At 32.1% G+C, this 72089-nt stretch overlaps 1 protein-coding gene across 2 annotated transcripts; it reads left to right on the forward strand.

The window, feature by feature from the left end:
• The first annotated feature begins 526 nt into the window (after positions 1-526).
• On the forward strand, positions 527-55751 carry LOC143080171 (transient receptor potential cation channel subfamily M member-like 2). 2 transcript variants are annotated; one of them, XM_076255896.1, is made up of 25 exons: positions 527-612; positions 4460-4821; positions 7152-7324; positions 8234-8447; positions 9620-9785; positions 11213-11330; positions 11753-11855; positions 13129-13173; positions 13577-13612; positions 14388-14495; positions 21639-21754; positions 22393-22509; positions 23302-23361; positions 24491-24656; positions 26100-26153; positions 28883-28972; positions 30643-30742; positions 33541-33802; positions 34594-34671; positions 35416-35562; positions 37373-37645; positions 39174-39369; positions 49290-49461; positions 50912-51081; positions 51760-55751. In XM_076255896.1, exons 1-25 carry the CDS (start codon positions 581-583, stop codon positions 51837-51839), a joined length of 3438 nt encoding a protein of 1145 aa, XP_076112011.1. In that variant the 5' UTR covers positions 527-580; the 3' UTR covers positions 51840-55751. The 2 variants fall into 2 exon arrangements, with proteins under 2 accessions (XP_076112011.1, XP_076112012.1); XM_076255897.1 differs by lacking the exon at positions 13129-13173.
• The last annotated feature ends 16338 nt before the right edge of the window (positions 55752-72089 follow it).

A 72089-nucleotide genomic window follows, 5' to 3' on the forward strand; every position in this document is an offset into this window, starting at 1 on the left:
TCTCATTTGAATCGTTTAACATTGTCATATCGGGACCTTTTGCAGCTGACTATGCGGTAAATGCTTTGTTCATTGTTGAAGGCCGAATGTTGACCTATAGTTGTTAATGTCTGTGTCATTTTGGTCTCTTGCATTGTGGATAGTTGCCTCATTGGCAATCATACCACATCTTCCTTTTTATATGTTAGGAATTTTTAAATTAAGGTACTTTGCTACAAATTGCTTATAACTATTCCTAAATCATCTCATAGATATATACATAATTGATTAGACAGTGTTATTTGCCGTTGTAAACCTGATGTCAAACCCAATATTCCATCGTTATTTTTAAGGTGATGTGGAAAATTTTCAAAAATTTAATATAGTGGTATGATACAATTCTATCAATTATAAATAAAGAATATAAAAAATAGACCGATTCGAGTAAAACAAACACGACCCAGCCTACTGTGAATAATTAAAAAACAATTTTCTGAAAGTCTTAACTTCTGCGCAATTAATTATTTAAATCAAGGTTAACCTACAGAAATTATCCATTTGTGAGAGAATTTAAACATGACATACATTTATACCGTACAAAATGGCAGGAACGGAGAATAATGTCGAACAAATGTAGGTGGAATATCATTATTTTGTTATAATCATAATTAACAATGATTTTTTTTAAATTTTATAATCTAATCTTAAAGTTTCGTCAAAGTTTGATATAAGTTACATTAAGTCTTTTAATTAATGACATTTTGATTGGAAGCCTTGTCCTTGTTACTAATTCTCCTCTTGAAAACTGAGCAGGGTTTGTCCTGACATCAGTGTGTATGCACTCAGATAGTCAAAGGTTGGTTTTTGTATTTGGTATTCTAAGCCTTACTATACATTTATAACACTGATCATATAAGACATATATAACATTAAGTCAGTCGTCAACTGTGTCCGTGATTTTTTTTATAAAATTCTATTGGTCTTATACGAGGGTTGTCCGTTAAGTTTGAGGAATATCTCAATAATATATTGTTTACCCTTCGGAAATAAATAAAGCAAGTATATAACTAATTTCATGATTTTCATCGGTTGCAATCATTCTGTCTAGAAATCCAAGCCACCACTTTTTTATTAAATTGATTTGATAATTCAATGCTTTTTGTTAAATGTTCTGCTAAAAGGAGTCGCGGTACCCATCAAGCACATTCTCAATTCATATTTAAATCATTTGATAAAATGTGGTGCGCTGTAGTCTTAGAAATGATCAGAAATTTCACATTTGTCTGCAACTTCTCGAACTGTTAGTCGCCGGTCACTGTTGATAACGTTATGAATTTCATCTTCAATCGCACCTGATTCCATGAAAGATGGCCTATCTGCCCGCTTATCGTCTTCCAGCTTGTCTCTTCCGTTCCAAACCTTTTGTGCCAGTTGGATTCCAATGTAGGACTAACATTGCTATGTTTCGCAGACTGTTTGTGTGTTCAATACTGATGGCGTTTTTCCGATGTCAATACAAACTCTTTAATCGCTCGCTGCTACACCTTTTCCGTAAATTTCCTTTTTTTCAGGAATGCCGATTCTCGATTCAATACTTCAAATCGAGATTTCTCTGCCATTTGGAAATTTTGACCATTCGAATTTTAGCAGGTTTAACGTCATAACTATGGTCGACGTCACAATGTAAGTTTTATGTATTTGTTGGCATATTTTGAAACTAAAGGATGTACTTAGGTGATCTAAGGTAAAGTTCAATAAATTATAAAATCAAAATTGATAATTTAAACTGGAAGAGTATTAGTTGAGGATAAAAAATAAGCTAAAAAAAGATAGGTCATAGAGCTCCTTTTCAAGATATTTGATTTATAAAATATGGCGGGAAAAGGCTGCCTCGGTCTTTTACCTTAAATTTGCATCGGTATCATTTGGGTCTCAAATCAAAAGAAAGAAAATTAAGAATCTGTTTAAATTTTTTATATGACCTATGAGCTATTAAGTCTTATGTTGAAAAATAAATAGGTGTTATGGGGCAAAATGTTATACCTTGCATGGTATGGAAAAACACCAAGGATTCCGAACATTTTACTCTTATTCAAAAACCTCACCTTAGTACATCCTTAAGATAACCAAAATATGAAAAAAAACAGCCTGCATGTTATATGATATTTTCGCCATGCTCCGGGTCCCTATTGCTTATACTTATACGAAGTAAGTGTTATTATTTCACATTTAAAATTGGAAAAGTACATCTATAACCGAACTAGGATGTTGTTCAGGATTACAAATATGCAAAAAGACTATTCCTGAAATGCAATTTTTACGCAGACATCAGCTTTTCCACGAACTTTACGGACAACCCTCGTATAACGTTTTGTGCTAGATTTGTCAGAAATCTTGTTGACCGTTTTTTTAATTTTGGGATCTTCACTCATCTCCTCTAGTATAATTGAGGGCACATTAATTGTCGAAATGCGTATCTGTTTCAGTAAGATTGATACCGTTTGTGTTATTAAAAGGGGAGTGTGCAGAAATTGTTCTGTCTTGTTCTGCAGATAATGTAACGTGAATCATTGATATTTAAAAAAATCTTTTCCAAAAGAAACAAACTACATACCGTTTGTTTTGAATATATCTAATTTGAATTCATTTGAATGTTGGTAATACGATCCATGTTAGCTCATTGGTCCGTTGAATAAATTCGTTCTTAAATTCTTTCAATATATGACCGTTGTAATCGAAAAGTGTATTGTTATTTTAAGGTTTGGATATTTCCCAACTATTTCGTTTTTGAATTCAATGAACTAGATTTTGATGTACTCATCGATAACATAGTTCGTTAAAAAATTATTCATTTATTAGATGCAGTTAGATGTGGGCTAAATTCAGCCCCAATGAGTTCTTTTAAGCTAAAACCAATATTTTGGTTTTATATAAGTTGTTATTTTTTGTATCGTTTTAATCTAATGAGTCAAACCGACATATTTTTTAACCAGCCATGATGGGTCTTTCTGATTACTCCGGATTGTCAGATGGTCACAGATACTGAATTGGTGTAATGTTTTTGAACTGATTATCACTGTGTATATTAAGAAGTGTTTCGATCATTAACTGCCATCTTTTAAATCTTAATGTATTGTTTTACATAAAAAAAACCCGCTTTATTACGTAGGTCAATATACGACTAATGCCAAATATAAACCTCAAAAAGGGTACATATAATAACCTTTGATGTTCACTACATCAAAATATTCGATAAACAAACTGTCAAGGATATATGATGAATGATTAATATATTTAATGTATTAAAAATGCAAACATAGCTGATTTACTTGTTGAATCACTGTTATGTTCATATGTGCTTATTGCTGTGTGTTTATTTTTCTAAATTGGCTAAAAGTATAGGGGAAGGGTTGAGATCTGTAAAAAAACATTTTTAACCCCCCCCCCCCCCCCAAATTTTTGCGCCTGACCAAAGTAAGAAGCCTTTGATCATTGTTAGTCTTGTATGATTTTTAGTTCATTTAAATATTTCAGAGTTTAGTATGACGTCCATTATCATTGAAATGGTACCCCTTTTTGTTTAGCGGTCAGCTAAGGCACGTCCCCGGGTGTGGGATTTTCCCGCTGTATTGAAGACCCATTGGTTTTCTGCTATTTGGTCGGGTTGTTGTTTCTTTGACACACTCCTCTTTTACATTCTTAATTTTATTTATTAAACAACAATTAAGGTGAATTTTATTTACAATTAATAGTTTTTTGCTAAAAAAATAAACTGTATAAGAAGATGTGTTATGATTGTTGATAGGACCACTCATCACCAGTGAGAAAATCAATAAACAAAAGTGCACTTACTTGAGCTTGTTGTCTTGAAATGTTGTCAAGGAATCAAACGAAAATAATATTTGACTAGATTAACAAATGTTCTAGGTTACAGCATCAATGATGCTTTGAATTACAATTTGTTCTTATGTTGTACAGTAACACTTCTGTCCCAGGTTAGGGATTGATCTCCGCCCATAAACACTTTTTAACCCTGCATCATTCCTTATGTGACTGTCCCAAGTTAGAACCTGGTATTCATTTTTTGTTGGGTGTTGTCTGAAATATTTGCTATTGTTTTATTGTTTGTCATTTCACTAGGCAGTGTTTTTTTCTCGTTTGAAAATTGTTGAATTGTTTTACATTATGTTATTTGGGCCTTTTGCAATATATGATTATCTGCTCATTGTTGAAGTTTATACTATGATTTCATGTAAGGACTTAATAAACATTATTTCAATTCTTGTTGATCATTTGGCTGCCTCATTCTCTTTATTTGTTTGATAAAAGTAGGACCCAGATATTGAAAAAGAATTGCCTTACCTTTTTTTATATGTTATTGGATGAAACATACGACAGACAGAATGAAACTGTTATTCTGATTGATTATTTTTCAAATCAAAATCTTTGAAACACAGGGCTTTACACTTATTTCTTTTAGCAAACAAATACAAGTAATAGTTACTGCTGAAGACAATAAAGAATCATTACAATACAGCTTAACGGAAAAGAAAGTGAAATATGCAAATTATACACTAAAAGTATATGATACGTGTAATACTGATGATAAGAAACAGAAGAAAGACGGAGGGAATCAAGACACGAAAAAAACAAATATTATATGGAATGAGCTGACTGAGACTAAAGGAGAGGAAATCATAGAATGTACAAAGACAGAAGACAATGACAAATTTCCCGGTCTTGTCTTAGCAGTTGTAGGAGATTGTGACAGTTATGTACCTAGGCCATGGAATACTACAGCATTTACGACTGGACTATTGAACACTGTACATGGAGTGAACAGTAAGATTTCATTTTGATAGAAAACTTTCGCACCCAGTTTGAATTAAAGATTCTAACTTCAAGATTTGTTTACAAGGATCTGTCAGCTAGCGCTCTATTCTACTTTCTATTTGAAAGACCTTTCAGAATACTCAGATTTTGTCGCCTTTAAACATTTAGAAGCATCAATTTTATTTGCTGGTATAAAAATTCCCAGAACATAAAATGTCAAAGTGTTTTCAGATCATTGTAGGCAAATAAGTATACTGGGTCTGTATATAAACCAGATTGTGGTTTCGCTGAATTATTTTTTTACTTTTAATCAGACATTTAAAATACTTATAAAACGTTTAATAATCCATAAAGGGAAAATAAATGTCCTCTTTCCTTAATGGCACTGAATGTTAGAACACACCCGCGGTTTTGTGAATTAAAGTATCTACGCCTTCATACTTTTAGTTTCAGGGAGGTTTGGCATGCCACAAAACCAGGTTCAACCCACCATTTATTCCTTTAAAAATGTCCTGTACCAAGTCAGGAATATGGCCATTGTTATATTATAGTTCGTTTCTGTGTGTGTTACATTTTTACGTTGTGCTTCCGTTGTGTCGTCTGTTTTCTCTTATTTTTGAGTGTGAATTCAAATTACTATAAGACGTGTCACGGTACTTATCTATCCCAAATCCATGTATTTGGTTGGATGTTATATTTGTTATATGTGTTATTCTCATAGGATTTTGTCTAATGCTTAGTCCGTTTCTGTGTGTGTTACATTTTAATGTTTGTATCGTTGTTCCCCTCTTATATTTAATGCGTTTCCCTCAGTTTTAGTTTGTTACGACGATTTTGTTTTTTGTCCATGGATTTATGAGATTTGAACAGCGGTTTACTACCGTTTCCTTTATATATCTCATAATAAAGTCATGCTGATGCAAATGTTATTGTCTCTGCTTTCAAAAATCTTTAATTTTGAACCCGTCCTGGTTTTCTTACTACACCTCTTAATTCTTATTTTGTATAAACATTGTTTTTATATTTTGCCAAATTTTTTTTTCAGTTGTTTCTTTTTTAGTGAATGTGTTTCCCTTGGTTTTAGTTTGTAACCGGATTTATGACTTTTGAACAGCGGTATACTACTGATACCTTTATTTATGGGGAATATAAACTTTCTGGTAGTAAGATCTGTTAAACCTAGCTGAGAAAGTGAATAGTAAAACCTTCACATTAATTCTATACAGATGTTATGTCCTCCTTTACACCATACGCCATGGTATAAAAATTAGCATAGTTTGATGTGTCGTTTTCATGTCATGTCGGTAATTGTCAAATATTATATATTATATTTTATGTTACCTCCTATAGATTTATGGGGATATGTTTGGTTAACCGACTGCACGTGGTAACTATATTTTTTTAAGTATAGGGTGACCTAAAAAAACATGTTAGTTAGTTACCATATATATGGTTAGCAACCATATGGGGTTAGTGAGGAGATACTTTCAAACAGACGAAGAAACTGATAATGAACGAAGAAAAACCATTCATATTTTTTTAAAGCTAAATCGTTGTTGATTCCAGCTTCGCTCTCATCCCATATAGAATTTGCTGACCCCTTATGTCGTATAAGGTCACTTACAGACCATGTAACTAATAATATATATAAAGCAGGACAAGGAAATGTTGGTAAAATACGAATATGAACACTGATGTGTACTTGACCGAAACAGTGAGCCGTATTTTAACGTGTCATTTCGTAAGACCATTGAGAAGACATGTCACCCTACCCCGTCACATTGTCCTTCGAGTGGAATAATATTGACCCTTACAATATTTCTGAATACAGTGTACCTTGGTTAGCAATTACGCGTCAAATGGCTTTTTTTTAATCGAAATCATAACCTCAAGCGCTGGAGTCGATTATCACTGAGGCAATTATTTGAGGATTAGAGGTATCATATTTCGATAGTCCATATCAAAATTGCCTTTTTGTTAACCCCGACGCATTTTTTTACGCCTGGCCCAAGCCAGGAGCCTCTGGCCTTTGTTAGTTTTGTAATGTTTTTTAAATGTTAGTTTCTTGTGTATAATTTGGAGTTTAGTATGGTGTCATTATCACTGAACTAGTATATACATTTATTTAGGGGCCAGCTGAAGGACGACTCCGGCTGCGGGAATTTCTCGCTGCATTGAAGACCTATTGCATGGAGACCTTCTGCTGTTGTCTGTTATAGGGTCGGGTTGTTGTCTCTTTGACACATTCCCCATTTCCATTCTCATTTTATCTTAAGAAAAAATAAAGGAGGGGAGTTTTCTTTATCGTATGCATATTGTAAACATGTATTATTTCATAGAAAGCTGGATATTCTATCGAGGAAAGAATAGTGGAGTCAGTTCTTACATAAATAAAGCATTTAAGAAAGAAACTAGCAACAGTAAGAAAGATAAGACCAACACTACTCCACTTAATGAAACTGATTCAACAATTCTCATTGCTGTTCAACCAAAGAAAAATGACAAAATAAAGGTAAGTGAATCATATGTTTATTTTTTTAATATTCTTTAATTCTTTAATACTTAAAATTTTCGAGAAAAAGTAATTAAGAAATACGATGTGTCTAATGCGTTTTAATGTCAACAAACCACTAAATACCATTACAAACCCTTTCTTCCTCGCTGTCATTTACAACAATACCCTCTTTAAAAATAATCACAATAATAACTTGGCAACAATAGTAAAGTATCTCATTTCACAAAAACAAATCGACAAAATCAATAGTAAATTATTGTCGGTGTCAATACTTATTGAGACTATTTAAAAAAATACAATGATCTTTAACTTTAAAGACAAATTGTATGCCCCACCTACGATAGTAGAGGGGCATTATGTTCCGTGCCTCCGTTCGTCCGTTCGTCCGTTCGTCCGTTCGTTCGTCCCACTTCAGGGTAAAGTTTATGGTCAAGGTAGTTTTTGATGAAGTTGAAGTCCAGTCCACTTGAAACTTAGTACATATGTTCCCCATGATATGATCTTTCGAATTTTAATTCCAAATTAAAGTTTTGACCCCAATTGCACGGTCTACTGAACATGGAAAATTATAGTGCAAGTGGGGCATCCATGTACTATGGACACATTCTTGTTTTTACTGTTTTATTAGAAATATACACGTAAATACAAGTCATAATGTACTAGTTCATTATTTATCTGTATAATTGCAATATATTAGCTTGTAATTTTGAAAATTAAAAATTGTTAATCCTAGCTGCATATCGATATTAGACATAACATCCTTAGTCTGTTACTATTTCTAAAACAGAAATAGCTATTTTCCGCATTAAAAATATTGAGAACGCCCGTCCTCTTTCACCATAAAAAGTATACTTTTAGAAGTCTATATTTTTTTTTCTCTTGTTCATAATACCATTTTCATTGCAGAAACTATTGAAGGCAGGAAAACTTAATCCACATAAGGTATTTCAATTAAACATGGAACCTGAAAAAGAAAAAGAAAAATGCGAATTAGTTAAAAAGAAAGAAGAATACAAGTGGTTTAACACGTACATTGCTACACTTTTAGCAGATATTTCAGAAAGATGGACTCCTTTGCTAGATGTTTTATTCGTAGATGAGGACCAACATGATAGTCAAGGTTGTTATTTACAGTAACATACGAAGTGACTTCTCTTGTCTATATATCCATCGCTGGTTCTGATATCTACTATCTGTTACTATTTCATTATCATTTGTATAACGTAAAGGAAAAGAATTAAGTAACATGGCCTTTGTATTAGTAATGTATATTTTGGAGCTCTTGGTTAAGGCTCTTTTTTTTTAATTTGGCAAAAAATTCAGTCGAAAACTCGCAATAAGTTTAGACATATCAATAAGTTTTTGCCAATTGATTAATTTGTCATTTTTTCATGTTTTTAAATATAATGAATATATGATTCCTGAAGATTCAGTATTAATCTAGTATCAACTGTTTTTACGACTTCTTTCTTAACATAACTTATTCCGCTTCACTTTTGTTTGCGAAAAGATTGATGGTTCAATGCCATTGGGGCTGATGATTTTATACTACTACACTAACTAGTTTACTTATAAAATAAAAGTCCATCTGTCTGTTCTACATAAGTTTTATGTTGTTTTTAAAGTTTAGATTGTCTCAACTGATTTCCTTTAAGTTTTATGCACAGTCATAGATATTTATAAAACAAAGATCCTAAAAAACATTGATAAAAAACAACTGAAAAACAACTGACATATTCCTGACAAAATGGGGTGTTTAATCTCGCTTTCTTTCTGGGGTATTTATTTGTCTAAAAGTCTAACTGAAGCAGTAAAATACACATTTTTTAAATTCACATCAACGGTCCCCGAGCCTAGAAAGCAGTTAAAATGCCTGTAAAACAGGTCTTCATCGATTTAAGAGTCAAAAGATGCTTTGCAATACATGATTCCATAAATTACTAGATCACCTGCTCATACGAATGACAAAGAACTACTTTTGAAATTTGCAACTTAGGTGTACTGTGTGGTCATTTAATAGCAATTCAATAATGTATATCAATGCTTTTTTCACCAAAATCCATATGATAAATTATTGTACAAGTTATAAGTGAATTTTTGTCCATTTTTGTACAAATTGTAATTTGTACAAAGTCAAAATACAAATTATAATCTGTACAATATTTTTGTACAAATTATAATTTGTACAAAATGATAACTTGTACACAACATATACATTCAACTCTTCGTTATATTTAATTTCTTTTAATTCTTAAGTTTTTTTTGTACATAATCATGTATGTTTTATTCCAGCCTTAGAAATGAAAGTTCCAGTATTGCTATTGGTAGTGGAAGGTGATATGCGCACTGTCCATCAAGTTAAGGCTACAGTAAAGAAGAATATACCAGTTCTGCTGATCAAAGGTTCTGGTAACGCAGCAGATTTAATATCGAATTATTTAGATGAACCACTTCAGAGGTATGATTGTTATAGAGAGTTTAATAAGATGTTCGTTTAAAAGAAATTTATTTAAAAAATGACATCCAGTTCTAATAGAACTTTAAAATAAATTTTATAATAAGGTTTAAAGACAATTGATACCTAATTGATATACAAATCCTTTATGTTTTAAAGTTTTGCTTCATACATTTCCTTGCTTTGCAATTAGTATTGTTTATCATACTATCAAACCTTGAAGTGATATAACGATAATTTAGTCCGTGAAATTCAAGATCATTTTGATTGTGGCGATTATAAATATAATACGTTGACGCTTTGCGTAACGAATATCAATTTCTGCATATCTTTTGTTTTCAAATGAACTCAACAACCCATGTAAAATTCGTACACATGTATTTATTGCAAACACATGTACAACTTATTAAAAATGTATCCTAAAAATTGAAGATGCATGAAATTCGTTTTCAAGATCGAGGTTTTCCTTCTTTGAACTTTGGGTCGTGTAATCACAGTTTAAAAATAAATTTTATGATATTTGCATCTACTTGGAAAAATGAAACAGAAAAAAAAATTATACCTTAAAATTTATTTTAAATATACTCAGTAAAGCACATTCAAAGATTGGTTTGTATATATGCCTATTTGTGTTTCTTTATTATTTATAGTGATTAAGATGATTATAGCTCCATGTTGACTGATTTTTGACATTCTTAACTTTTGTGTGTTTGTCAATATAATGGAATTTCATACGACTATTACCCTGCCGGAGCACCTGAGATCACCCCTAGTTTTTGGTGGGGTTCGTGTTGTTTATTCTTTAGTTTTCTATGTTGTGTCATGTGTAGTGTTGTTTGTCTGTTTGTCTTTTTCGTTTGTGGCCGTTGCGTTGTCAATTTGTTTTAGATTTATGGGTTTGACTGTTCCTTTTGTATCTTTCGTACCTCTTTTATACAGGTCATTAAACCTAGTTTTATTTACCAATTTATACATAGAAACTGACTGTAACAAGTCAGGAATATGACAGTATCTATTCGCTTGATGTGTTTGAGATTTTGATTTTGTCTCTTGATTATAGACTTTTCATTTTGATTTTCCTCGGAATTCGGTATTTTTATTATTTTACTATTTACATTCAACGTATATAACACTTTTGGAAAGGCCTGGACATTTATTTCATGCATTATATGCTTTATATACAAAAAACTGTATACTTATCTCGTTTGGGAAAGCTAAACAAGCTATTTATAGTCAATTGAATATATAAATATATCTTTAACTAGAAATAGGACTACATTAAAGAAATTGTATTGCTTTTCAACTATCATTGAGACCAAGTTATCAATATCGTCACAGAACAGCTTTGACATTTTTCATTACCATTTCAGCTTTATCTATATGTACCAATAACACCCCAAGATCATACATTGGACACCTTCTTTTTTCAGTGAAAGATATCGTCTGCTAAAAAAGAAGGCGCCTTTGCTATTCGGAACTTATTTTTTGAATGACCGCTTCCAGAAATTGATAAAGACGATGGAAACCATTGCAAACTTTGATCATTTGGTGAGTTTATCTTTGTCTGTAGAAATGTGTATCTGTTGTAAAAGCTTTATAAAACACCGATTGAAATATTATATACTGTTGTGATTTTCTATTTTTTCAGTGGTGGACTCAGTTTTTAATATTTTTTCTGGCTATTGAATTATGGCTTACAACATACAACAACATTCCTTTAATTTTAATAATTAAATGAATTCAATACCGGAGGATTTCAGAAGTTTCGATAATATTTACCTCTTTTTTTTCTAAGTTTAAACTGTACGGATTTTGTATAAATTTATTTTGATATTTCTATCTGTTTTTACTTCCATATTCAAGACATATTTCCAACTGAAAGTGAAATTAATAATGATTTATTTAAAAGTTAACCTTTGTATATGTACGACTGTGGTAGTATTTGTAAACAAAAATGTTTTATTCTTCAGATCACGATATATGATGTTAACAACGACGAAGGTTTAAAGATGGAAGAAGCAGTAGTCGAAGCCATAATCAAAGGATGGTCATTACGGGACTTAAACAAGAAAAGTCATTTTTTATTCTTTACAGTTTTTTGTTGATTTACCCCTTATCTGTTTTACTTAAGGGCATACGATACAGTTTTGAACCTGTATTTACAAGTTGATAAAAATTTGCATATAGGCTATTTTTTACCTGATTAAATCAAATATGTAATAAAAAATATACCTTCATGTGCTACTTTTTGAGTAAAATGAGGTCGAAATTTTGTATATTTGCTCAAAATTCAGATTTGTATCCGTATTTTCTTTTTCGAAAGAAAGACATAACTTTTTTGTTTTAAAAGTTAAACACAAATTGTATTTTGTTAAATAATCGGTTATTTCTGAATTTTATAAGTATCGTTAAAAATTATGCAATTTGTATTCAGAAATAACTCATATTTATCAAATATTCATGAATAGAACGTCATTGTTTGCTGCATGTTTATCAAAATCAAAAACATTGCGCTATTTACAATTTTATAAAATTTGGGTCACAAAATTGCCTTGCAAAATGAAACATATTACTGTTTTTAAAAATTGAGGTCCATGCACTCGTTTTCAAATTAAATCAGTTTGAATGATAAAAATCAGTCTAAAAATGCATCTTTTCCCGATATGTCATAGTTTGACGTCGCGAAAATAACATTTTACGTTAGCAACGTCATTACCTCCCCTGTAACTGTATCGTATGCCCTTAACATCAGAAGGGACTAAATACTCTATCCAGAACTCGTAGAAGTAAATGCAAACAAATGCAATAAATATGGTTTGCGGATCTGGTAGACCAGAGCAAAGGGCCGTACATTTTGACTTTGAATGAGGAAAGAAAGTAAAACAATCAAATAATATGAGAAACAAAACAATAACGAAAATGACGTAAACGTAATATAGGGGATATGTTAAGCTTAAAAATCGTCATGATTCTTTAAAAGTTGAGAGAAAGATTTTTCAGGTACGTTTTAAATCTCTATTAACACTTGAAAATTTGATAACTACTGATGAAAATGCATTACTTGACTCCTAGACATATCATAATCCACTGACATATATGCTCAATCGTGAATTGTAATAGTATTGATGTAAGGAACAGCTTTAAGTATTATCAGTGTTTTTTCTATTTTAAGGAAGAAGTTTATTTAAAGAAAAGCTTAGTTGAAAGTCAAGAAATAGCATTGTGAATTATATTCAGACTAATTTAAGGTCATTCGTTATTAAAATTAGCTCACACAAATAAAATAAAATGAAAGGCATATAAATTGCCTCTTTTGATGTAGTATTGGGCTTTGAATTCCTTTCAGATGATAAAGTACACGTCGGAGAATATGAGAAAGAATTCAAACCGGGTATGTAACGTTCTCATTACTGATATTTAGTTGTAGCATTTATGAAAAACGATAATGGGTATGGAACGAATAATGACATGTTATCATAATGTTACTTGCGCATATATTATAGCCTTAATTTTTCACAATCAAAATTGGTAATATTTATTTATTTGCTCTGTAGTTTACTTGAATATACTACATACAACATATAGAGTATTGCAGTAAAATAATGTTATGGCATTGATTCTATATAAAAAAATATACTTCATTGTGTACTCACAATATTCTACCATGGAGGAAGCTACAAGCAATACCACCATAACATTCGTCAGAACTGTTTCCGCGTGTCGATAGACATAAAACAACGCGACACGCAGTGACATATTTTAAATTTGATTACTGAAGTCATTTTTAATTGCAGATGAGCTGTCCGTTGAATTTCTTATAGCTGAAGCTGGTAAGTACATTTTCAAATAACTATACCCTCTGTGATGTTCAAAGAATTTTTCGAACACAAATTAGAAGATACCAAATAAAAATATATACATAAGCTTATTTAAAAAACTTGTGATGTCTGAGTTTCATGAAACAACAAATGAAGATAAAGACAAAGGTATAAAGGTCACAAGAGCGGTAAACGTAACTTTAAAAACACCACGTTATTGGGCAATCGGCAGGATAATAAAAAATCATCTCAGCTTACTATTAACAAACATTTCTTTGTGTACATTTTGCTGTGGTTTGTTGTTTCTGTATATAATCCGCTCGACTGAAAATGTATCATTCATCAATTACATGGTTCTATTTGCAAAATTGATAAATATATACTATGTAGTAAATTTCAAGATAAAGGTATATATACAGAGGTTAGCAATTTGCATTTTTTCTTAACGGTCTTCAAATTTTTATATCAATAAAATATCATATATATTTTACCAAACGCAAGGATCAATCCCCTTTATTTTACATTACTTTTAGCAATTACGTTGACCGATAACGATGATATATCAAGTTACCATATGATTGTGTACACAAACCAAAAGAGAGCCGCTACATGTACCCAAAATGTAAAATGTAATTGTATGCTAACATCAACAAACAAACGAATGGTCAACTGTCTTTCATTGGTTTTGTTTTATTTTGTATTTGAGTTTTTAACTGTTGATTTTAAGATAACACAAATGGTTGAATACCCTAAGTATATTTCAGAAAGTTATATGTTTGTGTTGTAGACATGTACCGACAGCCACAGGAACAAGAAGCAGACAAAAAACAAAAGCATGAAGAACATTGTACACGAAATACTGTCACATTAAACATAGTAAATGACAAAAACTTTAGTAAGTTCTTCAAATTTATATTAATCAACAATAGGCACTAATTAGCTTGATAGCAATGAATTAACAAACAGCCAACTCATCAATTTTATATTTATGATCATGCCTTAACCATTATGTTTATTTGTTATTGCGTTATTTTCCCCCACTGTACATCAGACATATTTTATTTTGATGTGTCATAGACACAGATTGGTTTCATAACTGAGCAAGATCGAATTTTTTTTCTTAGTTTCAAAATAACAAGCTTTTCATAACACTAGTATATATGTTACAGGGAATTTGTGAAATCAGGGATTTTGTAAAATTACTGAAATTTCAGGGAATTTGTAAAATCACTGAACTGATTAGTGATTTTATAAAATCACTGAACTGATAAGTGAGTTTTTAAAATCTCTGAACTGATTAGTGATTTTATAAAATCCCTGATTTTGACTAGTGATTTTACAAAATCCCTAAAAATAATAAAGATCTTTTTCACAGATTCACTTATTAAATTCAGGATTTGTAAAATAAATTCATTTATTACTATTACGAATTTCTGTGAAAAAAGCCCACAACAGTAACACTCAATAAGTTTGAGGTTAATCTAGTCTTTATCTTAATATTAAGTTAGCAGTTTTCATGCACAATACAACTGGCATACTGTAGAACAATGTCTCAGGCACAGATGTCTTTAAATCAAGAGCAAACATACACACAAAAGTTACTTCAAATAATTGAGGGTAAATCAAAGTGCAACATATGAAACCGGGGAAAATATGATGAAATTTTGGAACATGTTGTCAATGAGCCACAGAAATAATACAAAACAAGCTCTTATCACTACCTTAATTGTTTGAAAGAAAGTAACTGTTCAAATAAGGTAGAGATAAGAAAAAAGTTTTACGTACTTTGGTCATATATCAGATACATATATTCTTTCACAAAGTGACATAACTTCTCAACTTTCTCAAATCTTTTAATCTTTTGAGAGAAATGGCAACTACAAAACGTAGAGCTGCTACAGTCAATGTATTGTCGTTAAGTCTATAATAAGCAAAGAGTTCAATTTTCCGAGAACACGTCATAGGTTGATTTGATACAGACATGCATCGAAAAGCAGAACTATTATGTAACAGTAGAAGTCACCCAAACTTGCCATGCAAAAATCTGTAATTCATAGTGGTCTAAATATCGTGCTGTTTATATAAAATTGAGAATAGAAATGGGGAATGTTTCAAAGAGACAACAACCCGACCATAGAAAAAATAACAGCAGAATGTCACCAACAGGTCTTCAATGTAGCGAGAAATTCCCGCACCCGGAGGAGAAACTAAAATTAAAATAATACAAGACTTACAAAGGCCAGAGGCTCCTGACTTGGATCAGGCGCAAAAATGCGGCGGGGTTAAACATGTTTATGAGATCTCAACCCTCCCCTATACCTCTAGCCAATGTAGAAAAGTAAACGCATAACAGTACGCACATTAAAATGCAGTTCAAGAGAATTCCTAGTCTAATATCAGAAGATGTAACCAAAGAAAATAAACAAAATGACAATAATACATAAATAACAACAGACTACTAGCAGTTAACTGACATGCCAGCTCCAGGCTTCAATTAAACTGATTGAAAGATTATAATTTCATCATATGAATATCAGGCCCAATCCTTCCCGTTAGGGGTTTAGTATCATACCATCATAACATATATGAGAAGAACATAACCCGTTTCATGCCAAAAACTGGTTTTTAAATAAATGTGTTTAGTTCCGATGCAAAGACCCTATAAGTGAATCAATATTAACGCCAACATATTCAATCTTTAATGACCTGACAACAGTATCGTAACAATATCCTTTTTTAATTCTATTTAAAGGTTTTGTTAGTTTCTGAGGTGAATACTGACATTTGTGTGCTTTATAAAGAATATTTCCATTAAAAATTGGATGTGAAATACCTGAACGTATAAGAAGTCTGCACGTTGAGCTATATATACCAATGATGTCCTTATACCGATGATAACATTTAATAAATGTTTTGACGAGTTTGTGATATCGAAAACCCTGGTGTAATGATTTTTCAGTAATACACAAATTTATCTCGTTAAAATCTAAAACATTGTTACATACACGAGCAACTGGTACAATTTAGTTCCGATGCAAAGACCCTATAAGTGAATCAATATTGACGCCAAAATATTCAATCTTTAATGACCTGACAACAGTATCGTAACAATATCCTTTTCTAATTCTATTTAAAGGTTTTGTTAGTTTCTGAGGTGAATACTGACATTTGTGTGCTTTATAAAGAATATTTCCATTAAAAATTGGATGTGAAATACCTGAACGTATAAGAAGTCTGCACGTTGAGCTATACATACCAATGATGTCCTTATACCGATGATAAAATTTAATAAATGTTTTGACGAGTTTGTGATATCGAAAACCCTGGTGTAATGATCTTTCAGTAATACAAAAATTTATCTCGTTAAAATCTAAAACATTGTTACATACACGAGCAAATGGTACAAGTTGAGATATATAAACACCGTAAGATGGTGACAATGGAACGTCGCCATCTAAAAATGGATAATTAACGATAGGAAATGAAAAATCATCTCTTTTATCATAAATTTTTGTATTAAGCTTTCCGTTAGTGATAAAGATATCAAGATCGAGGAAAGGGCAGTGGTCATTGTTAGTATTAGCTTTATTTAAAGTAAGTTCAACAGGATAAATTTCTTTATCCAAATATCTAAAAGTATTATTAAATTTGTTTATCAGATGTTGTTTCGATTGGTCTTTGCTAATTTTAGTCATAAATTTAAACTCATAGCAATACAAAAACAGGTCCGCAATAAGTGGTGCACAGTTAGTCCCCATTGGAATTCCGATGACCTGACGATTTACGGAATCTCCACAGCGAATAAAAATGTTATCTAGTAAAAATTCAAGGGCAGATATAGTATCAAAGCATGTCCAATTGATATAGTATTTTTGTTTATCTATGCCTAGTTCTAGCTCATAATGTTTATTAAAAAAATATATTTCAAAATCATTAGTGATCATTAGTCTATTTTCATATAAAGAAAAACACATTTCTAAAAGCAAGTTATACTTGATTGTCATCAAGGATTTAACAAAATCCCTAGCTCTATTTTCAATGATTTTATAAAATCCCTTACAATTTCAGGGATTAAACATAACCATTGAAACTGTTAGTGATTTTACAAAATCACTGATTAGCCCAGTGATTCAACAAAATCCCTGATTTTTCAAATACCCTGTAACATATACATGTATTGATAGGGGATAGATAAAGAAACCAAAAAAAAAATGATTGCTGGAAAATGTTCTCTCTCGTGAATTTTTTATAGCTTTGATATTGACAAGTTTAAGTTCTCAAATTTTTTTAAATAATAACAAACATTTTATAAGACTTTTACAGATGGCTTATAATTATACACGTCAAAGATTTATAAAAAGACAAATTGGGGGGGGGGGAGGACTCCTAAAATCTGACAAAAATCCAAAACATGACAAGCGAACATCCTATATTTTTAAATTTGTTCTTAAACTTATTTAACTCGGTTCCTTTATCTGTTAATCTCATTGGAACACAGTAGTCCGGCGGCTACAAGCATATTTCAGACAAATACTGCTACAAGCATGAAATTAAGCATAGACCCTCCTCAACTATTACTCTTTTATTTCAGATAGGGAGCCATTTGGAAAAAAATGTCTCACTTCCGGTAATATCCAAAATTGCGGACATCGTACTTGAATCAGCCTAATATTGAAGGCTAGTACTATGTGAAAAGGTGTTATTATCATGATACTACCATAATATTTGGTACAAACCTTTGTTTAGTACTACTTTTGGATATATTATATAGATAAGATGTCTTCACAAACCCAACTTCCGGTCAAATTTAACATTGCGGACATTGTACTCAAATAAGCTTATTTTTTAGGGAGGGTAATTGAAATGTGTTTAACGTATTGCTACTATAATAACATTGTGCAGGAACCTTTCTTTGATTCTTCTGATGAATGCAATGTATAAGACATATGTCTTAAAAACCCTTACTGCCGGTAATATCCAAAATGGCGGACATAGAAATATCAATTTATGATTCGATTATTCAACTTTTTTTCAAAATGGAGTGAAAATGATTTTTTTTGGTGCTGGTCATTAAGGTAGCAATACACAGTTAGGAGTTTAGTTTCGCATTTTGGCCCCTGTGGATTTTTCGAATAAGAAAGTTTCATTTTAGACAGATGAGTGCTAATGTAGCCTTCAAAGATGGTTTATAAGTGCATCAAGACTATTTTTTACATGTTTTATGGGCTGTTTTCTGTTTGACAATCCGTATTTTCATAGCTAGACCGGCCATCGGTCCAGAAATTAATGTACAGTTTACAAACACTCTTTTTACACGAAGTTTTTGACGCAATTTTACAAAAGAATGGGATGAAAGACATATGATTTTCATTGGATTTGCTGAATGATATATGTACACAGTTTAAGAAAAGGTATTACTTCAAGCGATTGAAATTCTACTTTTAGCTAAATTTTGGGGAAATATGTGACATCTTCCCCCCCTTTTTTGCAATATTTTATAACAAATAAATGCAGATTGTTGCCATGGATACACCAAAAAGAAATTATATTTGACCATTTTATATACTGGATATAAAATCTATGGAAGATTCTGACTACATACATATGCCCATATATGACATAAACAGTAAGCTTGATATTGCAAGAAAGCAATGAAAAGGGGATGGTAAAATTCATAAGGGCAAATTTTAGTATTTTTTCCTAACTGTTTATTGCTACCTTATGGCAAACTTACCAAGCTCAGAATTGTATAATTTAAGACTTTTCATGCCACAAATCTATTGATATTTAGATTCTAAATCAACTTCTGAGTAAATTAAGTGTTTAAGAATGACAATATATGTCAATTTTATTGTTTACAGTCCTTAGCAACCAAAATTAGACATTTTTACACAGGGCTTATATTTGTACTCTATCGGCTTAACTCTTGCTTCTGATGGATTGGGCTGCATGTAGTAGTCTAAGTATTGAACGCGTTGGTTTTTTTTCTTGCGAATATATCAAATTATTGTTTCTATCAAGATTTCATGTTACATTTTGGCATATATCAATGCCCATGCTACGTCAATCTTTAAAGACCCAAATGTTGCAAAACACCTATCCTACCTCCATGACAAATATGTTGTTGTCCCCGCAGATAAAGCCCCAAACAACATCGTTTTTGTATGTAAAACTCATTACATTAAATGCTTGATAAACGAATTAGGTATTGACAATTCACTTGGAAACTCAACATATACCCTCACGACACTTACCAAAGAGGAAATCCTGGATAATCATAGGTCTGTTCTGTGTTCCTTTGGAATTTCAACCAAAGATGAAGAACTGGATCTGCCATCACTGTATTGGATACCTAAACTACATAAGTGTCCTTACAAACAACGGTATATTGCTGGGTCTTCCAAGTGCTCCACGAAACCTATTTCTAAATTATTAACATCTATTTTATCAGCAATCAAAGACGGGCTTCAAAGTTATTGTGAAACTGCCTATTCTAGAGGGGGCGTGAATCAGATGTGGATACTTAAAAATTCCAAAGATCTTTTAGAGTACATACAATCTAACTCTCTTTCATCTGGTAACAGTATTAAAACATTTGACTTTTCTACCCTGTACACTAGTATTCCACATTCCAAACTAAAAGACAAATTGAAAGAGTTGGTATTGCTTTGCTTCGTAAAAAAGAATGGCCAACGTAGATACAAGTATCATGTCTTAGGGAGGGATAAATCCTACTTTGTAAAGGATCACTCTGATTCGAACAAAAAATTCTCTGAAACTGATATTATCAAGATGCTTGATTTCTTGATTGACAACATATTTGTTACGTTCGGAGGACGTGTTTTTCAACAGACTGTCGGCATTCCAATGGGAACAAACTCTGCCCCTCTACTTGCCGACTTGTTTCTTTATTATTATGAGGCTGACTTCATGCAGGAACTTCTTAGGAAGAAAGATAAGAAGTTAGCACTATCCTTTAACTCTACTTTTCGCTATATAGATGATGTTCTTTCACTAAATAATTCAAAATTTGGTGACTATGTGGAACGCATCTATCCAATCGAGCTAGAGATAAAGGATACTACAGATACAGCTAAGTCGGCCTCATATCTTGACTTACATCTAGAAATTGACAATGAGGGTCGGTTGAAAACAAAACTTTACGACAAAAGAGATGATTTCAGCTTTCCAATTGTGAACTTTCCATTTCTAAGTAGCAACATTCCAACAGCACCTGCATACGGGGTATATATCTCCCAATTGATACGATATTCCCGTGCTTGCATTTCCTATCATGATTTTTTTGATAGGGGGTTGCTGCTCACAAGGAAGCTATTAAACCAAGAGTTCCAAATGGTGAAGTTGAAATCATCCCTTCGTAAATTTTACGGACGCCATCACGAGTTGGTTGACCGTTATGAAATAACCGTATCACAAATGATATCGGATATGTTCCTTACGTCGTAACTACAATCCCCTTCCCTTTCCTGAGGTGACCTACCGAATTAGACTATTTACCGGATTTGTTATCACATAAGCAACACGACGGGTGCCGCATGTGGAGCAGGATCTGCTTACCCTTCCGGAGCACCTGAGATCACCCCTAGTTTTTTGATGGGGTTCGTGTTGTTTATTTTTTAGTTTTCTATGTTTTGTCGTGTGTGCTGTTGTTTGTTTGTCTTTTTCATTTTTAGCCATGGCGTTGTCAGTTTGTTTTAGATTTATGAGTTTGACTGTCCCTTTGGTATCTTTCGTCCCTCTTTTTTCAATGTATAGTTAACTCAGATGTAAGAAATTGATTCCCTATCACCAAGTTTTTTAATTAAGTCTTTGGTATGCAATAAGCATAAAGATTAACATTTTTATGCTTGAAATTGCTAAATTTTATACAATGTTGCATCATCAGAGATCTTATTAAGATATTCAACATTAAAAAACTGACAAAGGAGGTACAGGTTTTAAGATTTGGATAAAAACTGAGGTAAACAGGGGTATATAACATTGATTTAAAATGACGAATTTATCACATGTATTGCAGATATTCAAAGTTTGATGAAAAGCTATCAACTGTCACTTTCACCTGGATCCCTGTCTTTGTACTTTTACATTGCATATCAGTTCATACAGGAAAAGACCTACAAGAACAAGGAGAAAGTAAGAAATACAAATGTTTAGCTATTTTATTATATATTTTCATATATTTACAAGTTTGTAAGCAACTGGTTTTGTAGTAATACGTGGGTGACTTCGTACAGGATCTTCTCATAAACATGAGGCTGGCATTATCCTTTTAACTTCAAGTTCCGCTATATATATTTCGTCCTTTCACTGAAGAAGTTAAATATGGTGACTATGTTGGGCGTATCTATCCAATCGAACTTGATATGAAGGATACATACATTTAAGACTGCAAATCTGAATTGATAATGCGCGTGGGTCGGTTAGTACTAAACTGTTAAGACTAAAGAGATGCTTTCTGTTACTCATTTTTTAACTTTCCAATTTTATGTAAAAACATTTCAGCAGCGACTGCATATATATCTCCAAGTTGTCACGATATTCTAGAGTTTATATTTCCTATTATCATATTAATACCGGGTTTGTATATACATAAGTTTGTTGATGGATGCTACAAATTGTGTATGATATACTTACTCGTAGAGAACACTTGATATCACCTTGGGCGGTATTTCTAACAATAGATGCTTTCTTCCAAAAAATAGATACGCATACTCAAACTGAACATTTCGTCTGTTTCAATTATCAAATATAACTAAATATCTTTTGTTAAGGACTTACAGTTACTCTTACTAGAAGCTATCATAGCAGATCGTGTAGATTATGTATCAGCCATGCTACAGAATGGAGTCGAATTCAATTATAATCACTTTGAAACTTTATATAATGAAGTAAGTGTATTTTATGACATATTATATTGTTATCGTTATTTAGTATTACAAACCAAGGGAAGTTGTTCGAGACGGGTAAAATTTACGGTAACAGACATTTAGAGAGCCTTCGCGATATGATTTAATGTTTTGTAATTCTGCTCAAGTTACGAATAAAGTATACACAACATTCAAATTAAACATAAGAACAGTCAACGACAACCACATTGATGATGAAAATGTCGAGAAGGGTTCATCTGGTTGTTTGAGCACTAGCTTCTCACATGAAATGCTGAAGAAAATCATTTGCTTACGGATCTTAAATTTCAAAAATATTTTTTGTTTGCGGTCTTTAACTCAAATATAAATAGTCACACTTCAAGAGTTTAAAATTAATCACATCAAAAGAGAACATTCTGGTTGGAAGACACCTTTTAAACAGATCAAACATACCAATATCGCAAGATGGATAATTGAACTATATCACCTAACTAATATAGAATAAGATGATGCGATATGATCGACAACGAGAAAACTTGATCTACAAACGACCAAATGACATGATCAAATAGAGTCTAATTGACGTGATTGTAAGTAACTATTTTGGTATGGCCCTTTAATTTAGCATAGCTTTGCGTATGTCGAGTTGTTTTTATCTTTTAGCGACCTTCTATACCTTTTAATCAATCGTATCGAAATAAAAGATTTTTAAAAGTATTAACAAGAAAATCGATATATTGTTTTTCTTGTGACATGATACATAATAAATGTTCAAAGGTAAAGTCCTTCTTTCATATTGCCTTTTTCTTGTAGACATTGCAATGCGAAAACTGTCGAGCAAAAGACTGTCGCAAAATTCACTCCATTCATCACGTAAGTAAATTTTTATATACTCTTCATTTTCAAATTCTTGCGGTAAATATCGTGACTTGACATAATCCATTATACGTGATTAATCATTTCAAATCTCAAAATGTTATTGGATTTAATTCGTAAGTACATTATGTAATGTATGTGACCAATTTCGTTTCCAACTAATCCTCACAAAACATCAATAAATCCGCTTTATTAGTGTGTAGACTACAAATAATAGTTCCGTCGTTCGTGTGTCTTTTCTTGCAATTTTGAGCGTATTGTTTTCAAAATCCGAGAAGTGTAAGTCGTCTTCCGTATGTCTCGATAGTCGGTGAACTCCTGGTGTATGAGTTCAAATAATGCACGTGGCATGCAGGTGCGCTTGGCTTCGATCTCAATTTATTCGGATTATCAGGTTTCCGGCCAAAAGTTGGTTCTTTCCGTAAACTAAATCTGCCGCCGTCAGAGAAAACTGCCTACCACCTAAAATAGCATAATTGTGCTGCAAATAGCGTTAAACGCTAATTAATCAATTGACATTGTACAAATATTGACAACTATTTGGATTAAAAGAGAGGTGATTTGTTTTTCAAACTAAAATATCATTAAATATATCTACGAAAATAGTGAAGATGGATATAGGAATATTTCTTACATATACAGACGCATTTCTTAAGTGTCTTAAGTGTAATACATCTATAAAAAAAACTTTAATATCAACGTACCACGAAATTGCACAAGTTGACAGGTTCATAATAAATAACCTCCATAACTAAACTGCTGACTAAATTGTTGATATCTTAAGTTGTTAATAAAATAGAGTAGATAATGGAAACTGGTGATGTGGCAAAGCAAAAACACAACCCGACCAAAAATCTATAAAAAAAAAAGAATAACAGAAAAAAGATAGTATGCAATCCTTAACTTTGATGATGCATCTCCGTTTGCACATTGAATAATCTGGTGTCAAGAAGAATATTTATGTCAATTACATATCATGAATAAAAGCAAAGACATTACGTGAGCATGTATAAAATAATTAGCAATCCATACTCTGTATGTCGTGTGTGAACTTATGTATCATGTTTGTAATCGTAAGACATAATTCTTAAAGATGAAATAAAAATGACTGGTTTTTACTATAAAGAGAATTAGTGCTGACGTTTGTGAACAAATCTGGTGTACATGCCAAGGCAAAATGAAAGGAATTGCAGGGAACGGATCTACCAATTGTAAAAGACATGTCGCGAGATCCCAAACTATCTGCGACAGTGGAAGACTAATGTGTCAACAGTTACTCAATTATGCCACAAGTAAGAACGTCAAGACGAGTATCTATAACAGTGTACTTAAAAAACGTATTATTGTTTAAATGAGTTCGAGAACTGTTCTGATTAAGAAGAGACAAAGCCATTTTAAAGGAGATAACTGTTAAAGATATTTTTAATGTTTCTAGTCCTTTACGGGATTTTATAATGATTACTTGTTAATAGTAATGTTATCAAATAAACAATTAACACATATCGTTTGATTTGGTGGTCCCCGTTTGTCTCCTTTCGTTTGAAGTTATTTGAAGTCGTGGTTAAACATGTTTAACTTTCCTTAAGTTTGAATGACGTTTTCAAAATATGAAACGATATTTACATAGATATATTTGTCATTTGCATGATCAAAGGAGTAGGTCCAGTAAGACCCCTTTTCGACCCCAAAATATAGCAGTTTTACAAAATTGTTAAAATGTACACAGATATTTATTGGAAAGAAAAATGATTCTGATACATAAATATGGACTGTTGTTAGCAATACAATGCGCATTAATTGGGTACTAGCATCAATTAGTCATGCTAAATTGCTGAAATCTTCACAATTTTAGCTTTTTAGCTAAATTTTAGACGGTTTTGGTCATAAATGAAAGTGCCCGCATTTGTGTGCATTCTATATATTGAAAAGTAAGTTGTATTTGATGATAACACATAACATATATAAAGGTTGAGGATGAACACGGATGCGGCCACTTTCATTTTAAACCAAAACCATCTGAAAAGCGACATTTTGTTTTGGCACATTTGATAGATTTTTCATTTTTAAGCTAGAATCAGAGCGTTTTTAATGACTTAATCAGTTAAAATCTTTCACAGAAACTAATTGAATCAACTGAAATAGACACTTGAGTGTTTAAAAAGTATCCAAAATCTTTCCTCAGACTAACCTGAAATTTGAGGCAAAAATCGGCCCTTACCGGACCTTCTCCTTTAAGATGGTCTCTAAAATAAGCAGAGTTACACATTGGGTTATATCATTGTAAGTTTTCAAACTGTTTATATGAAAGTCAATCTTTGAAAGACTCCTCAATTAAGATTGGAGAATTTTATATTTAAACCGACATAGTAAAATTATATTCTAAGTGTAATAACTTAAATATCAAATGTTTCATTAAGCGGTTTTCAATTAAACTTTCGGAAAGGTAAAAATCAGCGACAGACAGGGTCAACTGATTTACAATAATGTACATGTTTCAGTTATTTCTCAAACTTTATTTCGTCACCTTTCAATATAAGCTGAAATTGATGGACAAGTGGTTAAATCTAATTTCGTGTTCCAAATAATGTGATTGCCTGGTTTGAAGAAATTTTAAACAGGAAATAGGAAGATTTATATGGGAACATGCTACCTAATTTCAGCAAAGAATTAAAAAATCTAAAAATAAATCTAAAAATACATTAGTGATACGTTTTTACAATTTAATTTATCAACAGTTACAAATGAAATCAGACCTGGAACAGTACATCCTACACTAGATGATGATGAAGGTATCAATATACATTTACATCTATACTATTAAACGAGAAGACCTCAGTTTGTGTGTCGCTTCTCTTCCTTCTACGATAAATTAATCGCCATGCCTCTGTGTTCTATAGGTAACATACATAGTCGCATTTGTCATCCATTCTTATGATTATTCAGATTGAGGTTTTTTTTGGAGAAAAACGACAAAAAAGGAGTCCGAATATTGATTCCGTCATCAGACTGACTTTTAGTCATAGATAAGTCTTCCAGTTTGAAACATGCACAAGTTCAACCAATCGTATGATAGATAACAAAAATGAAAAATTAATAAGCCAATCAGAGCGTTCTCCATATCATGGTGTATAGATCGCAAGAACCACAACTATTATACCTTCTTAGAGAGAACAATTATTTTTCGCGTTTATCTAGATGTAAACTACGATTATACTACTTTAATATATAGAGACTCTTTGTAGTCTATCTACTGTTTTCTTTAAAATGTTTAATATTTAAGGGGCAAACCAGTTGCATATATATTAAAATAAGTAAAACATGTGGAAACAAGAATGTGTCAATAGTACACGGATGCCACATCGGCACCATATTTACTAAGTTTCGAGTTGATACTTAGTTTTGAGTTGATTGGACTTAAACTTCACCAAAAACTACCTCGACCAAAAACTTTAACCTGAAGCGGGACAGACGAACGGACGAACGAACGCACGGATGCGCACACTAGAAAACATAATGCCCATACATGGGGCATAAACATTTATTGTTGAAAGTAAAAGTAGTGATTTGGCAAAAAAGAAACTAGGGTAGAGATTGGAGGGAGAGATGGCCTTTTTCGGGACGTCGGGACGTCGGGATTGGGTGATTTTTAAGCTCGGGATTAGGGGATTGATCCTTATGGGATCCGGGAATATATTTTTCGATTTTGGGATATGAATTTCTTTAAATTCTGCATCTCGGGATTTCGAGATCATGACCCATCCGACCACCCCTCAAATTAGCCTTAGTCGGTCTTAGTCATTTATACAAGATTCATATCCTACCATTGGCATGTTAATAAGGTTCTCGAAAGAAAAAAACACTGATGGATTGTCCTAGAAACATATTTTATTAGACTTATAATGGTCTATATATAAACGGTTACATTTACTTCATGTTTGAAGCGGTGCACAATTTAGATTAATTTGACTTTAACCAAAATATGCATTGTAGCAATGGAGAAGAATAATTGTGGTCTGAGGCCAGAAACACGAAACTAATTGAATTTAACAGAAAGGAAACAATTGAAATATTGCACTTTGGAAAAAGGGAGAGGGCTTTTGTTACCTTTTATGAAATTCTCCATACATAATATCTTTTACAAAAAATCATCCTGCAACAGTTCACAAGCTGTATATGCCCGCGATTTCGCGGGAGTGTTCTAGTAGTTTATTAATTTAACACCACTTTATATTTCCTTTTTTTGTGTTTCTTTGTTATATATTTGCTTGTTTTTGTTCTGATTGAGATTGTGACACGGTGATGATGGCTGTATCCCAATTTTGACAATTTTACCTTTTATATCTGTTTTGTTTACACATCGTTATAACTATAATGGCATTTGATGCGACTGTCATACAAGTGAGAGTTTTTGCGCTATAAAACCAGGTTCAATCCACAATTTTCTACATTTATAAATGCATGTACTAAGTCAGGAATATGATAGTTGTTGTCCATTGTTTGATGTGTTTTATCATTTGATTTTGCCATTTGATTAGGGAGTTTCCGTTTTGAATTTGCCTCGGAGTTCAGTATTTTTGTTATTTTAATTTTTAGTATGAGTAACAAAAGATTAAGGTTTTTATTGGTTAGTGAGACTAATTTAATGGAAAAGAAAACTAATCTTAACATATCAACACGTTCACATTCAATAGTATTTTATTCACTAAGTCCATGAACTGAAAAAAATGGTTTTTTTCTAAACTAATCAAAGATTCCATGCTTATGATATAGTATACCAGACTCACATTTCGTCTACATACGACTTTCTGTGACATTCGATTCTAAACAGTTTAAATACGAAGTTGAAGGTCATTGTATAGTAAACAATTTCGAAAAGTATCAAATATAACTTTATATGAATATAGCTTTTTATAGACATATAAACTTAGCCAAATGCCTATACTGGTAAACTTGTTGCTTGTACTCATGTCCGTATCTAATAAAGAGTTATCCATTTAACGGTATTTAATATAAGCAATCATTAAAACATTTTTTTTAATGCATGTGGACGTTTCAACCCCAATTTTTTGTCATCCATTATTCATCACTATTGTGTAAATATGTATGGCGATACTCCTTGTGTTATCAGTAAAAGAATTATTCCGTGTGTGTCAGGTAAATGTAAACTGCAACCAAAAAACAAAAAGTAACAAACGATATTAGGGCAAGTTTTAAGTTTCACATATACGATTAACATCACCAGCGTCGTGTTTTAAAAATAATAATCATAAGTCAGTGACCTTTTTTAAATGAATTATGTTACGACAGTTTTACCCGAATAATTACAAGAGTAATACAGTGATTGGAATTGGCAGTTCTTTACTCAAAACAGATTATTGAATTGCATTTAATACACTTTTCTATATCAAACTTTATTGATGTAAAAGATTAAATATGATATATAATTTTGTGATAGTTCAGCAATGGCAATGATCTTTGTATAAAACTATGATAAATAATATCAATAATAATTTTGCAGGTTATTTTCATGATCTGTTGGCATGGGCTTTGTTCACTAACAGGGTAGAGATAGCAGGAGTTTTTTGGTCAAGATGCAAAAATCAATTACGTAAGTTATATCTGATTATTCCTTCAGAAGATGTAGTATGGGTGTCATTGAGACAACTCTCCATCTAAGTGACAATTTATAAAAGTAAACCATTATTGGTCAAAGTACGGTTTTCAACGTTAACACAGACCAATTGGGTCACATCGAACAACAAATTATAAAGTGGCCCTAAAATGAATAGTGCAAAACCATTCAAATGGAAAAACCAAAGGTCTAATCTATAAAATAAAACGAGAAAGGAGACACACTAATGAACCACATCAACAAAAGACAATCACTGACCATCGGGTTCCTGAAGTACATATTGCATTGGTTATTTAGCATTCTAAAATGACGTGCTTCTTTCGCTTTTTGAATAAACCCATGTTCTAAAAAAAATAAAATGTGTTTGCACATGCGTATATTGAGTACTGCAGAATAATGAATTTTGTCAAATTGGCAATCATTTAATATATTGCATTAGCTGAAAACACTTCCAAACTTTCAAATGATGCACATGTTGTTATTAATTCATTCGAAATTGACATATTTGACCTAAATACGACAACTGTTAATGCTGGCTGTTCAAAACTCCTCCCTCTGAAAAATCACATTCATTGTTTACAAACAGCAAGGGAGGTTCATGGAAGAGCATACACAAACTCTCTCCACTTATACACACTGTACATAGAAATTACCTTAATTGTCCTAATCAGAATCAAAATAATTGATACAAGCTATACTTTATTGTAGTTTTAACATGGGTAGTCATTATATTCGTGTTATTTTAGCCCTCACTATCGCTCGGGCAAAAATAATCACGAATATGATGCCTACCCTTGTTAGAACTACAATAAAATATAGCTTGCATCAATTATTTCTTAAATACAAAAGATAACAGGTCAAGGTTTTCTACCGTTCCGGAATGTAACAAATGTATGGATGACAACAAAAAACAAAAACAGTGCAGAAGTCCTTGATTTGTAATAGATAGATAAGGAAAAAAGGAAAACGAAAGAACATCGGATGACAAAAATAAGCATTTATAATATAACATAATCATAATAATGTTGCATCTATCTTCAAAGTATATTGATAAATAGTAGTCATCATCAAAATATTGAAGACAACTTAATTATTTTGTATTATTGCTAAAGGATACGTGTTTAAACGTGATATAATGCCAATAAAAATTAAGGCTGGAATCTTGATAACCATATGAAATAAGCAGTGTTTGATTTAAAAAGTCATGGATTATGTGTTTAAATTGGAGCGACGTATTTAACAAAATGCATAAGTTTACCCTAACCGTTCACATTAAATGCGTACGTCAAGTTATGTACGTATGCTATTTAATTGGAAATCTGTTATATGCCTCATGGGTTTTGCTCATAATTGAATTTCATAAGGTTCGTACTTCTATTTTTTTTTTATGTCAAGTTGAGTAGTACAGTTTTGTTATCAACGTATACGTAAACTCTGTTAATTATTCTCTAAGCAGCATATTTTATTAATTTGCATATTCCTTGTTTATAATATGTGGCATTTGTGAAGTGCAGATAATTCAGATACGTGTGTTACCAAAAAAAAAAACAATTGAAATATCCAATCAATTTTAACATACAATATCTTTGGTTCCATATCATGTTATATAACAAGTAAATATGATATATAATGTATTGGTATTACAGTTACAGCGGTAATGGCTAGCAGTATATTGAAAAATATGGCTAACAAAGCAACATCAGCGAAGGACAGGCAGCTTTACAAAGATCTCCTAGACCATTCAAGGTTGTTAAAACAATCCATTGTATGACAACAAAACTTTCCTTAATATACTTTGACATCTATGAAAATGAATGCGTCCAAAGTGCCTTTCTGCATTTTATTATATAGTATGTAGTCAACAGGTTTAATTCTTAACATTGTATAATAGATATTCCGAGGCGATAAATAATAACAAGCTGAGATCAGTCAATATATCATATTTAAAACGTGACTTCAGTGTGGACTATTGAATGTACAATAAAACATCATACACGTTGCATGTATCTTACGTCATCCACGCAAACCTTTAACATTTTTAAAATTGCCTTTGAAGTAGAGTTCAAGCTACTGTTCAAAATGCACGTATTTCTACCAAAAAGTAAAATAAAAAAATATTGAAATCCGAGAAAAATCCAAACGGCAAGTCCCTAATCAAATGACAAAATCGAAAGCTTAACACATAAAAAAAATGGATAACACTCCAACAATTCAACCCACGAATGGATAACACTCCAACAATTGAACCCACGAATGGATAACACTCCAACGATTGAATCAACGAATGGATAACGCTTCAACAATTGAACCCAAGAATGGATAACACTCCAACAATTGAACCCACGAATGGATAACACTCCAACAATTGAATTCATGGATAGATAACACTCCAACAATTAAACCCACGAATGGATAACACTCCAACAATTGAACCCACGAAAGAATAACACTCCAACAATTGAACCAACGAATGGATGACACTCCAACAATTGAACCAACGAATGGATAACACTCCAACAATTCAACCAATGAATGGATAACACTCCAACAATTCAACCAACGAATGGATAAAACTCCAACAATTGAACCAACGAATGGATAACACTCCAACAATTGAACCCACGAATGGATAACACTCCAACAATTGAACCCACGAATAGATAACACTCAAACAATTGAACCCACGAATGGATAACACTACAATAATTCAACCCACGAATGGATAACACTCCAACAATTGAACCCAATAATGGATGATTCTCCAACAATTGAACCAACGAAAGGATGACACTCCAACAATTGAACCAACGAATGGATGACACTCCAACAATTCAACCAACGAATGGATGAAATTCCAACAATTCAACCAACGAATGGATAACACTCCAACAATTGAACCAACGAATGGATAACACTCCAACAATTCAACCCACGAATGGATAACACTCCAACAATTCAACCCACGAATGGATAACACTCCAACAATTCAACCCACGAATGGATAACACTCCAAATGCTTCAATTGTCATATCTGATAACAACTTGTAAACGTACAGCAATAGTAAGATCTGCTGAAGTGTATGTCACATATGTTCATTTTATTGTTTTGGTGTGAATTTTACTCTTGTTTTTTTTTTTTTTAAATGCAACTGTACTTTTGCGATAGAACAATTATGTTCATATCACCAAAATTCAGTTTAAATAGATATATAAATAAACAAAGATTACTTAATTTACCTTTTAACCAATCAGATGCAGCTACTTTCATGTTTTGTCACATTTAACACGTAACACGACGGGGACACATCTGGAGAGGGATCTACTGAACCGTCCAGAACAACTGGAATCACCATACAAGTTTTTGTTGCGATTCGTGTTCTTCAGTTTTAAGTTTTTTGTTGTGTTCTGTGTAATGTTTGTCTTCCTTCTTTTTATTTTTTGTCACAGCATTTTAAGTTTGTTTTCGACTTATCAGTTGGATAATCCATTTGGTATTTTTAGTATCACTTCTAAAATAGTTTCAATATATAAATATAAGCAAATACTCCTTGTAATCAATCACATGCAGCTACTTACATGTTTTGTCACATTTAGCTCAAGTGCTATCATTTAGAGAATGTTTTTTTTTTTTGTTCCATTGATTTTGAATTTGTTTACAGTACTTAAACGAAACGTTAATCTTCCAGATAGTATAAGATAAGATGCAATTATAATGATATCAATTCGTAGATATGAAAATGGTAAAATGTATAATTGATGTCTATAATTAAGTAGTAACACGGTGTTTAAATGGTGCATTTTCTAAGCTCTATTGAAATTGAAATTATACAAATGGAGTGTTTGTCGATATGTACAGCACAGCTGATTATGTTTTTTTTTTAATTTGAAACGGTATGTGGAGTAGTTCAAAATTAAAGTAAATCATTTTTTACAGCAATCTCTCCATATAGTAACACTTGAACAGCTTTATTATACGATATTGATAAATTTGTATTTGCTCCCAGATTTACAAAAACATATTTTTCTAAGTCCTCTTGAAACATGAAAACTTCAATTTATACTTTCTTTATAACCAAATTTTACAAGTAAATAAATGTCTGAATTGCGTGGTGTAATTTTCATTCTTGTGGATTTTTTAGTTACCAGACTAATCGTACAGTCAATTTATGTTTGCATCATATGCGCATTCAGACAACAATGCCTCTTCAATATTACTCGGACCAAAATATTCAAAATTGCAAAACCAAATACTTTCAATTAATACAAGCGTAAATGTTAAGTCACACAACATCCTTATTTTCTTGCCAATACCAACGTCTTGGTATATGGGCTAGTGATACTCTCAGGGATTAAACGTCTACCAGTAGAGATATCGACAACTCATAACGAAATATTGGAATTGCCCAAAAATTATAATTGAGGCTCAAATTCCCATAAGAAAAGTGATTTTATATTTGAAAAAAAACACATTTGGAATGAAAAACTGTCTATAAGCATTGACATAAATGACACTTCATTTATCTTATTGTTATTCTCTGCATTAGGTTGTTTGAAGAGAGGGTGGTTCATATGCAGAGCTCATTATATGAGGAAAGTGAATATGATGCTATGTCGCTTATGGAAAAAAAAGATGACGTTTGGGGAATTCATGTTTCTCCAATGATATGTGCGCATGAGCACAATATGATAGATGTTATAGGCCATCCCTGCATTCAACGACATCTAAACAGAATATGGTATAATGAACAAATATGTTTCCCTATCGGTACCTCTGAGGCAGCAGCAAAGTTTTGGGACTGTTTCAGGGTAAGGCCAATTTCATTTATAATTGCACATTATTAGAAATGTAATTGGGGTTGTCCTCCGTTATCTTGAATTATATAGCACATGAAGCAGAACGTAACAGGTTTAGAAATTTTAACGAGGTCGGCAAATTTTGATACAGGAATGCAACTTGATTACTAATAGAATCAAATATATTAGGCTCCTATCACTCATATGTTACAAAATTGAATATTTTGCTCGATTTCGAAATATATTAATATTTGTGTACTAAGGGGAGGTAGTTCGGAAAAAGTATATTTATAAAGAAATCTTTAGGAAATGTTTCAATATTATGTTATAGAAGAAAAAAACGTACAGTGAACACATTTATCCTTTTTAAATTTTGAAAGAATTTGATAAGAGGTATTATTTAATTCTTAATTTAAAAATTATATCATTTAGTTTACCTTCTATTCACATTATGATGCCTTTTCTGTATGATCCATACAACGTATGTAATTTTCCAAACAACCGACATCTAGAAAAGAAGCACCCTGAACTAACAGAATTATTACATTTTTATAAAATTTATACGAATTCTAGTATAGTTTTGTTTATACGTCCATGCAATGTGTCCGATTGTAATCATTTGATGTTAGTAAATAATGAAAGTCGTAATTTCAAACTATACTTGAATTGATACGAAGAACAAACATGTTTAAGAGTGTCATTTTTATCATGTTATCCTTCATATTGTCATTATAGATATATACATTTCATTATTACAATGATGAAGAATGTCATATTAACTGCTTGAATCTTTTTTGATACAGAATGCATGTTGTTGTAATGGGTGTACCAGAAGGATTCAAGCATGGTTTTCCCCATTGATGAAGTTTTTTATTCATTATGTAAGATAACTTTTTTTAAGTATTTGTACTCATAATTGTTATTTGATTTCTATAAAAATGGGTTGATATACTTAATTATTGATGTTTGATTTGTGTTGAATTTTTGGAACGTCATACTTACACATGTACGCCAAAACAGACGTGTCTCACAACTTTGACTTATTATTCTTGCTATTACTCCTAATCTCAGCTTTCATAGCACTGAAGCATCGAATGCCATTATAAATCTCTCATTTATGCATTGTATTTGCCAATTTCGACATAAAGACATTTTACACTTGATCTGAGTTAGTGGTGAGCAAATACCTTAGAAATTATATTCTTATTTATTTATTTTTTGGTGTTCTAAAACGAGAAGTTCTAAAAGTGCACTTAGTGATAGGACGCGTTTCTTCCCGTGAAATCACTTATGACACAATATCAATAGAAAACTTTAATAGAAAATTAATCTACGTTAGCAACCAGTCAATCAAAAGGTAAATAAGAAGATGAAAGATAAATTTATCCATGAAAAATGCAAGCTTGATTATTTGTGAGAAAGAAAGAGGTAAATATTGGTTTCGGTTTTTTGTTCCAGTCGAAGTTGGCTCCATTGCTGTTCTTTCCCTGGTTCCGTTGTCGAATATTACATTTCTCCACACAAGTATTAGTAATGAACAGCTGAAGATGACGATGATTAATTGAATGTGATTAAAGTTAATTGCTTTAAACAAGTTTAATTAACATATGTTTAATATTTTTTAGATTTTTCTGATGGCATTAATTATAGAGTTCAGTGCTTTTGTTCTTACTGACCTAAAGATAATATCAAGTATCAGTGACATTGGAATTTATGAATGGCTACTGTATTTGTGGTTATTTGCAGACCTTCTAGAGGAGTTTGGGTTTCCAGTGAGTATAAAGAGTATGCAGTCCAATAACATTTAACTCTTCTGTTATCTAACTAGACACAAAAACTATGTTCAGTCAATTGAATTATTATCACCCTTCAAACTACATTTATGCTTATGTAGGAAGCCTGTCTCTCTATTTCAAACTGTCTAGTATAAACAAAGTTGATGAACTAGAGTTACTTCAAAGACAATTCTAAAATTTAATTTAATATTCAAAAGTTTAGACATTTATTCAAAATTTTAAAATACTACATGCCGTTTTTTGTCATTTCGCGATTTTTCTCCAAAATGTTCTGATAATAATATATAACTTATTGATCACTAATGTATCCTCGTGTCATGTGTTTTCGTACTAATATCAATTTTCACTGCTTACAGTTTTCACTGTTGAATTTTTATTCAGGTTTTTACTAAAATATTAAGAGCATGTTTTGTCGAATGTTTTTAGGTAACTAAATGTTTTGTCAAGTGTTACTACGATTTTTTATTGTTTCCGATTACTTTGGAATTGTGGTATGTCAAAAAAATGGCGTCATGTGTTTTCGTATGAATTAAAAATTGGATCAATACACGGACAGGAAATGACTTTAAAGTCCGGAAATGAGCAGTTTCTAAAGTCGTGATTCTGGTAATCGCTTAAATCGTAAAAAAAGTTATTAAATACTTTTCAGCACTAAAAATAACAAGTAAATAGTGTTAGTTTGTGTTTCGTGAAAATTGTTACATTTTGATTTATTTCAGTTTTGCACTGGGTTTCTACATTGGACATTATTTTATTGAAATTAAAATGCAGTTTTTAAAATTTTGGATTAAATATAACAATTTAAGACTGTTTTTAATTCTATGTGTCACGGATGTATAATAAAAATTGTCAATAGAATATTGAATAAAATGGATTTTGAACAACCATTTTATATAAGAACCATGATAATTTTAACTCGCTGGTTTGTAATAAAAATGACAAAAAAAACACATGACAGTCACATGTCTTGAAGATCTGGTGTCCTAAAGGTAGAAAATATAGCTATACTTCATATAACCCCACAGAATTATTCTCAACAACTATTCTAGTGATGCGTATTTTGGACATTAAATAAAAATGGCTGAACGGGTAAATTCAATTTAATTAGTTCTTACGTCTTTAAAAGCGACTTTGAGTATGTCATACATTTGTCACGTTGTAGTGTTGTTGTTGTACCAAATATAGAAACCGATAAACACCCCACAATGTACGCGTGTGCAATTGAAACCAACGAAATGTGCTTGATACGAAAACATATGACATACGAAAACATATGACACGACGATAATCATAATTTTCATTGACTGATGGTAAACGCTACTTTAAGCACTGTTGTACTATTTTTTGGTGGTCATCTTTTTATTTTCATAGGAAGCCAGAGTGATCGGAGAGAACCACCGTCTTTCGATAGAAAAACTAACAAGCCTATTCAATCAAGATTTGATTCGCACCTAAAACGTACCACATTCGTTTACACAATATCAGTGTTGTTAATCGTCTGCTTCATACAATACGATATGATATACGATCATACGATCATACGATATAACACATTTATTCATAAAAATATGAATATGAAATAAGTACTGTCACACCATATAAAGGATTTTCCACGTGTACAAGGTAACAGCAAATGTTGATAACAGTAACATAAAACAAAGCCTATTACAGGGAAACATGCAAACAGCGATTGATGAAAATTTGTAAGTACTTATGTAGTTTTATGTTTCGCCAAATAAAAAAAAACAATTTAATAAACCATTTTTATTTTTTAATTTCATTTCAGAATTTGATTAGACCACGTATGTTTAGACGTCGGAAGCATACATATTGGTTTAAAATGAAAAGATTTCTTTTCAATTTTTGGACTATTCTTACGTTTTTGTCGCATGTAGTTTTAATTCAAGCTATATGGGTGAGATTTTTCACCTCATCCGTCTACCATAGAGCATCACTCAGACTTTACAGCCTTGGTTTGTTTTTGATGTATATGAGATTTCTACAGTGCATGATCGTACACAGTTACTTTGGACCTAAAATCATCATGATTGGTGAAATGGTAAGTTGTTTAAATATACATTTATTTTCGTGGGTACCAATTAAAATTATATATTTTCGTTGATATTTGATGTTGTGGTTTTACAAAGTCTGTATACACGCCCATAGATTTGTCGGCTCTGTTGAATATTGAAAAATCGTTGTTCACCTTCATAAACTCCTCGATAAAATTGTTCCCACGAATTGTTACTGATTCTAATAAGACGTGATGCTTTCGCTTTGTGAACAAACCCATGGTCTAAATCCAATAAAATGTGTTTGCACATGCGTATATTGACTTATTTAGAATGATGAATTTTATCAAATTATCGTGCACTTTTAAAATATATTTCCTTAACTTTGAAACACTTTCAAACTCTTAAATTGTGCACATGATGTTACTAATTCATTTGTTATGACTGTAATGTGTTGCATTCCGAAATTGACTATTTGACCTAGATACGACAACCGTTCATGCTGGCTGTTCAAACTCCTTCCTCTGAAAAATCACAGTGCCAGCCGTTTGCTTCTTTACAAACAAAAAGGGAGGTTCATGGAAGAGCTTACACAAACGCTTTTACACTTATACTTATCGGACATAGAAATTACATTTATTGTCCTATTCATAATCGAAATAATTGATTCAAGCTATACTTTATTGTAGTTTTAACATGGGCAGGCATTGCATTCATGCTATTTTAGCCATCACTATCGCTCGGGCAAAAATAATCACGAATATAATCGCTCGGGCAAAAATAATCACGAATATAATCGCTCGGGCAACAATAATCACGAATATAATGCCTACCCATGTTAAAACTACAAAAAAGAAAAGCTTGCATAAATTATTTCTTAAGTATTTACACTTTAGGTATTTAGTTTAATAGTGTCTCTGAATATTCTTCTGACGTAATGCTTCAATCACATTTTAATTGAACCGTCTATTTTTTTTAAATTGTGATGGAATATTTTATGGGAACTTGTGTGATATTAAGTAATTATTATAGCAGACAATGTTGCATACAAGTGTAAATACGTTTATATAATAAACAGTATATCGGTCTATTTCATGAAAATAGAAGAGGAGAAGATATAGGACACTCCAAACATATCTGACAGATTTAAATGCCAATTGAAAACAGGCACATTGTAATGATCTACCAATTTCGTTTTTAGGAGTTAAAATGACGATGTCATTATTTTCGCTGAAACCTTCCGATTGTTAAATTTTCTCACAAATTACGGTGAAAATATTATGATATTATAAGTTTATTTTAATCAACAGTAATCTATGCAATTCGTTGACAATTTGTTATTTGTTTTGGCCATTTATCTTTATGAAAATGTATATTTGTCTTTTTGTATACGTTATGGAAAGAAATATACCGATTTATATCTATGTACTGTCATCTACTAGTATTACAAAGAAACTTTGGATAAAAACCGCATAATTATCGTATATCGAAATCATTTCATTTTTGTCAAATTCAAATTCAGATATGTTTATTGGAATTTGCTTCTACTTATGTTTTTTTAATTCATTTTTGTAGCTTCTGGAGTTGTTTAAATTTGTCTGGATTTTGATTATATTCATGATGTGTACAGGTGTGTTGTATCATGCAAACATGTATCCCAGTCATTATGACATGTGGTCACCAGAAGGTGTGCAGTACTGGCGAATCTGGAAAATAATAGCATTGCCTTACTGGCAAATTTACGGAGAGCTTTTTTTGGAAGATCTTCAAGGTATGATAATATTCAAATATCAAACATCATTGTGTTTGAAGTAAAGATTTAAATATTGGTTTACCTATGTTCAAAGCATAACAATTCATTTGGAATATACCAAACGAAAAACAAAACCGGAGTCATCACATGCAACAAAATGATAATTATCTATGCATAAAATGCATACCCTTTTTTTCGAACCGTTACGATATATAGACAATAACTGTTAAGTGTCTTCAAATATCAGCTGTATTTGTACGAGGCTAGGAAACAAGGTGTATTCGAGCTTTTAGCGAGCTATTACAATGTATTACACCTGTTTCGAGCCTAGTACAAATACAGCTGATATTTAAAGACACTAAACAGTTATTTTCTTTATCCTGCAATTACACTGTGTCTAAACCACACCGGCAAAATTTGCTCGGACTCGATGGTATCTAACATCCGGCACAATGACGGAACACCAATAGACAAAAGAAAGGTAGGTTACTCCTTATTTTTTTATTTTTTTATGATATCGAAGAATATATATACATATACAACTATTTTCTATTGTGAGATGCAATATTTTCTACAACCGTTCTATATTAACGGAGAAATAAGTCAAAATACATGTCAAAATGACGAATTGAGTGAACCTTGCCTCGAAATTGTTTAATTTCTCGTTAAATTGTTCACATTGTACGGAAAGAAAGGTACGGGAAGATAGATATTGACACGGAGATTGCAAATTTAGTTATTATGAGCATCTCCATAATTGTATCTCTGTGTATGAAACGAAAAAAATGGGTCATGTCAAAATGGAACTGGCCGGTTTCGTCAATGTATACAACCCGGTTTCGTCATAGATTTCAAAATGCATAACCCGGTTTGGTCAAATAAAAAAAAATCATAATCGCATTACATTATAATTGATTATTTAACTTCAGCGTTCAAAAGGATTTTAATTTACTTTGCATTCCGAAATTTTTTAACAGCATATTGAGATTAAAGCTCTCTAAATATGCGTTTTCTATATGAGTTATGGGAAAATATGTTGAACATGTTTAAACTTGAAATTAAAGTTTACGGTCTTAAAAATCGAAACACACAATTGATATGTGATCTTCTCGCACAAAAGGATGGACACCTTTATAAGTAATCTAATCATTCTATGTATGTAATCTTTTCTTCAATCGTTAAGGGATAATTTTAACTATGATACAAGTTTTGCCACACATCGCGCATTTACTATACAGGCTCTGTCATCGGACGAGTTAAGGTTTTTTCATCACTTTTTTATTATTTGTACTCTTGTTGTACTGTTGGTGTCAGCAACAACACTTTGACTCAGTCCATTCCCGAATCACACGCTTGTAATTCCATGGTTGTCTTTGGTTGCTTTATACCATAAACGTTTTGAACATAAAATAGGCAGGTAGTTTTCTTGTTTGAATTTTTTTACATTTATAATTTAGGGCCCTGTTATAGCTTGCTTTCATGCAGTTTGTGTGTTTTTCTCATTGTTTAAGGCATACGCTGGCCTAAACTTGATTAATTCAACATAATTTTTGTGTCTAAAAGAAAGTTATCTCATTGTCAATGTTTATGGGATAAGTGGTTACCGTCACTTCTTACCTAGATATAAATGACGGTCATGTTTTGCAAACCAACTTTTATTCACATTGAAAATACAAAACTGTCAGATATTGTTTTCGAAAGTTATCTTGAAGTTTCAATTGAATTTGAACTGTACAAAAAATGAATTTGAACTGTAAAAATAATGTGAAAAACATGCCTATGAAAATAAATGTGCCTACCAGAAACGGGGAGAAAGTTACAAATCTCACTGCTATGTTATGGATTCTGAAGTGTGAAAACTCGCTTTAGTGCGTAAGTAACACAGTATATATAGTACCAGAAAATCTGGCAGGACTGCATGCATGATTAATTTGTGCAGAACAGTATAGACTATAGTCGGTTTGGGACTGTTCGTCAATGATTGAATGCATAAATGTATTGATAATTGATAGCCAATATTGTAAACTAAGTGTATATAATATAGTATAGTAAATTAAAATTATGGCACAATCAAAACACATCCTTTTATTTTTCATCTTTACATACTACTATTATAAACAAAGAAAATATAATAATGTTACAAAATAATTAGATACCAGTGTTTGCTATTCAGTATTTATATTCCATTTAAAATTAGTTTGAAGTTAAGTGAAATAAGGGATACGCCTTTCATTAGGAAAATGTGTATTATCATAATTAACTATGTCCAAAAGTGCCCGTTTAAAATAGATTTTAACACGTCAAGTTTTCTTTACAATAAATATATATTTAAATTCTCGAAAGACAATGTTCAGATCCGTGCCAAAGTTTCTTTTCATAAATTGTTTGTTAAAAAAAACAAAAAAAAACCGGGTGATATATATAGACGAAACCGGGTGATTGTGTAGTAACAACATTGACGAAACCGGTTTATTTTAATTTGACATGACTCTTTTCTTTCGTTCCATACACAGAAATACAATTATTGAGTTGCTCATAATAACTAAATTTGCAATCTCCGTGTCAATATCTATCTTCCCGTACCTTTCTTTCCGTACAATGTGAACAATTTAACGAGAAATTAAACAATTTCGAGGCAAGGTTCACTCAATTCGTCATTTTGACATGCATTTTGACTTATTTCTCCGTTAATATAGAACGGTTGTAGAAAATATTGCATCTCACAATAGAAAATAGTTGTATATGTATATATATTCTTCGATATCATAAAAAAAATAAAAAAAATAAGGAGAAACCTACCTTTCTTTTGTCTATTGGTGTTCCGTCATTGTGCCGGATATTAGATACCATCGAGTCCGAGCAAATTTTGCCGGTGTGGTTTAGACACAGTGAATTAATTCTGTATATTAATATTTGTGTTTGAAAGACACAAAAACACATGTTTTGCATTTATTTTCGATTTGAAATCCCTTGAGGCCCGTGTAGTAATACGATACAGTAATCAAACATTTAGCTGAAGACGGGTTCGCAAAAAAAGAATCTCGAATGATCAACAAAAATACATCGCTAAATGTGAATAATTACATATTTTAACATAGCAACTAATTTCAACAGTAAAAACAAATAACAAAACATTGTCCAATTTGAAACAAGAGTGTACGAGTTGTCCTACGCTTCAGAATCGACATTCACTTACCATGCATGCTGAAATTGACATGGTTGTGTTTGTTACACAATCATACACATTCAAGTTATGAAATCGATAGTTGGCATCGTAGAAAAGACTGCTGCTGATGTGTGTATGTTATCAGAAGATTGGTGTGATTCTTATTGCTCTAAAGAAACGTTTGAAAACAAACAGAACGTATAAAAGTAATCGTTAATTCGCTATTAATACTCATTGGAATGCGATTGCAATACACATTCTGAGGTCACGCAGGTTCATACAATACTCAGTCCGGCAGTGGGCGGAGCTATAAAGCGATATCTGTATAGTATACAGATACAGGATAGCGATAGCTGTAGGGTTGTATCTGTATAGTAGAACATCAAATTGCAGGATAAATACAGGTAATATAACACTGTCGTGGGAGATAAAGATACTTATCTGTAAAACCTCTTTTGGTTTTGACTAATACACTATAAAATTGAATGGAAATGGGGAACGTGTCAAAGAGATCATAACCCGACCATAGAGCAGAAAAACAGCCAAATATCTTCAATAGGTCTTCAACAAAGTACGAAAATCCCGCAGCACGATGCTGGCTTCAGCTAGCCCTTAAACAAAAATATGTACTACTTGTAATTCAGTGATAAAGAACGTCAGTCATACATTTGTGTCATACCAAACTCCAAAACTCATTTAAAAAAACTAATATTAATAATCATACATACATGTTGGATGTGTACGGATTGATAATTTAGTCTTAGATGCATGATTTTTTTGATTAGTTGTTAGTGGCTTTGAACTAGCTGTCAGATAACTGCGAGTACTCTCAGGTATGTTCCAAATGTCTTTTAGTTGTTTTGGATGTACAAGTACACGGCCACGTCCACTTGTATTTTGGTCTATCTGATGAGTTAAGCATTTTTCAACTAATTTTTATAGTTCGTTCTTATGTTGTACTGTTATACCACTGTCCCAGGTTATTGGAGGGTTGGGATCCCGCTAACATGTTTAACCCCGCCACATTATGTATGTATGTGCCTGTCCCAAATCAGGAGCCTGTAATTCAGTAAATATGTGTTACATATTTGTTTTTCGTTCATTTTTTTAATATAAATAAGGCCGTTAGTTTTCTCGTTTGAATTGTTTTACATTGTCATTTCGAGGCCTTTTATAGCTGACTTTGCGGTATGGGCTTTGCTCATTGTTGAGGGCCGTACGGTGACCTATAGTTGTTAATTTATGTGTCATGTTGGTCTCTTGTGGACAGTTGTCTTATTGCCAATCATAACACATCTTCTTTTTTATAAAATACAAGATTAACACTGATAATCCCCGAGGGTATCACCATCCATGAAAATACTGATTTTATGTTACAAAACAATCAAATCAATATTAATACCAAAATATGCCATCTTTTATGATCTGACAACATTACCATAATAACATCCCTTCAGAATAAGTCTGTTAGCTTTTGAGGTGAATGCCGAAATTATTGTGCTTTGTAAAGAAGATTATCATAAAAGATTGGATGTGAAATATCTGAACGTATAAGATGTCGGCATGTTGATTTATAGTTACGAATGATATCCTTGATTGTACTTGAAAATGCTCTGTTTGAATAGTTTTTAACAGTACACACTATGTGTTTCTAAAATATGTTTCTTCATTACATTAACTGACTATTGATGTAAAAAATAAGGAGGTGTGGTATGATTTCCATTAGGACAACTATCCACTAAAGTTCAAATGAAGTTGATGTTAGCAATTTTAGGCACTCAATATATAAAAATCATCCCTTTTATCTGAGTTTTTAAAATCTTTATAAAAGTTTCTGGTGTTTTACTGAAATATCTAGATCTATGAAAGGACAGTTATTGCTATAGCAATACCTTTACATGTATTATTGTTTTTTTTTTTATTATTAAAAGCCAGCGTCGAATGGATGTTAATGTTTTATTTGTAAATCCACACATCATGTTATTAGTGAAACATTTGAAAAAAATGGTGAAGACGATTATAGAACATCTGTTTTGTTGGTATTTTGTTTTTGTGTTTAAAATTGAGAATGGAATTGTTTTTTGTTCAAATGAACCAGAAATTCAAACTGAGAGAGCTTACGCATCTAAATGTATGAAAAACAGGCAGAACTAATGATTGACAAATAGGACCAAATTTTAGAGGAAGCTGGTATTTGGTGTAATATTTTCATAGCAATTTGACAGGGTAAAAAGGAAAGGGAAATCCAAAAAAAACATAATGGCAATTGTTCACAAAAAATCTGAAAAAGGATATCGCCTGGCCACAAGACATGGTATCTTGTTTGAACCAGTTCGAGGTTGCTAATTCCCTTTATTTATTTATTTTTGGGGGGAGGTTGGGATGTTTTTACTGAACACTATTCTCTCCTGGGTATGTCGTAAAATTTGATTCATTTTTTTCAAATGTGGATATAGTGGTAAAGATTATATATAATCCCTAAACCAGCCAGTGATTCTACATAATCCCTGATAATTTCAGGGATTCTACCTAATCACTGGTTATACAAATTCACTGTAACATATATAGAGATATCTTAATAATTTAACAAACATATTATCATCAAGATAGATGTAAGTGTATTTTTAATTTACCAATTAAGTGAAATTAACACGTGTCTTTAGTGATTTAATTGATAAAATGAAAATACACACATACAATTCAATTTCAATTCTTTATTACTTTAAGCACATTATGCTTATCATTGCAATAAATACAAATACATTTTTTATAGCACAATATGACATAATAAATATCAAGTATTGACCAATTACAGTTCGGTCCTATGATTAAGGTTCATGTGGACCCTATGGCTAAAATGGCCGTATTTTCACCTCAAAATTTACTATGGGTACATGCAAACCTGTGCATATGGAAAACGTTTTAAGACATAGCATGCCCTAGATAAATAAAATTCAAATGCATTGTATGATTTAGAAAATTCATAACGTAACTGGATTTTGCCGTACACTTTTTTTCGTCCCTGCTGAAGATGATAAAATTAACAAACAGTTGAGTTTACCTTGATATGGTCCACTCAGGTACACAGTTTAAATAACCAATTATTGTCAGGTATCTAGTGTTCATCTCATATCTATGTCAATTAATACTGCTCATATGCTGCTCACTCCAATTATTACCTGTGGGGAAGTTCTGAAACCTGTTTCCCAACTTAGTTTATTTTGGCACCTTCTGAAGGAATGAAAAAAAGTGCACAGCAAAATCCTGGTAAGTTTTTATTTTTCTAAAACATAAAACATGTATGAAATTATTTTATCTAGGGCATGCTATGCCTGAAATTTTTTACAGATGCGCAGGTTTGTCTGTACTCAGAGTAAATTTTGAGGTGAAAATACGGCCATTTTAACCGTACGGTCCACATGAACCTTAAGTGCATTAAACAAGAACTTACACAAATTACGCAAATCTTTTACATTTTCAGTGTTGAGAAGTTGCACTTATTTGAACGACGATGGACGTCTATAATAATATGGTTTAATAAACTGTCTCCTTAAGTCTTTATAGCATTCACATTGTAAAAAAAAATGGAATTCATCTTCAGTGATATTCAAAGTACAAAGAGTAAACTTTCTATCTAACCTATTTACTCCATGAGAACGGCCTACCTCAACAAACAAATTATGAGAAGACAATCTAAGGCGAGTTAAATACACTCTATAATTCACATGTTTAGTTAGATAATTCTGTAAACATACATTATTGACAATATATTTATATAAATAACACTTAGATGAAACGTTCAGTTGATCATTCAAAGTCTGTTTTGCTTGATCATATATCCTTGTTTTTACAAATAATAATAAATTTGTATCAATAATCAAATTGTCTTGGTTATACCAGAATTCATTTAACCTATATTGAATATTTCCTCTAGGAATGGTAGCAGAATATCCTTAAATTCAATTAATAACTCGTTAAATATACCATCAATACCCTGACTTTTACCACGTTTAAGGTTAGAAATACTCTTCAGAATTTCATCTTGTGTAATAATTCGATCAAGTTCATCATATGTTGTGTCGGAAACGGTCTCTGGAGTGTCGACTGTCACATTAATATCATCATTTGTGACCAAATTTCTAAAATGTTCGAAGAATTCTGAAAGTGACACATCAGAAGTTTTGGCTCTCTTCTTTTGAAACAGTTTATAATATTTCTTTGGGTCGCTTTTACGCAATGTAGCTATCATATCACCTTCTTGACGCTTATATTTTCGTTGTAGTTTATTTTCTAAACGCTTGTATTCTCTTTTAGACATGATAAATATTTGATGATTTCCAACATTTTTGTCTCTATTAAATGTATACAAAGAACTAATATAGATAGATCGAAGTCTTTTGCACTCGTAGTTAAACCATGGTTTGTCATCTTTATATCGGTTCGTCTTTCTACGGGTACGTTTACAAGTATTATTTGAATTATGTGAGTTACAATAGAATGGTGAAATAATGTCCATCAAGTTGGAGGTAAACGATTCAACATAATTGTCAATACCATCTTGGGATTTCTCAATATCAGAAAAATATTATCTGGCTAAATGAACCACTTAAAGTTAAAGACTCATGACACTGATCTTTTAGTTCTTCCTTCCATCGGTAACTATTATATGAGTTGTTTGACGTACCACTGTTACGCTCAGGTTCTTGTGAATCGTGCAATATGTAAAGGCGCGTGGTCACTAAAAGAAGTGAAGTTACAAACAATAAACTGGTCTATAATGTGTAAAAAGTCATATGGAGCCAATAAGTAGTCCACAACACTCATTTCCCGAGAACCACAAAATGTATAGTCATTAGCTAAGACATCCTTATGCCGACTGTTCAAAATACGTAGACCAGTGCTTTTACACAGATTTAACAATTTTAACCCTAACTCATTACTACTTCGATCTGGATTTCTTCTTACTGGTAGATTTGTGTCACTTAAATACCCAAAAATATGGTTGAAACTATCAAAAATGGGGCCACATACATGGTCATTTATTATAAAATCATTAACTATAGCAGTTCTTGCATTCATATCACCTAGTAAAAATACTCATGAAGTTTCTGATGACTATTTTTCAACAGAATTTAACAAATCATAGAAAAAATCACAATTATACATTTTATAATATTTGAATAGGCAGGAGGCAAATATATACATCCAATAAAATAATCAAACCTACAAGTTGATGTATCGTTTGACACCTTGAGCCATATAATTGTATCGTTCTGAATATATATAAACAGTTTTTTATTAACAAATATAGTCCACCGCCTTGTTTATATTTACTTTTTGACCAAATATAACTATCTACAATAGCATCAAATGACTTATCAATCCAACACTCAGACAAAATAACAATATCATATGTTTGAACGTAAGATAAAAAAAATTGACTCATTAAGTTTATCATGTAAACCACCATTAATGTTCCAATACAAAAAGTTAATAAAGGAGATGCTTCTCGATGTGTCCTAATCTGGACCTGTGTGTATATCTGCTAAAACTTCAAAGTGGGACCCACTAGACGAGCCATCACTCACTGAAGATTTACTAGGTTGTATACTTGAAACGCTCTGCGGCTCGGTGTTTTTTCGGCCACTGACAACCCTAGACCCGACGATGTATCCGACATTCTATCACCTGACTAACGACGTGTAATTTTGACTAGTTCGTTTGATATAACCACAGTCTGATCACCATCAATAAAATGTTTATCTTTATTAAACGAGACTCTTTTACCTGCCTCCTTTGCTTTTTTATACACAGGAAATAATAGTTTACATTTTTCATGTATAGCTTTCGGAAAGTGTTCAGAAATTGAAATGGTTGACTCTTTTAATTTTCGAGAGTTTTGACGTACAGTGTCCCTCTGTTGACGTTTTGTAAATTTTTTAATTATGGGGCACGGCTTACTCACGAATTGCTTTCCCATCCAAAAGGCAGATGCTATTTATACAATATAACACTTATATTAAATCGCGGGATATATTGGTTGGGGGGAATAACAATTTCGACTACGGTACGGGTGGAAAGGTAGTGAACATATTTATGGTAGGAATTAAGTATTAATGATGCGAAAGGTCTATTATATACCTACTTAACAATTTATCTTTTACGATCTCGGACCAGAAATTCATTTTATATATATATATACACTGCGCTCTGATGCTCAATGCACCTATAAAGTCCTTAAAATCTATCACCAGTCCTTACCGGAAATGTGGCTACTACACACATCAAAGGTGGATCTAAAAGATTATAAAGAATCGGAAAAAACAAATTCCTGCTACTTTAGGTCTCCTTATTCCGACTTACATATATAGCGTTGAGAGCAACTTGACTCTTACTAAGGTCAAACACTTCGATAAACTAAGATCGGTTTATACATGCTTTATAAGTACCCTAGCTGGATCACAATACACATGATAGAAAGGAGAACATGCTTTTTATAGTACACATCATTGGCGGATCCAGAGGGGGTGTCCGGGGTTGGACCCCCCTTTTTTTGGCCGATCAATGCATTTGAAAGGGGATATATAGTTGGATCCCCCTCCCCTTCGTCCTGGTTTGGGACCATCCTTAAAGCTTTTAACAATTGGCTAGATCCGTTACTGCACATCATTGTACTCTAAAATGCTTATGTCATGCAAAAAAAAAGAGAACATTAAGATAATTCGAGAAAACAGTTGTGTGTCCTCAGACATAAAATATTGTTTTTTCACAGGCGACAACAATGGTGTCAATGGAAACTGTACATTTGAGACTTCTGTATGGGAAAATCAGCCGGGGACGTATGAACGTTGTGTTGATTACGACTGGGCGGTAATCGTCATTGCTGCCTTTTACATGCTGATCACGAACTTACTGTTGGTTAACCTGATTATTGCCTTGTTCACGTAAATATTACTCTTTACTGTTTTACTTTTAATTCTTAAATGTTTTACTTTTAATTAATTATACATGGTACGCTGTTTCTGTGATACTTTTACTGGTGTATTATTAATGGTTCATGAGCTACGATATCGACAAAAACATAATATATGATTATTCGAGATGGCTTGTAAAACTAAGATTTGTTTGCAGTACTGGCCACAGCTATTTTATTATAATTAATTTAAATATTTACACACAGATAGATACAAATATATATATTGTTCAACAAGATAGGTCTTACGATATGTATTGTTCAACAAGATAGGTCAAACGATATATATTGTTTAACAACATAGATTCAAAGATATATATTGTTCAACTAGATGGATTCATAGATAACTCATATATTGCATAGATCATGTTTTGCTTACCTCTCTGGCAATCTACAGATAATTAGATAGATTCATATATAACTATTTTTTGCCATTGATTGTTTTTGTTTCAAATGTTCATAAAAGTGGAATTTTGAAATGATATTTTGGTATTAGCAGTCAGTTTGATTCAGTTTTGTCACAATAAATTGACAAAAACACTGATGAATTATTACTTCCAAGTCTATATTTAAACCTCATTTGGATATGTAGGCATTCGACCTGTGGTTTAACTTTTATTGGAAATTGGTTGCGCATGTGCAGTGATTGCAACTTTAAACTATGAAAATCATTAGTAAGAATGTCGCTAGTTGATTCAACCCACCAAAAATAAGTATTTTACAGAATGTTAGCAGAGGAATAGATACGTTTAGATCTATAAAATATGATAAAAAAAAACAATAAGAAAATCGACATTGTACTGTTTCATGTGCTGACCTGTTTTGTATTGTATTTTATGTTTACCTTTTTGATTAACGGGGGTCACATGTCATCAACAATTTTCTAGGATCATAGCGATAGTTTATAAATGGTTTCTAGTCAAGAGTACACACGAAATGTTGATATTCTTATATCATTCAATACATTGTGTATTCTTTTTTCTCTTCACGTTAACATACCAGCGATTGTGTAGTGGTTTGGAGAACCGTGGTATAGTGGTTAACGCATCGGACTTCTAACACAAAGGTTCCTGGTTCGATCATTGTTTCGGGTGAAAATGTCAGGGACTGAATTCAGTTTCAGCTCTCCCTTGACACCATTTGCGAGTATAATCTTGAGGAAACGATGATAGTCAGTCGGAAGGGTACGATAAATGGCTGACCCGTGTTTAGAGAGAGACATATGTCTTGCACGTAAAAGACACCTCTGTAGATTTCGAAAAAGAGCAGGCTAATGCCACTACAAGGCAGCACTCGCACCCGCAAAGTGGAAAGGGAGTAGGATATGGTACTTCAGAAAATGTAAAGAGAATTTTTTTTCGCTTGATTGAGTATTTCCAAAAGAGTAAATCACTGTTTATATCGACATGTTATTTTTTCAGTTCTCGTTTTGAAGAAGTGCAAAAGGACTCGGACAAACTGTCGAAATACTGGAGATACTCAGTAATAACGCAATATAGAAACCGACATCCTGTTCCATTGAATCTGTTATTTCTACCATGGAGAATATGGAGAAATTGTTGCAAACAGCAGTGTGATTGTAGGAAAGAAGGTATGTTTAACGAAATGTTATATGTGATTCCTATTGTCATTTCATTCACACACAAAAACACAAAAAACACTATCACTTAATAAACAGTATGACGTTACGCACGGTATATACTACTTATAATTGAACAGATATATCATGTTATGGAGAGGTATTTTTCACAGATACCCCTCCATAACATGATATATCTGTTCAATAATAAGTAGTAAAACGTCTTGCCATAGAAACAGTTCAATTTCGACTGATGTGATTCATTTGTTGGTGACCACATTATATTTTTGATAATTTGACCGTACAAGGAGATTTCATAATTAAACCACGTCCCCTACTGGTTCAAATTATGACCATTATTCCCTGAAAGATATTTTTAGAGCTATAGTTTTGTTGAAAAAAGGGGATAATAACCGTACATAGTAAGCAAATATTTATGAAAAAGGACAAATGTGAATTTCAGTTTGGAGACCTGATATGTATATTTCAAATTGGCTTACTCGGCCATGATGGTGATTTATGAAAATAATAATTATTATAAAAAAGATATATATGAAGCTAATTGGAAACAGACGTGTTAAATGCCAAATTAACGACATAAGCTTAAAATATGCTGCATCCGGTATGAATCTGGTATTTTACTTCACTGTGTATCAATTTGCAATTTTCATGAGATTGAAATACTTTCAGATGTTAAAACAGTGAGCCAAGAAACACAGAATCTACATGCTGTAAAATGTCTGTATTTTGAGTCCATGAAGAAAAAGTAGGAACAAACGTTTTATGACAAACAAATAGGTGTATAGGGAATAACATTGATATGTAAACCGTTGTACAAATGTTAGAACACGAATTTAAAAACCTGAATAGTTTTTCTTTAGATGTTGATCCCTGCATATATAAATAAGAGGAGTATATCGGAATACCTTTTACAGCCGATTGCATTGAGAGTGTAGGTAAATGTAATATGTATGATTAGCTTACTTGCTAGCTGAACTGCGAAGTCATTATTAGTGAAGGTATATTACCCTCCTTTCGAAGTAGTCAGTAGTCTAGTCCTACAGACAGATAGATTGTTTATCTGTCAGACTAAGTCTACACTTAAAGGAGGGTAGTTTACCTAACATAATAATGCCTTCACGGTTCTGCTAACAAGCAAGCTAACCAAACATATTATCTTTCCCTACACACACAATGCAATCGGCTGTAAGTCTTCCACTCCGATTTCACGGCTATCTGTTGATAGAGAAAACATTTCTTATGTTCACTTCTCCTCTTTTTTTTTGTTAATTTTTCATTTAGTAATTTCATTCAAATTCTATGACATTATTTATCTTCGAAAATATCGTTTACTTATATAATAGATGCAGTTTTAAATAAGTGGATGACATTTAAGCGCATTGATAAGACATTTGAGTGAGAAAAAAATCAGACGTTTTAGAGCGGAAGTAATGTATAACCTTTTAGCGCAAGATGTTTAACCCATAATAAACGAAAATTATGTTTAACCCATTTTCATTAAGGAATGACTGTTATATTTTTTTCTGACTTTGAAGAAAAAGCCTAAAAAAATTGATGCACACTGACTTGATAACCTTCGTAGCGGTTTATTTGAAAGTGGGCACCAATTTTTTTTTATGTTATTTCGTAAAAGGGTGCGATTTTTGTGTTTTTTTTAATTTATCAGTGTGTAATTTTGAATCATGTGTTTTATTTTAAATTTCATTGAGTGATTTTTATAAACAGTGTGTGATTTATTTTTTATTCCCAGTATTTCAGTGTGTATTATGTTCGACATAAAGCATATACATAGTTTTTACAAGAAGTGATTGCCCTTAAGGTAGATTCATAGTATACCGCCATCTCGGATTGTACAATTACAGTACAAAATCGGTCTAGTTATTTGCCCAAATCAACAAATTTGGAAACAGATTTGCAATTTAATGGTTAGACTGTTTATCTATGTTAAGAAAACTTGTAAATTTATTGTATTATTCAAAATATTTTAACAAATATCAAGCTTTTTGGTTTTTAAAATCATTTTTTTCAAATGAGCCATTTAAGGGGAGATAACTCTTTTAGTACAAAATTTATTCTGGACTAATAGGGAAAGTTTTTATTTTTACTTGTGGCAGGAAAACAAGTTCGGTGACACCATGTTTTCTTTTCATTTTCTTAAAATATATTATGAAACCTATCTTCTCACAATTTATTTCAAAATTCTATCTCATAGAATTTTTTTTATGCACTCTTAGGTTTTTTTTCATGAACAAACTAACCAAATTTAGGCAGTTTTTAACGACTCATAGCTCGAAAAATAGCACGGTGACCCATACTTTTGTTATATTTTTGAAAAAAGCGTAGTAAGATCTTCATTTTGGCAAATTATAAAAAATTTCTGTCTCAAAAAACATTTACTTATTATCTACCTTAAATGTCACATGCATACATGTTACGGTACTATTGTCACATATTTTTGATCGGGAGATGTATGGTTTGTCCTTTTCGTCAGTGTTATTTGTTTCATATTTGTTGTTAGAAGCGTTTTTACATTTTACTGACGTATTTGAATATTTTATCAATAAAGTAAAGATTATGTGTTATAAAATTGAGAATGGAAATGGTGAATTTGTCAAAGAGACAACAACCCGACCATAGAACAGACAACAGCAGAAGGTCACCAATAGGTCTTCAATTTGTTGGTGTCTTTTTGGAGGTTGTAGTCTACGTTGTTGAAGTAGAATGAGTATTTAGCGACGTGATTGAAAACAAACAAATGCAGATGCCCGACTAAGAAACAGTACAAGAAACTATAAATTGTCATTCTTTGAAATTAGCTAATAAATAAGGAGACGTGTATATGAGTGCCAATGAGACAAATTTCCGTCTAAGTCACAATATATAAAAAGTTTACAATAATTGTAAAAGCATATAAATAGAGAGGCTCTGTTGCACAAACTTGCTGAATATAACATAAATGGACCATTCTTTAATATTCTAAAAGATATGTACAAAGAAGTTTTATTTGCAGTTAAAGTCACTGAAGGCATTACTAATATGTTCCCTTCCACAGTTAGAGTAAAACAAGGCTGCATTCTAAGTCCTACCTTATTTTCTTTTTATATAAATGATTTAACCTCAATGTTTGATAACACATGTGATCCTGTAACATTACATGACATCAAATTGTCTAGTCTTTTATATGCTGATGACTTAGTATTAATATCAGAATCCTCAGAAGGTTTACAAAATTGTCTAAATAAGTTAAATACTTATTGTGAAAAATGGAACTTGACTGTCAATCTTGACAAGACAAAAACAATGATATTTAATAAAAGTGGTAAAAAACTTACTAAAGACAAGTTTGTATTGAATAATGAAGTAATTGAATGTTGCACAGAATATAAATATTTAGGTATACTATTCAAGCCATCAGGAATTTTCACTAATGCAGTAAATCTCCTATGTAAAAAAGCTTCTAAGGCATTGTTTTGTATAAAAAAATACTCTACTCTGATGAGATGGATGTTTTTTCCCATATGAAACTATTTAATTCTTGTGTTAGCCCAATATTACTGTATTGTAGTGAGATATGGTCGCTAAATATTGTGAAGAACAACAAAACTCTTGAATCTCAATATTTATCTATGGAATCGGTAAAACTCCAAATCAAATTTGCGAAAGGTCTTCTAAATGTTAATTCAAAGGCAGTAAATACAGCTGTATTAGCTGAATTGGGAATGTACCCTATTGGTAAACAGGCCCTTAAGTCTTCTGTAGGATTTTGGTTACATATTTTAAAGTCAAATGAAAATGAGTCCTCATTATATAATGTTTATAAAGCTAACAAGCAGTTAAATGATGGATTTGCTTCAAAAGTTAAAATGCTACTTTCAAAATTGAATTTCACTCATGTTTGGGAAAATCAATGTACCTTCTCTAAAAAAAAGATTACTTTTAGCCATCGTGAAGAAGCTCAATGAAAATTACATTATATTTTGGAGAAATTGTCTCTTTAATGATGATAATTCAATAAATGGAAATAAACTAAGAACCTACAGAAAATTTAAAGTAAAGTATGAACTAGAAAAGTACCTTTTATTGAATTTAGATAAAAATGTTACAACAAATTATGCTAAAATAAGAATAAGTAATAGTATGCTGGCTGTTGAACGTGGTAGATACAACAAAACAGCTTAAGAAAATAGAATATGTCCTTTATGCCATAAAGAGGTGGAAGATGAATTTCATTTTATCATAGCATGTTCAGAAATTAATAAAACTAGGATCAAAATGTTTGATGAAATATCTAGTATTGTCCCCTGTTTTAATTCAATGAGTGAAGAAAACAAATTTGATTTTATATTTTCCTGCGAAGAATGTGATATTTTACTTATCATTGTTAACTATATAAGTGAAATGTATAATGAAAGAAACAATTATAATGTCAATATATGAACTGTGTAATTGATGGCTCAACTTATAATGTTATATATATTATAACATATTTTTTGTAGCATAAGCATAATATTTTAACAGATAATTTTAAAGAGGAGGCATGCTGTCAAAAATAGTATTATAATTAATACTAATAATCTATGTTTTTGTTTTTCTTTCAATGCTACATGTTTGTAGTGTTTAATGACTATCGTTTTGTATTTAATATGCCACTGTCTGTTTGTTTGGTTTTTTTTTGTATATTTTAGTAACAATCCTATTGTTTGGATTTTATACTAATAAAATTCTTATTCTTATTCTTATTCTTATTCTTATTATTTGTTACAAAAGTTACAGATTCACGATTACTAATTTACATGTCCAAATACAAATGAATCGTTTTAGTTTTTTTTCTAAACCTGCTATTTTTTTACTATAGAATTTCTTCATTTAAATTTGTGTTTCATTCGGTACAAAATCCAATCATCTAACATTACTACCGAATTTGTCAAGTCAGACATTAACTGAATTACGACCTGTTTGATTGATTCGCATTCTTTATTTTCAATAAACTTTGACAAGGGGCTGTCGATCATCGATGCAATGGAAAATTGCTTATCTATTGGATAATGTTACATGTGAGAGAGAGAGGGATATAAAGAGAGGGAGGTTTGGTTTTCTATTAACAAAGGTTTTATAGAGGGTTTTTTTTAAGAGGTTTATACCTACACGCCGCACTTGACGAAATTTAGATGCATTGGAAAATTGCTTGTATTGTTGTTTCTTATCTCAACAGTGGAATGCTCTATTGGATAATGCTACATGTATGTACAGTAAGAAGCTTCTATATTCAGGAAATGTTATAATAGCTTAATTCACTTGCGTTTCAATCTTACTGTAAAAATGAAAAAAATCAAAACAAAACAAAAGATTTAAACGCATAAAAATGTGTTGTAACGGGAGAAAAGTTTGATGGGTCTTGCAAATGATACGGATGGACTGTGCAACAGTTTCGATAAAAACCGAGACGAAAGAGAAAATTAAATAAGAACACGTTAAGTGTGCAAATATGTACCTTTCAAGAACGGGAAACTTTTGAAGGTCTTCACTCTGTAGCAATAGACTCTTGTAGTAACGGATTATGTATTATCTTTTATTTTACCACACAAACTTTACTTTACTCAGAATGTTATATTAAATGAAATAAACAAATGCTATTTCGTAGTTTAGTTCTCCTTTATGCGAAGAGGAAAAGTATCACTCTTGTATTTGTTGTACTTTATACATTTTAATCTATATTTTGTGTTCCTTCGAATAAAAATCTTTTTAATTTTGTCCGTACATGTTCAGAGTTATCTCTCTTTATCCGTTGTGAATTTAAGGAACTTAGGTTGAATATTCAGTCTCTTTAATGCGGGGTTCACACATTGCCGATTATTGCTCCCGTTTGAGATCAGACAGCGATACGACACGAAAAGTGAAAAAGTCGGATTAGTATCCTCAATTATCTGGAATGTCCTATTATTGTCTGAACGCAGTCGTTTTAGTTCGTAACAGATTCCTACTGGTCGGGAAGGGTCCGAATAGTTCGGCAAAGCACCCCGACAGTTAGGTGCGTCCCGTAACATTCGGGGAAACTCAGCCGATTTTGTCTAGTCGGATTACAATCGTGCCTATGTCGTGACAGATTCTGCTGTATCGGATCGAATTCCTAACAATGTTCTGTGTTTTCGGGACGGTGTCCTGTGGAACGGGAATGATCTGGAGAAGTCCCGATAATAACAGAATACAATACGACTGAGACCAGACAAAGCCGTTTGCAATGCGATAGAGCGGACCGTGATAGGATTACGTTCCGACAGTACCCGATCATCTCGATTATGCCGACAGTTTTCGAACGGATAACTTCCGTCAGCGTCGGTTCACTGTCTTGTCACTATCTGATCTCTGTCGGATTACATTCGGTAGAATCGGGACGCAGTCGTGACAGACTCGGTCGAAATTTACCTGGCGAAAGATACAAATCGAATTTCCATCCACGATTCACAGGATCTTGATCAGACTTTTGACAAATTTTAATCGGGAATGGTCCTGTCAAGGACGGCAGTAAAAATCGTGAATGTGTGACCCCAGCTTAAGGTAAAACAAATGTATGAATAAAAATTAAAATTAAAAAAAAAAACTTTTTGTTTTACATCTACGTAATTTTGGTATCTGGTGGGTAGTTGTCTAATTGTCAATCGTAAAATATCTTTTATTTCATTTTCTATATTTCTACTATTATTGCAGCTATTATTGTAAGCAACGATCATTTGTCGATTGATTCTTTTGTGTAATGTTCACAAAGTATATTATACAAAGAAAATAAGGAAATGTGGGTTGATAGCCAATGATACACGTTTACCTACAAAGCTTAGACCTGCACCCGTGCTAAATCTGAAAGACATAAACAAACAGCAACTACAGATTAACAGGCTCCTGACTTAGGACAGACAAATTAAGAATGTGGCAGGGTTAAACACCTGGGGCAGTTGTGTAACAGCAATACATTAGAATACGTAGTTGCAAATGGCTAACCTCAATAGATCAGCACGAAACACACAAAAACTATTATAAAAAAAGATAAACATGTATAGCACCGATAAAAGAGTACTCACAATAACTGAGAGCTAGTTCAAAACCAATAACAACTTGTAAACAAAATTTAATCATGTCTTCCTTCAAAACTTGTGAATAAATCAAAACGGAAAATAAGCAACATTTTTTATTCTCGTTATTTTTTTTTTTAGATATGAGCCAAATAACTTCAAGATAGATAACTCGTACAAAATTTCGATTTGAAAGGGCATGTAACATTTTCATTTAAATTAAGAAATTATTGGGACCGTATTGTTTGTAATTTGTCACTAACAACGTTTTTGTCCAAGGTTGATCATAACTTGATATTTCTGCTTTTTGATATAAAAAAAATTAAGCTAAAACAACATTTGGTAAAAGTAAAGCACTTGGTAAATATTTGGTTGTTTGCATAATGTCCAAAGGAAAGTTACATGCTGTTCAGGACGAGCATACATGATTCAACCGGGATGAGAAAAAGAGGGGTATTTGGGTTACTAGGATTACTAAATAAGGCTATATTGTAGATCAAGCTTATAAAAAAAAATTGTATTATTACCAACCTTCTCTGTAACTTCAAGGAACTCTAACTTGGAGAAACATGGTACAATCGAGACACGAGGTTACGGAAAAATCATTTTAATTTCGACTGGACTAAGCTGCATATTTTTCATCCCACAAAATTTAAATGTCGCAACTTCAATGTGAGTCGCGTTCATAAATCTTTACAACAGTTCTTTTATTGATAGAAATATCGTAACTTATCTAAACACGACATACTTGCAAAATGAACACGATTTTAAATCAAAACTGCACATGTGGAGTAACTGCTAGCGAAGAAAGAAAACAACACATTACGTCTTTCTCCACTTTTCATAAAACCGGAAGTGAAGCGATAAATGTAACAGGATTCTGTATCACAACTAGATAAAGCAACCTAGCTTCTTTTTAGTAATAAAGAGAAACTGTTATCTTTCTAACAGTTTTATTTCAAATTTTAATAAAGAAACTAATTTGGTATGGAATATATATTTTGTGTTTCGATTCATTTGATGTTATTAGCTTAATATGTCCAGTGACAATTAGTTCATGGTTTTTCATGACTAGAGTGAATTAACAATGCCTTCAACTCGTAGACATTTGTATACGAATTAGATGAGTCATTTAGGATAAATAGCTTAATATACTAGAATTATAACGAGAGATCTATGCACCCACGCCAAAATATGCATCGAATTGACTTTCCATTTCCGACATTTCCTCGCAACTTATCTAATTCAATACATTCCACATTAAATCAACCGAACGTATGATTAACATTAGTTAAAGGGCTGAGTAGTTGTGGTACTATTTCTATACATCAAGCAACCCTGTGAGTTAGCATCTTAAAGATACAAATTACACCGTGTATCGTCGGTATAGCGGATAACCATGCGGGACGTGATCGATTTTTACCAGACACGCTTGGTTAGTACCTATATCCGCAGTACCGTTGATACCACTTCGAAAACACTGAAGAATGTACATTTAATCTTTGTCCCAATCAAAAAAAATCTTTATAGAAACCTGGGGGCCTCGGTGGTTGAGTGGTCTAAGTAGTTACTACTGTAATCACTAGCCAGTCAACACCGAGGTTGTGAGTTCGAACCCCGCTCGTGCGGGTGCATTTGACTCCAATCTTAATGGAATAGCATTGTCAGTTTTCCCATCGAAGGTCGGGGGTTTTCTCCGGGCTTCCACCACCAATAAAAATTTGCCGCCTCAAAATAGCACAAATGCGGTGCTTTAAATTGACGTTAAGAAACCAATCTGTTGATCCTCACAGTTGGTTACATTGTAGTGATGGAATAGTAAATCTGTGAGTCTACTGCTTTATCCTTATAGTTGACGTTTTATTTTCCAAATTATAACTGGGATATAACTTTGTATTACAGATAGGTGTGTTAAGTAATAAAATTACAGCACTCGTCTTCCTTTTAAAATTTTTTCTTTGAAATTTTAGCAAAGTAAAATAAAAGTGCATGATTCATTACTCTAAACTCTGCTAAACATCCTAATCCTGATGAAAGCTAATAATCATGGATAACAACCCTTTTTTTCTTTTTTCTTTGATTTCTTTTTTTCTTTTTGTTGAGCTGCTTTCTGTGATAATTTGTCTTCAAAGTTTGATGATATGATTATTTATTTGCACGCTTTCTAAACATGTATATTCTGCACTTTTAAAATGTATTTAACAAAATTTTGTTTTACTTTGCTTTTTGATAAGATCACAATGGAAACCATTCAAACAATGATTTGAAAAATCTTATATGCAAAATATATGTCGAAATACGATGATAAGTTGGAAGAAACACTTGAGTCTTTAAAAAGAAGCTAAAACGGCTACGCTAGATTTTTTCATCAGACGAAATATTCTAGATAAGGGAAAACTACTTGGTGAATCTCTTCTTTATTCTTGTATAATAAAAAATAATTTTGAAACAAAAGGTTGTATCAACTATTGCGATTAGTCGAAGAAATACTGTCAATTGCTGGGCAAAAAAACAACGACGAAAAGACAAAATAATCCACAAGTTTCTACACAGAAAATCAAACACTGGATGGCGTATGAAACCTATAATGTTCGATATACAGGGAGTAGAACATCGAGGAAACTGTATACCTGTCACAGAGTAACGATTTTTAACTAGTTGATTTGTTTCCTTTACTGACATTATACCAAGACAATTTGGCGGATATTTAATGCGAAGAAGCTTGTAACAAGCAAACAGGAAGTAAAAGTTCGAAAGGTCTGAAAAAAATATTAATAATATAGCAATATCAAATAAAGCTATGTGTTCTGGATTTTCTAACTGTGTTGAAGACCCATTGATGGCTTTTGGCCTGTTTTCCGCCTTTTGGTCGTGTTGTTGTCTCTTTGACACTTCCACAATTCCATTTTCAAGTTTATGACTACATTGTATCAGTTGGTGAGAAAATGTGACACTAAATGTACTACGCTCGTATGAATGGACGGACAAATTTAAATCCGTATACCATTTTCCTATCGAAATATTTTCATTAGGTCCCAGGGAATAAACAATCGTTTAGTCAATCGTTAAATTTGAGACGAAATGCGCCTATTTATGACATTCTAACGTGTTTGCTTTGACAGTCAAATTACCACTTCTTTCTCCGATAAAACATGTTTTAATAAACATAAAATAAGATTTTTTTAAATAACAATATAACCAGCACTGCAAGCATGACAAATTGCTATTTAACGAAAAAGTATCCTAAACTGTTTCCCGTCACTTGTCGTCTGCTAAACTTAATGTTTCAGGAGGAAGAAAGATTGTAAAAGAAAAATATTATCTTTAAAGATTCGTAAGACTTTCTTCCTTATAACTTTTCTCCATACAATATTTTTGTCTAAACTAAGGTTTGTCGTCTGCATCAAAGTGAATAGGAAATCAAAGCCAACTGCTGGTCTTTGGTCGCCATGCATTATACAAGATGAAAGAATCACTTCAAACGAATAATACGTTGTCGAGTAATTAAAGCTTCATTTACTCTCTTCTTTTAATGTTTTATTCTTTTTTATCTAATACCACAAAAGTATTTGTGACAAAGAAAAGTGGTTTTCATATCAACATGGCATTAGTTTCCAATAATGATTTTTTATAAGTCTGGAAGAATATTGCAAAAATATATTTTGCAATTAAAATGATATCTGTACTCTTTTCTTATGTCACGTTGTGTCTACCATGATCGTTCGCATGCTATATTAAAAACTGAATTCTGGAATCAAACCGTGCTTCTTTATAAACAAAATAGAAACGAAAACAATTTAGTTTTATTGAATAAGTGATATGAAATAATGAGCAATGTATATGTTGACTTTTTAGAGTAGAAATCAAACGACGATTCTCTAATATTGTTTAGTAGATATGTCCAACAAACAAAACATTAGATCGTTGGATTTCCCGTTTGAATGGTTTTACACTAGTAATTTTGGGGCCCTTTATAGCTCGTTGTTCGGTGTGAGCCATGCTCCGTGTTGAAGGCCTTACATTGACCTATAATGGTTTACTTTTTAAATTGTTATTTGTATGGAGAGTTGTCTCATTGGCACTCACACCACATCTTCCTATATCTATATAAGTTGGTCAAGACCGACATGAAACAGCGATTATAATTAAGTTTCAAGTCAAAAGAGATGAAACCAAACATACGAATGTGAGATCTGAGACAAGTGTTAAACACTCTTGTTGAATAATTAGTAATGCTTTAGAGCATTTGTCAAATTACCCCCTTTGTTTTGCATATTTGATATACAAAATTGCTCAAATCTTGCATATTTTTCCCGACTCACTCATCGACCTCCCTCCCCCATTTTGAAACATTGAATAATTAGTTGCCCTCTGTATTTTCCCAACAATTTTCAATGCCCTTCCTTAATTTACCACTACCCCAGTTTTCAACTGACCGGTCCCTTTGATATCACTTTTTTGTATTGTCTCTCATAACTCTTTTTAGAGTGGCTCTTGTTTTATATTGGAAATTGTAATATTAGGTTAATGTTTTATAAGAGGTGAGACTCAAATAAAATATTGTCTTGTCTTAAGCTTGTCTTGTCTATAAACATATCTTGTTCAAGAAAGTAATACGACAATAATTTGTTTGAAGATATATGTCCGTTTTATGATTAGCTTTCTTTGAAGGATTCCGTATAATTAATACTTAATGTGACCAGACTTAACGCGTTAATAAAACCCTGGTTTGTTCTATCAATACTGTTGTCGCAATAAAGGCGCTACAAATTAATTATTTTGATTAGCATGAAAATAAAATAAAAATAAAAGTTGGCTTTTACCGCAAACCGATGAAAACCTTTGTACATAAGTCACATCAACACGCCAGTATGTCACAAAGCAGAGAGCTCAAAAGCAAAGCTTTGTATAACTTTTGATCGGCTGTAAAACGCACGCAAAGTGAACATCAACGATTCAGGACTTTCCTTTTTGTCTTCCTTTGAAGATCGCGTATTAACGAATTCGATACATTTTTTTCAGGAAAAGTCGTTTTTGACCAACGATCGAAATATAATTTCAAAGAAGCGTATTAGTAGAATACAAGCTTACTTCTTTTGAAGTAGTTGTTTAATCTCTTTGTTACAAGTTGTCTCTTTGATTCATGTTCCTTTGAAAACGATTATGAAATGAATAGGAAAGAAGTTCAAAAACAATACGCGTTTAATCATCAAATTATAATTATAAAACCGTCTATTTATGGATAAACAAGCCCATTAGCTCTATTATCTTTTCTAAGATTTCATGTTTTCAAAAATACTCAAACAAAATAGTTTTGGAGCCTTTAGAGAAACTGTTTGATCTTCTGAAACTTCTAATGGATGTATATCTGAAGCATCACTTTTTAGTGAAAATGTTAGCTTTCTGATCTTTTTTTGCAAAAAGATAAAATGTCATTTGAAATCAAAACCCGACGTCTAAAGAGATGAGCAAACGAACGAATTAGCCATTAAACTATATCTGACATGTCACATAAAGTCGTGTAGTAGGTATAATGTCTATATAAAATGGAAAAAGTTTTAAATGAATTTAATTGACACTGCAAGGGACAAGGTATAATGTAAACGAATTGACACTACAAGGGACAAGGTATAATGTAAATGAATTGACACTGCAAGGGACAAGGTATAATGTAAACGAATTTTATTGACACTACAAGGGACAAGGTATAATGTAAACGAATTTAATTGACACTACAAGGGACAAGGTATAATGTAAACGAATTTTATTGACACTACAAGGAACAAAGTATAATGTAAACGAATTTTATTGACACTACAAGGGACAAGGTATAATGTAAACGAATTTTATTGACACTGCAAGGGACAAGGTATAATGTAAACGTATTGACACTACAAGGGACAAGGTATAATGTAAATGAATTGACACTGCAAGGGACAAGGTATAATGTAAACGAATTTTATTGACACTACAAGGGACAAGGTATAATGTAAACGAATTTTCTGAAACTTCTAATGGATGTATATCTGAAGCATCACTTTTTAGTGAAAATGTTAGCTTTCTGATCTTTTTTTGCAAAAAGATAAAATGTCATTTGAAATCAAAACCCGACGTCTAAAGAGATGAGCAAACGAACGAATTAGCCATTAAACTATATCTGACATGTCACATAAAGTCGTGTAGTAGGTATAATGTCTATATAAAATGGAAAAAGTTTTAAATGAATTTTATTGACACTGCAAGGGACAAGGTATAATGTAAACGAATTGACACTACAAGGGACAAGGTATAATGTAAATGAATTGACACTGCAAGGGACAAGGTATAATGTAAACGAATTTTATTGACACTACAAGGGACAAGGTATAATGTAAACGAATTTAATTGACACTACAAGGGACAAGGTATAATGTAAACGAATTTTATTGACACTACAAGGGACAAGGTATAATGTAAACGAATTTTATTGACACTGCAAGGGACAAGGTATAAGGTAAACGAATTTTATTGTGACACTACAAGGGACAAGGTATAATGTAAACGTATTGACACTGCAAGGGACAAGATATAATGTAAACGAATTTTATTGACACTACAAGGTACAAGGTATAATGTAAACGAATTTTATTGACACTGCAAGGGACAAGATATAATGTAAACGAATTTTATTGACACTACAAGGGACAAGGTATAATGTAAACGAATTTAATTGACACTACAAGGGACAAGGTATAATGTAAACGAATTTTATTGACACTACAAGGGACAAGGTATAATGTAAACGAATTTTATTGACACTGCAAGGGACAAGGTATAATGTAAACGAATTTTATTGTGACACTACAAGGGACAAGGTATAATGTAACCGAATTTTATTGACACTGCAAGGGACAAGGTATAATGTAAACGAATTTTATTGTGACACTACAAGGGACAAGGTATAATGTAAACGTATTGACACTGCAAGGGACAAGATATAATGTAAACGAATTTTATTGACACTACAAGGGACAAGGTATAATGTAAACGAATTTTATTGACACTGCAAGGGACAAGATATAATGTAAACGAATTTTATTGACACTGCAAGGAACAAGGTATAATGTAAACAAATTTTATTGACACTGCAAGGGACAAGGTATAATGTAAACGAATTTTATTGACACTACAAGGGACAAGGTATAATGTAAACGAATTTTATTGACACTGCAAGGGACAAGGTATAATGTAAACGAATTTTATTGTGACACTACAAGGGACAAGGTATAATGTAAACGTATTGACACTGCAAGGGACAAGATATAATGTAAACGAATTTTATTGACACTACAAGGTACAAGGTATAATGTAAACGAATTTTATTGACACTGCAAGGGACAAGATATAATGTAAACGAATTTTATTGACACTACAAGGGACAAGGTATAATGTAAACGAATTTTATTGACACTACAAGGGACAAGTTATAATGTAAACGAATTTTATTGACACTACAAGGGACAAGGTATAATGTAAACGAATTTTATTGACACTGCAAGGGACAAGGTATAATGTAAACGAATTTTATTGTGACACTACAAGGGACAAGGTATAGTGTAAACGTATTGACACTGCAAGGGACAAGATATAATGTAAACGAATTTTATTGACACTACAAGGGACAAGGTATAATGTAAACGAATTTTATTGACACTGCAAGGGACAAGATATAATGTAAACGAATTTTATTGACACTGCAAGGGACAAGGTATAATGTAAACAAATTTTATTGACACTGCAAGGGACAAGGTATAATGTAAACGAATTTAATTGACACTACAAGGGACAAGGTATAATGTAAATGAATTTTATTGACACTGCAAGGGACAAGATATAATGTAAACTAATTTTATTGACACTGCAAGGGACAAGGTATAATGTAAACGAATTTTATTGACACTGCAAGAGACAAGATATAATGTAAACGAATTTTATTGACACTGCAAGGGACAAGGTATAATGTAAACGAATTTTATTGACACTGCAAGGGACAAGGTATAATGTGTGTGTGGACGTACTTTAAAAAAAAGTATTCGCAATGTTTCGCCTCATTCAAAATTATTATACAATTTGATATATATGTGACAAAAGCTTTCTAAAGGACATCTATGTAAAATTTTATACTGATTTAGCAAAATACTATTCTGTACAACAGAAGTTAAAAAGAGAAGTATACTATTTAGATATTATTTCATTTTAGAAAAAACCCCAAATTTTAAAAAGCTCCAATCTCAAAAAAGGACATTGACGCACTTAAATTGGAGTATATGTTTAAACCATCTACAAATTTAATTGCGCTAAAGGAGCTTAAGTTCGGAAAGAAAAAATAGAAAAAAAAGATAAAATAAAAAAAAAAGATAAAATATAATAGTAAAATAGGAATATTGTCTATAAAATAAAAATTACCCCTTTGGTACCGATACAAGTGAAAGATTGACGTACATATTTAAAAAAAAAAACAGAAAAGAGAATACAGGAGCCAGACTTCAGAAAACTGATGGACCAAAAAAACAAAGAATAGAGAGAATTGGTTATACAAATAATATATAATAATGGGTTGCTAAAATAAGAAGAATAGAGAATGATCGGCAAATTGAATAAAGAATTGAGAATATAAAAAAATAATCCAAAAGATTAAACAATAAAGACCGTAAAAACACCCAATCTCCATCCGGACTCTTATGGATGCGTTCCCTACTCATCTGAGAAGCCCATTGTAAATCTTTTCTATTTTGGAAAAAAATACTTATCAAAAATACTTTTTAAAATGCTATTGTTATAAGACAGAATGTTTCATTGCATTGAGTGTGATACAATATTTCTCCCCTCTCTCTTATGATTATTTGACGATTACCAGACAAACTATACGATAAGGGGTTTTCTCATTGTTGAAGGCCGTACGCTTTCCTTTAATTGCTTACATCCATTTCATTTGAACTTTGGTGGATATATAGCTGTTTCATTGGCAATCATACCTCATCTTCATATTTTGATATTGATCCTTCAATGATCTGCAAAACAAACTTTCATCCCTATATGGCATGTATATTCAAAACTTTCCCTTGTTGTCTATCTCGATAAACAAGACGTATTTTAAGGACATAGTATTTCAATAGTTTGGTATCATTTTTAGTCAAAGGCTACCAAATGGAAGATATTACAACTGTGTAGCAGAAAAAAAAATATTTATAAGTCTGATTCAATTTTTAGGGTAGACTATTATTTAAATGCACCGAATCTATCTGTAGAAAAAATATTTCAAAGTTAAAACAAGTTATTAACAACTAATAATTTCAACTTAAAAAACAGATAGGAACAGATATCTGACATCTTTTAAAATATTTAACACTAACACTAAGAGTTGTAATTTATTAGAGATTTTAATTTTAATTTAATTTTATGAAATATTATTTAATATTCTCCTTTCTTTTTGGCGAAACTAAATCATTATTCGCTGATGTTTAAACCACCTTTTCAGAAAGGACCGTTTAGCACTACGATCGGAAGGAACACATTATGATAATGTAATGTCCAGCGGCAAGTTAATAAACATACGATACAGCTCTGATTTCGTGATGATATTTTTTGCGAAAATTTGTATACAAACTATTTTCACCTAGTTAATTCAAATATGTAATAAAAATATATCACCATGTGCTAGATTCAGAGATAAATGTGGTCGAAATTTTAGTAATTTGCTTAAAATGTCGGTTTCTTTGACGTTTCTATCTGTGGTAACACACACTTCAAAAGAAAAAAAACACGTGGATTTTTGCAAAAAGATTTTGGAATATCTTACTCACAATCGTATACTCTACACTTGTGTATCAATTCGATAGAAATAACTCATTTTTAATGAATGTTCATGATTTTCAAAAAGTGCGGGTATTTTTTTCTGTAAATTAATCTAATTTTAAAAAATATCATTGGTGATTTTTTCATGAAAATTAGAACAAATAATCTTCATAGAGTATCAAGTAAAAATTCATATAAAAAAGGGATCTATGTACTCGTTTTCAAGCTTATTATTTAACTCCATCGAAAATTATCTTTTCCCGAGATGATGAAACATCTGTCCATATGTAGAATTTTATCCAAATATACAAAACAAAACAAATTCAGATAAAATATTATTTCGTATACTTACACTTGTGTTATGAAAAGAGACCTGCATGAGACGGAGAGGGAAAATAACACATTGTAAGTAGGATTAATAGCAAGGAACTGTTCCATGTTAATTGTGACAAGCTATATTATTTTTTAGCAAGCCCCACAACCAGTAAAACCCTTGTTAAAGAGTTTTTCATGTATAAATACACATCAACATCCGGTCTGTATAGGTAGGTTAAAGCCTCGTGTAAAGAGAGAACAACGCTTTTTTCCACGATTTATTCCAACAACTATTTAACAATTTTAGAGGTCAGTAGATGGCCTGTTGCCCATTAGCAAGAGTCCTTATCTGTCCGTGGCTGGTCGAATGTCCTGCTCTTCATCCCAAATGACAAACTTTGATACATTTATTGTTGTTTGCCTTACGTACGCGTCCAATGCAAAATCTTCTATGCTTGCGCATGACGAGAAATATTAACAATTGATACAAAAAGATACTGAAATAGCTATAGGTGGTCCCCATTCTGACTGGACATGGCTGCGAATTTATACATCCGGCACAACTAAACTGACACCTTACTTTTGCAAACAATTTTCTGGCGATTGGACGAAGACGAAGGAATAATCATATGTTTATAACCCTATTTCACCCCTTGTGACAAAATGTAAAGAACCTTTTGTATGATACGCACATGTTCTTGTTATAAACATATAAATATACATGAAATACTAGCCACTGGACGTAAAACAATCACCTATCAATATTGTAAGCGGTTGTCAACGGCGATTAACGGTTAGTCAAGTAATGATTTACAAGTATCCACATATACAAAAATAGTAGCTATAGGAGCACGTACCTTTGTTTGAACATGGAAGTAACATGTGAAAGACTTTGTCATTGAAGTTAATATTTTTCGCCGCCACTGGTGGTACATATGTTTGTAGAGTTATGAACGTTTTCGACCGATAGTTACCGATTGAAATCAATTGGATTTAAAAAGCATTCAAATCAAATGTAACTTTTATGAAATTATTTGTTAGCTAAAGAGACATAACTCTTAAGGTTTTCTGGACCTACTGATATTTCATAATCTTTCCTGGCGAAGATAAATCTTAAAGCACTGCAAATGAACAAACATTTTACTACAACTCCTGTCGGATTGTAAGTCACCGGCGGTATCCTCAATAAAAATAAGGAGATTTGTTACGATCGCCAATTAGACAAACACTCAATCAAAATTCAAATGAGGTGGATGTAAGCAATCATAGGTATATGTATCCGTACGGCCTTCAACAATGAAAAAAACCTACCATATAGTCGAGTATAAGAGTGTCCCGACATGAAAAATATAAAACAATTCAGTTTAGAACATTAACTGCCTAGTTCATAACGAAACAATGAACGAAGAAAATTATGGCAGACCTACACAAAAGACAACCACTGAACTAGAGGCTCCTGATTTGGGACAGACACACAAAGAATGGAGCGGGTTTAAACATTTTATGAGCGCTCAACCATCTCCTTACATGGGACAGCAGTGTTACAGCACAACATAAGAACAAAGTATAATCAAAGTACTGAACATCTGACGACCGCAAGTTCTTGTTGATGGTTACAAGCTCTTGTCTCATTATTATTTGCTTTACGAGCCATTGCAATAAGAGACAACAACCAGACGAATGAACAGCCACATGCTACCATACTAGGGTCTTCAACGCAGCGATACAATTCCGCACTGCATGTAGGCTTCCGCTAGCCCCTAAGCAATACTTAATAATGGATAAGCCTAGTTTATCGAAATGGTCGCCACACTAAATTCAAAAATTTACATATAAAATAAAAAATAGAATAATTCACGAGACTAACAAAAACCAAGGTTCCTATCTAGGGATATGCACAAAACTGCGACGTAGTTAAACATGTTTTGTGAGACCTCAACCCTCCCCCTATTTTAATAATTGACGTTGGCCTTCTCTAAACTGGATCGTTTGTTTTAAACTCATTTGGAATGCAACAGCATATTTGTACATCCAATCCAATTTGGACGTATAAATATGCATTCGCACTCAAAATAATCCAACAAGAGTCAAAGGAAGACCACTCACTAAATGTACAATAGTGTATTATAATTGTTTGATGTGATGGGTGCAGGTCCTAAGTTACCTTTGGTCATATTTGTGATATGCATCTTAATCTTGTTTCTAAAAGCTTTATCAAGAATTAAAAAGATACTTCCAATTTGGATACAGTTCGTTTCGTAGTTGATCAAAACAAGTCATGAAACTTGAATGAGTTGAACAATTTCTACAATATCGACCATCTGAGGAAAAGAAACATTTATTAAAGTCACAACTCAGATTTTGTACCGATATTTATACAAGGATTAAGAACAATAACAGTTATCTTACTTTGCATATTCAAATTTCATAAAACAATAACTTCTTATTCGTGTTGTCCCAGGCGGGTAACCCTGGCAGTGTTGGGCACAACCTTTTGGAACTTTTGGTCCTCGGCGATCGTCAACTTTGTAGTTGTTATGGCTTTCAAACTTTTTTCATCTGAGCATAGTTCTGTGTGGACGTAGCGCGCGTCTGGCGTATATTTTTTTGTTTTGTTTTTGTTTTAACCTGTTACCTTTTGATGGCTAATATAAAAAGAAGATGTGGTATGATTGCTAATGAGACAACTGTAATATTCGTTTGTTTCTCTGTCCTATATTTTCTCCCATTTATTCATTATAGCCCTGTCGTGTAATGTTGTCATTTTAATGTTATGATTAACATTGCCATTAAAGCGGGAGGTTTGGCATGCCACAAAACCAGGTTCAACCCACCAATTTTTCATAAAATGCCCTGTACCAAGTCAGGAAAATGGTCATTGTTACATTGTAGTTCGTTTCTGTGTGTGTTACATTTCGGTGTTGTGTTACCGTTGTGTCGTAGTTCTCTTATATTTGATACGTTTCCCTCAGTTTTAGTGTGTAACCCAGATTTAGTTTTTTATCTATCGATTTATGAATTTCGAACAGCGGTATACTACTGTTGCCTTTATTTATAAGATACTTGTATTATTTCCATTTAGTTCAATATCAGATCAGAATATATATACTACGATAGTTTCAGTAGATAACCTGGACTAGCAGTTGGGCATATCAGAAATATTGTTTTGTGATTTCTTTGTCTAAATAAACACAATAACGTTCTGTAATTTATCATGGATTTTGTTTCTGCTAATTTCAACAAATACCCCTTCAAAAAATCTAGTCAGAACTGTTTACTTTTACAATTACTTTCTGGAATAATAAGCATCTAGCATAAGATACCATATACAAGAAAGAAGATGGGAAACAGGATACAAAATAAATGTTAGTAGTACTTTAGAAATAAACAAAGACATAGCTGCAAAGCTAACTAGAGGCTCTCAAGATCTTGTGTCGCTCACCTACTTCTTCTTTGGTTTTGGAAATCTTTTAAAAATATATTAAAATCATTACAGATATCTTTATATGATTCAGGCCAAAATTGATTTAATATTGGCCCCCTTAATTTAATCAAAAGCAGGAGTCTTTTATAAAGTTTAAGGAAATTACCAAAATAATTCATTGACATTGTAGACAATAACATGCTAGGGGGAAGGTTGGGATCCCGCTTACATGTTTAACCCCGCCACATTCTGTATGTATGTGCCTGTCCCAAGTCAGGAGCCTGTAATTCAGTGGTTGTAGTTTGTTTATGTGTTACATATTTTTTTTTTCGTTGTTTTTTGGTACAAAAGTTAGGCCGTTA

This window comes from Mytilus galloprovincialis, chromosome 6 (assembly GCF_965363235.1).
Source record: "Mytilus galloprovincialis chromosome 6, xbMytGall1.hap1.1, whole genome shotgun sequence".
Taxonomy (NCBI): Eukaryota; Metazoa; Mollusca; class Bivalvia; order Mytilida; family Mytilidae; genus Mytilus; species Mytilus galloprovincialis.

Bases quoted from the DNA above. Each gene is read 5' to 3' on its own strand.
- LOC143080171 (XM_076255896.1), top strand. From the start codon at position 581: ATGGCAGGAACGGAGAATAATGTCGAACAAAT. The intron at 613-4,459 runs GTAGGTGGAATA...TATTTCTTTTAG, and splicing joins GAGAATAATGTCGAACAAAT to CAAACAAATACAAGTAATAG. The intron at 35,563-37,372 runs GTGAGTATAAAG...ATTTCATTTCAG, and splicing joins TAGAGGAGTTTGGGTTTCCA to AATTTGATTAGACCACGTAT.